This window comes from Telmatherina bonti, assembly GCF_933228915.1.
Source record: "Telmatherina bonti genome assembly, chromosome: 19".
Taxonomy (NCBI): Eukaryota; Metazoa; Chordata; class Actinopteri; order Atheriniformes; family Telmatherinidae; genus Telmatherina; species Telmatherina bonti.
The window spans coordinates 25,704,566-25,776,654 of NC_136617.1; the positions used below are offsets into that span (position 1 = coordinate 25,704,566).

Consider the following 72,089-nt stretch of genomic DNA (forward strand, 5'->3'; position numbering starts at 1 on the left):
TGTCTTAGGAGCTGAGATCTAAAATGTCACAGGCCTCAGGGTTCAACAGCATTCCATCCATTCGGATTTGACAGCTTGGCTGTGTCACTGCCACTTGACAGCTCAATTTTCTGGCTCATGAAAAGGACATGTCAGGGTGTCTTAAGCAGACATTGTTTTGCCTGTTGTGTGTGCATGGATGCATGTGATGGATGACAAAAACTGAAAACCGTCCGATTTTTGACTACCCATCTGCGTTTTCAGCATAGATTAGATTCAAGGCCGCAATACTGCTATCTCCTCTTTAAATACTTGTCAGCCCCTTACAGTGACTATGCTGTAACCCCAAAGTATTACGCGGGGAGCAGATTTGTGAGTAGTGAGACGACAGGTGCAATTCCAGGGTGTGTATATGCCTTCATTCTGATGTTTTATTTTCTCTACTCTGCAGAAGGGATTCCTCCACATTCCTCTGCCCTCTGTCCACATGCTCGGCCTCAGGGACGCTTAGAAATAGGAGAGGATTGAGAAGAGAAGAGATAAGAGACAGTGGAATACCAAGCGCTGCTGTCCAGGAGCTGTTTACCTCGTCTCCAGCTACATGCTGTGTTTGTACAAGGCTGGAAAGTGTGTGCCCCGTTTGTGTGTGTGTTTATCCCCTGTGTTTGCAATAGCACCAGGTGTGCTTCTGCAGAATGAGCAAGAGACAATACTTGTGAGCGAGAGAGGGAATGGAGTAGTGGGAGGGAGATAAAGAGAAAAAGGGGGCGAGAGTTGGCAGAGGGAAGTGAATGAAAAATTCATACGGTTGCACATCCCTAAAGCCTTTCTGTCTTCGCCAGGCTTCAGACTGCTGGGCAGAGGTAGTGGGACTGTGCCAGAGAGATGCTAGGCACATACCAACACACAAGGTGCAAATGGAAGAGGATGAGGCGTTATCTATGAATGAGTCCACAACATCCTAACAGGTTGTGGCAGCCATTACAAATCTCACTGATGAACTGGGGTCTCAACTCTCCATAAAGTATCTTTGACTTGACTTGACTTGACTTTTACATCCCTGTACAAGCACAATTTGGTGTCACTTTGTGATGCACTGAAAATAATGTCACCAAAGAGGTCCCAAACCAACCCTTAATAACAATCAAACTGCATGTCTAAATGAAACTGGTGTTGTGTATGAAACCCAGCTTTGTCCACAACGCCTGCTGCAGGAAGCTTTACCCAATACTGCAGCCTGTTTAATTCTATATAACCATCTCATTCAGTCATCTTCCTGGTGTTTCTACAACAGTCCTCAGATAAGCTAATTATATTAAAGTGGGGCACTCTGTAGTTGGTGATGCAGATTAATGACAGCAGCAAAGACAGTCTATCAGGCTCCCCGGTGTGTGCATGTGTCTGTGAAGACAAAAGGAGGAGGAGATGGCAGAAGGTGGATGGGTAAGCTTGAGCTGGTGATTGCGCCATCGGTAAAATATGCTAAAGGGTATGATCAAACAGTGGAAAAAGCATTTCTTTGGTCTTTTCTTAAGTTGTGTTCATTGATTTTGTTGGAAAATGTCACAGGGTCGAAGAAAAATGTCAGAAGGAATTTGAATGGATGTATGTTTTTTTTATATATATATAAAAAAAATGATCTGACAAAACCGCACACTCTTGTCTTATGCACTTTTCAAAGCACATATGTGAGACTGATGCTGAAGGTTGCATGTGTTTGAACAAATTATTGAAATTCAAATAAAAAGTGTCAGGCCTAGCATCTAGTTGCATCACAGGATGGCAAATTTTCAGCAAAGTTCGACCTACATTGTTGTCTACATCCAACCAGTTTTGGTAGCTAACATGAGCTTAACATGAGCCTGTGACTCAATGGTGTCGGATAGAAGTTGATCCTATGTTTTAACCCAAAGTCTTGAGATATACACCACCATCACTTATCATCCCTTCCATTGTAAACTTTTTGGGGAAAAAATATTGCCACAGCTACTGTGTGGCACAAACAACAAAAGCCAACTTGTACATATTTTTAAAGATGCCTCCAACAGTGCCACCATTTCAATGTTCCCATTTTAAATTCTAAAAATCACATAGTAAAACCCCAAACAAATACACCAGCCAGCACATGCACATTTGCAATCCCATATTTGATGTCTGGAATAATAAGGAGGCGGAAATTGTGCGTGAGAGCATCATCACCCATAATACAACATTCTACCAAGAACCAAAAAAAAAAAAAAAATCTAAATTACATTCAAAGTGGATGTAACATCTGTAACTTTTGGCTGGGCCTCTTTGAGATTATGTCCAACCTATAAATTCTAGAAACAGCATTTACACAGGTTTTGAAACTGTGACTTCTGAGTGTTTGACACTGTGGGGAGAAGGTGTTAACTGTAAAGAGAAACATTTTACCACCAGTTTATATCACAACACCAAAATAAAGTTTAGAAAAAGTGATTTGACACAAATAACATAAAATAAAAAGCCTTCTAAATCTGACAAGAATCTATATGTAAGCATACTAAAATCAAAAGATAAAGATTTTTTTGCAGTTAAGACAACATGTAAATGCATATTTGTGACACAGCCTTGAGCTGACAAACAGGAGAGGGAAAAGTAGGGAGGGAGGGGAAACAGGAAGAAGTCTCATCTTTTTTACTCACCACTGCGGTGTTGCCATAGCCACCGCTGCATCTGTAGAATGCCAGGGCAGCAAGCGTCAGAGAAGGCAGAGCAGAGGAAGGAAGGCAAAAAAAAAAAAAAAAAAAAACTTTTACAGATCTACCTCTCTCTTACAGTGTGAAAATGGGTCAACAAACACACAGAATAACAGACAAGCACCAAACTGCTCACTTTTAGTCATCCGTGCGCAGGGATCAAGGACCCAGTGAGATGGAGGGGTTGCAGAGAAATGTGGTTCTTCTCCAAGGGCACATGAAGCTGAGCAGAGAGACATAGACAAACACAAAGTGTTTAACATAGATTTTCTAACGCCTATGAGATATGCATCAGCAGCAAATCCAATCAACTTATCAACACACTCTGTATGGGGATATTTAATTCATTAAATCTGAGTGCAATGTTTTGGTTTGTGATTTTTGAAAAGTGATATGTACTTTCAGGTTCTCGTTTACTGGCCTAAATTAAGACTTAATTTGTTATTTTTCACCGAACCAATGCTGTTTACAGGCTGGGGGATTTATAGCACTGTGACTTTGGCAAAGCCACTTAGTCGATGACAGGACTGTGGAACAATCCTTTGGATTTATGTATATACTGTTAAATCTTTTGGATATCCCAAAAGGAAAAAAAAAAAATAAATAAAATAATGTTAACTATTTGAACAAAGTCCAGAATTTGTGGTTTTTAGAATAATGCCTATTTGGCCGTAAATGATAATGAGTGTGGTTGCCTGGTTTCAAACAAGAATCCATCAGAGATGTCTTAGGAACTAGTTTCAGCATTTGGCTCTAATCTACCCATACAATACTTGTACTCAAAGTAGAACCAACTTGTGATCATTTAGTCATATCTGGCTCACATCAGTCCCGTAACTGAGCCATTAGTACCAAACATGGGGAAGGATGGGTTCAACTGAGTCTGCTGTGGGTTGAATAAATGGAGGCAAGTGTTGAAGCAAAGTGCATGTTTCCAAGTTCTATATCTGCGAATGACGTGTTCTTAGTGAACCAAGAGGCAATTTCAGGTACAAGTTTACCAGCTTTACTGTGCAAATTTTGAAAAGAAATACTGCTGCTGACTTCAGGGAGTCTTTAGTCCATGTTCCAAAAATCAATTATCTCAATATCTTGCCTTTTACAAAAGTTGAGAGATATCTTATTGAGGTATTTCAAGCATTTCTTGGCTAAACCATGCCTTTCTTGTTAAGGGAAGTATAGTGGTGCACGGATGCAGTACTGATGAGCCTCATTCTTTCTACAAGAGACAGAGCAGACAAGATGAGTTGTGTCAAAGAACTCTAGATTTAGACTTCTTATCCCAGCTATCATATCAGTCTTGTTTTGCAATAACAAGTTTAAAAATTGTCATTAAACACATTATCTTTTTCTGTAAAAAACTGAAATTAAACATGAACTCATTCAGATTATTTGAGTTTCCGTGACAGCCAACGCCTATGTCTTTCTGGGGCTACACCTACTTCACACTACGTTGCCCAGGGTGCATTGTGTACTCTGACACAACAAACCAGCAATGCCAGTGTGGAGAAGCTGCAGATGTGAAGTGCTTCTTACCTCAGCTGCTTATGATGATTTATGAGAACATTACATTGAGTCTAACATTTCTGTATTAATGATGTTTGCCTGCTATAAAATTAAAAAAAGTCTGCGTGTCAGCTTTGTCAACCTCTAATTTGAAAAAACAAGAAGATTTTTTTTTCTTCTTTTTTCTTCTTTTTAAATTTGCAGCATTTTTTCTTACTTCAATATTTAGGAAAGAAATTAACTGACAATAACTTTCTGTTACAAGGAATAAGGTTATGCAGACAACTAAAATAAAAAAAAGTCTTCTTTCATCTGTTCCACAAATATTCTATCTCATGTGAAACAATGTCAGGTCCAGTATAATTGATTTCATTTCAAGACACAACACTTAATTTAGTTTCTTTCTCAAGTTAGTATTTCATTTTGAGTTATAACCTACAAAAACCTTAATGAAATAAACTTTGAATGAGTTCAAAATTGAAAGGGGGAACTATGAATGTGAACTATTCATTTTAACACATTAGAACTAAATTTTGGAACAGGTTCATGAGAAGTCAAAGTTCACTTTGGTCAGTTCACCAGTCCATCACAGGACCTTCTGCTACAAAACAATGAATTTTTAATTAAATGAAAATGTGGAGTAACTAGTTAATTCTATAATGTCAATGTGCCAAGAGCGATTCCTGTTGTACCATTTGTAATATTTGAATGTTCTGGAAGTGCACAAAGTGTATGTCACTGCAAGGCAAAATGTCCACAACACACACAGCCCATTTTCTGATTACCAGTGTCAGTATTGGTTTGAATGAAGGTCAAAAAGTCCTTCCATCACCAAGATTATGAACATCCATCTGAAAGGACTATAGGTTTACCCTCATGGTCAAGATGTTTTTTCTTTGTCAGTGTGGACTCAGGCCCTGGAGAGTCGCTGAGGCCATTTACCAACATTGTAAAGACATATGGCACATAAACACATAAGCACTCACATGTGCACACACATACACAAACCCTGAAGTCATTAACCGACATGACACAAACATAAGAAGGATGAGGATGGACCCATATGTCAAGGAAAATCACATTTAAGCTGAAGAACTGTGCAGGTACTTGTGTGCATGTGTGTGTGTTCATTGCTGGTGTCCACATCTCTCTCAGTGACAGGATGAGCATGTGACAGGATCAAGGGAGCACTGAACTGAGTCATGGTCTCCAGGGGGCAAGTCTGATGATCGAGAGGACATCTGGGAGGGCAAATGAAGATTTCCCTAAACAGACTTCCGCTCATTCTCTGAGTCATCTCCTTTCCCGCTCACTAACCTGCGCCTTAAAGATTTACAGGCCTTCTCCCATGTGGATGCATGCCACTGATGGACACCAAAGAGTAAAAGTTATCACAGATTATTAGTCTAGTGGGACTGGCAGAAGACATATGTGGTTTCAAAGTGTGAAACAAAGCCTGAATCGAGAGAGAAATTCCACTTTTTTGTGTTGTACATCAAATTCTTTGGTGTCTCTTTTTTGCCTTCTATCTCATTCTCTTTCTTCCATCATCACGCAGTCTCATTACATTCTGTGGCTTCACTCTGTTTCATATCTTCTTCCCCCCACACAGGCATAATTCCTTATTCCGCTGCACACCTCCCTGACCTCCTATATACTCTGGTGTCCACAGTTGGGAGCTAAAGCCTCAAGTATTGCTGGCAGGCACCAAGAGGGCAGCTGTGCATGACACATGTTCACCCAAAGAATCCTTTTTTGTTGCTTCATTTCATTCTCCCCACTCATTTCCCTCTTCTCCTTCCAAACCACTCTTTCCTTTCTCATTTGGCTCGAACTATTCCATTCGGAACAGGTGATCCCACCAGAGGGCCAGTTTTACACCCTTCACTTACTCTCCGTGGTGCTTCTTCCTCCAGCTGTTTCAGCCCTGACTGGAGCCCTGCTGTGAGTAGCAACCAGAGACATCTGTCCCAGAAGCCAGCAGCAACTCAAAGAGAGGTTGAAGCTCAGTGAAAGACAAGAGCAGGTGCAGAGGATGATTCTGCTTGGAAGAAAACTTTTCAAATCTTGTTAGAAAAAAAAAAAGTGGTTGGAAATGTGGAACATGTGAACAATTTGAAATGCTTGGTATTTTTATATGCTTGGATTACTGACAAATACAGTGTGGTATATGATCATTGTTTTGTAAGGATTTTATCCTTAATGTTGTTGTATTATTAAGCTAAGATGATGTCATGCACTTTCTCCAAAAAGTGCTCTAATGCAGATGATCAATCATTTTGGAAAATTGCCTGTAAAAATCCTTGCTCTTTTCTGCAGGACAATCGAAAGGTATGCTACTCGCTTGGGGTGCGGGAGGTCCCGGGTTCAGATCCCGAACGAGCCCCCACTAATGTTATGGCCCCGATGGAGTTTGTCCAGGGGTACAAAGGGGTGGCAACATTAACAAAAGAAAAACCAGGAAGATGCACAAATAAAAGCTTTATTTAGGACTCACTAGTCTTTAGAAGTATCAAAAAGTCTCAAACCAAAAGCCAAAGCTGGCACCAACCCAGCTGTAATCACAAAAGTATCAAATCACAAACACCAAACAGTCAATCTCATTCACAGTCAGTGAACGAGTGGCAAGCTGTGGCACCAAGGCTCAACCAAACACAGCTTCCAGGAACGAAGGTCGGTGACAGCCTTTATCCAGCACAACATCTGTCTGAGGGCAGTGCCAGGAAGAAAAACCAAGTGTATCCAATCCTCCCAGGTGATGACGGTTTGAATGGTGATCAGCTAGATAGGCCATGGGCCGTAACACTCTGTAGTAAATATCCAGCTCAAACCAGAACCAGCAGCCGGCAGAGAAGTTGTTGATGTGCTTCAGAGAAAAGACCAACATCCTCTATCCTCTTTGCCAAAGAACAAAAGAAGCATAGGGTAGACAGGTGAACGTCAAAAATAACCATTACCACTGCAATTTATTCTCAAACAGTTCAATGCAGGTGCATGACTAAAAGCTTCAAGCAGAAAATCAACCTGAAATGACAGCTGGAGAACACACTCCACTTTTGACCTTACTTTTAAGAAGTAAATCAGCAAGAGAAGGAAAAAATATGATGCAGAAACTGTGTTATGAGTCTTTTAGCCATGAGATGGAAAAAAAAAAAAGTCTTTATATCAGGTAAACCCGAACAGCTAATCATTTGATCATATGGTGAGTTTTATCTTCATCCAGCCCATGCTTGCATCTCACCTTGAAAAGAAGATTTTAAAGTGATTTTGCAACCATTTTCTATCACAGCCAATAAGTCATCACAGCTGACACAGTTTACTGTATAATTTCATGTGATTTGTGTTTTATGTCACACAACTGCGGAAAAAAAATGTAATGTTTACCAAGCACCATTAACAATCAAGACAACAAAACCACTCGTTACCTCTTTAAATTAGTGTGTTTAGCTTTCATCTGACACCATTTGTCAACCACACAGACTCAGGCAAAACCACACAATGTATTTTAAATGGCATGGCTCACTAAAATACAATAATGTATCAGCCTTCAGCAAAAATGTAAAATCACATTATTCTGCTTACATCTCTACCATTATTATGTGTTTTAATACATTTTACCAAACATGATCATTGATGGAACATAATAGGAAAGTTCAAACATATCTATGTGGAACAAATTTGCATTTAAAAAGAATTCTGTTTTATTTAAATTTCCACAGGTTACAAATAAAGTAAGTTTACAAATACTTGTGTCAGTCCTGTTATTACTTCATATGTTAGGACATATATTGATATTTCCTTATAATTTGTTGCATGTGAATGTAACTTTTAAAAAGAATGTGAAAGATGGCATTGAAATGGGAATAGCATTTAGGCCAAATATATGCAAATGAGCTCAAAAACTGTTAATAGTTTGTACAGTTATAAATGCACACAAGGTGACAATCTTGACACTGCCTTGGTTTCTTTCAACATAACATTTTGAGCAGCAAGACAGCAAAAGGAAAGATGGTTGTAACATCGAATCATCACCCTAAGGGGGGCTGAAATGAAATCCATCAGGTCCAAATCTACAGTCGATATCTTTCAACACTGAGCCCTGACTCCAGCAGTTTGTACCATTATGGTTCCAGTGGGTTTATCTAGAATATGCCTTTTCCAGCTCATTATGCCCACTTTAGACTCCCATAAGGTCATTAATCCCAATCACTGTGTTCATTTTCACACATGCCAAACCATTATTCCCCACTTGGCATATCTTTTTACCTCCTCTGTGATGTTCTCTCATGCACACACACACATGCACACACATGCGTACAGCCACAGTGTTGATCTACTTATTCATTCTGTTTGTGTGATTCAATGTGCAATTGCATATAAAAAATAAAAAATAAAATGTTAAAAAAAAAAAAAAAGTGATGGAGATCATGAGGCGATAATGATCAGAGAGAATTATGCCGAACGCAGGCTTATGGACTTAAAATTTATCGGCAATGACACATTTCAGCCCTTTTCAACACTGAGTCAGAATTGTGAAGTAGCTTACTCGTGTATAAATGATTTGTCCTTATCCTGAATATTTGTCACTGTGGAGAGCCTTTCAGCATAGGTACTGCATTTTTTTTTTTTTAAACTATATCTATTAAATATAGGACGAACGTAAAAGTACAGATCAAACTTTGCCTAACAGTTGATATCTGTTGAATCTGTTGCTGACAATGGGATGCCACAGTAATGGTTGGAGTTGATACAACTTCTGAATTTTACACATAAGCGGGTTCATTTAGGGTCATGAGCATCCAATTCTTGTTGTGAAAATTTTCCCATACAGGAATACATTCATTCACTTTCCTAACCGCTTTATCCAATTCAGGGTCACAGGGAAGCTGGAGCCTATCCCAGCAGTCTTGTGGTGAAATGCAGGGTACACCCTGCTTGCCAGTCCATCACAGGGCCACACAGAGATGAACAACCACTCACGCTCACACTCACTCCTGGGGGCAATTTAGAGTAACCAATTAACCTGCATGTCTTTGGGAGAAAGCCGAAGTACCCGGAGAGAACTCAAGCATACGGGAGAACATGCAAACTCCACACAGAAAGACCACTAACCAAACCTTGCGCTAGCCAAGGATCAAACCATAACCTTGCTATGAGGCTACAGTGCTAACCACCATACCAGCCCCATACAGGAATATGGAATCAAGTGGAAATCTTATACGGAAATAAATGCAAGACAGATTTACCCTTTAAGATACAATATATAAATAATGTTTTATATATACATATATATATATATATATATATATATTTTATGTATGTGTGAGTTTGTGTGTGTGTGTTACAGTGTCCTCTGAGCCACACTGCAGCCAACTACGGTCAATCCAGAAGTGTGCAATGATGCAAACTGCTACACCTAACTTCTTACACTTAGAAAATAAGGCAATCCACACAAAATAAATTTACTTGCAGGAGTCAAAAAAGGAAAAATACAGACAGGGACTCTAGGAGAGAGTCACTTTAATTTAAAGCGTTCTCGACAAATTAAATAAGTATGCATGGAAATCTTTGCCACAACTGATCTCAACTGTTGAATGAATACAGCCGTGTCCTCTTGCATTAACAGATCAAGACCTTGCTGGATTGCATCATGAATGTGGCTTTACACTAATGTGACCTTCATGGTCCTCCTGTATCAACCATGATATCACCTAATCGCATCAGAGCAGCTCACTAGAATTTACTTAGAAAACTTCCCACAATGGAAGTTTAACAGAGTAATATGGCGCTGGTGATGTTTTTCCAAGTGTTCAGGATCGAGGTGTGCAGTTACGACTTGGTGTCATCTACTTCTTTAAGGTTGATGTTCAGATGAGGCTAATCTAAAGAGTAAAATCACAAAAAGGGAAACTTGTTTCTTTGGTTGTTTCTTTGTTTTTCTAAATTACAAACTTAATTTTTGGGGCTTTTGACTTAAAGAGGGAAGTTTTGCATGAGGGAGTATGCTAACACCTACTGAAAATTACACACCACTCACATGACTGATAACATGAGTGATCAGCTGTGTCTTCCTCAGGAGTATAAACATGACCAATAATGGTGGATTTGAAAGAATAAACCCACCAAAGCCAGCTGAAAAGAATTCCTGAGAGCATTTGTCCATTGTTCCCTTGTATATATTCTAGGTCTGAAGTTTTGTGTCAACTTCCACCGAGTCTTACTCCTAATTAACAACTCCTTCTCAGCCATGTGCAACTTAGCCTGTAGCACCACCTGGCAACAACACATCCTGGCTCATTCAGTCCAAACCACTTAATGGAAATTAGGCTGATGCATGCTATCACTGTGTCAGCAGTTTCCACTTTCTGGGCCATGTAATATCAGTGAAAGTATTTATGTGCACGCCAGAAAGCTTTAAATGTGGGTCAGTATATTTCTGTTTCACTCCTATAGAGTCTCTGTTTTTTTTTAAGCATGTGATCAATGTGGAGGAGCTGATCAATGACAGTAATGTTTAAGAGTTGGTTACTGGGTTTCAGGGATTTTAATGAGCAGAGCAACAGGTTGAGGATGAGAACACCCAGTCAAATACAGAAGATAAAGTAGAACATTGATCAATGAGTGTGATTTAATTTGGAACTCAATTAGATGTGCAAGTGTTCTTCTCGAAGGGATTGATCCTTGTTCTTTAGAGGATGTTGAGACTTTCATTAGCATAATTAGAAGATCACCCACCAAGAATGGCAGGAGTATAATCCAAGAATACCAAATAATAATAATAATAATAATAATAATAATAAATAAAAGTTTGACAGTAACATGCAAGCCTCTAGCAACTCCTACTCATTTTTTATATACACACAAACAAATTAATGCCAGCAGCAAAATAGCTTTTCAGTAGATGGAGAAGAGAAGCATAACAGAAAAGAACTCCGGAGCCCGGGACAACATTAAATTTAACCGCTGGCCTCAGTGAAAGATCATGTTGAAGTCGTGGCGCAGCATGGATGTGTGTGAGAGTGAGTTCGTGTGTGAGGGAGCGGATAAGAAACATAAATAAAAGCAGTGCTGAGGTGATATAAAATGATGACAAAGATGTAAAACTCAAATAAAGAAGGGCGAGTGTGCAGAAAGAAAACCTGATTTCACACCGTCCCCTGACGCTCCGAACCATAAAATGTTCTGTTTCCATCTTCCGTTCAACAGATTACAAAAGCCACAACCATAAAAGCCAAACTGTTTTCCTGCAGTTTAGCTACTAGTTTATAGAGTTTTAGATTTTTTTCCCATTTTTTTGGAGGATAATATTATGAATTAAATATATCCAGTGGGAGGTTAACTGGAACTAGCACATTTTTTTACTTACTTTAGGTACTTTGCTCTAACAGGTTCTGAAAGTGAGGCAATATGTGTAAAGTGAAACGATAACACACAGCAGCAGATAAAATCTCTTATGCATCACAAAATCTCAGCTCATGATCTGGTTCTTTGCAAGTCAATCCCCAGTGTGCACGTCTGCCTTGCAAAGCCCTCAGCCAGGGGATTGCTGTCTCAAATTCCACAGAGGCTGCTAACCTCTTTTTCCCTTTTTGCTGTTTGTCTCTAGCTTAAATTTTCTGATTTGCAGATTTGAACTTGAGTCCTTTTCACCCATTTGGTCAAGGTCAAACAGCAGGAACACCTGTGGGATTCGTTCTATGGAGTAAAAAAAAAAGTATTTTTTCATTTCCTTTCTATCTTTATTCCACCCACATTTAACCATATTCAAGGACATTTTTGCCGGTGTTGCTGTTCACCTGTTTCATCTGCCTGCAGTCCATTCATGTCTCAAACAAAATTGTCATGCAGAAAGTAAAAGTATGGACATTCCAGGATGGTCTCATTCTGCATTTATGCTGCTTCATACATCGTCAAGTCCTTACAGTTTCTAAAATGCTGAGCAGGGGTCTGAATAAAACATTATCTGCCTCTGACTATGGAAGGATTTACCTCCAGCTGAACTCGAGAAAATGAGATTCATATGACGAATCAGCTTAGAGTAACTGACCCCCTTGCTGTGATGGGAAATCTTTTGATTTACTCAATGCAGTGCAAAGAAAGGCAACTTAATTAATCAGTTATATTATTTATTAAATCTAAATTTAGATTTAATTGCTGGAAAGTATGTGGCATAAATAGACAGGGTGCAAAAAAACTTCAGTTTAGTCAAGATCAGCTGAGATGCGTGCATCGATTAAGCAAAACCAATGTAAATTGTTAATTGTTATTCATCAAAAAACAAATGAAGTGTGTTTCCATTGTTATTCATCAAAAAACATAAATGAAGTGTGTTTCCATTAACAGGTTATGTGTAAATAAATGAGGCTACATACACTTGCTGGGTGACAGTATGGGGCATGTTGCTTAAAGACATAAAAAGACTAATTATTTCTCCCATTACTTTTTCTTCATGTTTTTTATGTTGGTATAACTCCCATATCTTTGTATTACTCTCTCATTTGGCCCATAATGTAAGTCACATTTTAAAAGAGAGATGTAACTAAAAAAATCTGAAGCTTCACTGGAAGTAAGCATTTAAATCACAGGAAAGTACACAATATACCAATGGAAGTGCAGCATTTACTTACTGAGATGTTGGAAAGTAAATTGCTGTTGTAGAAGACACTGCATCATAATGTTTAGCTTTTTTTTTTTTTTTTCTTTTTTTTTTTTTTTTTTTTTTTTTTTTTTTTTTATTCTTACATCCAATTGATAGCTAGAGCAAAGAAGCTTTGCCCATGAATGAACCTATTTGTTAAAATGCTTCAATGTTTCATGCGGCTTCAGCTGATTCACTAATTATCACAGTTTAATAGTAACATAGTAATGATTGAAATGATCCATTAATGCCTGATCTAAAATAAAACAAAAATGTACATGCAAAATTTATATCTTTATAATCTAATGTATTTTTTTTTAGCATCAAAAAATTCTCAAATAATGTACAAATATGTAGCTCATTACTGTGTGAAATATCATATTTGTTGTATTGCAAAAGGTATCCACAAGGGGGCAGTAGTCAAACATCAGATTATTTACAACTGGCGTTTGACAAAAAAACAGAAGTTTTTACCATAGGGTAAAGAAAACGGTCTCAGAAACAGAATCGTGTCAAATATGATTCATCAGCTATTATATGGTTCAGGAAAAAAAAGATTTTGACTCTTGAGGAGTTTTCTGGACCTGTAGATGAACCAGATACAGGTACCACCAAGTCAGGCTCCAACAGGTAGTAGGTAGTGTACTGGTTTGGACCACTTGCTTTAATATTGAGTTTAAGCTCTTTTAAGATAAGAATGGATGAAGACGGACTGAAAAGTGTTTCATGTACTCGCTGCTCCAATGAGAGTTTATTGAGAACAGAACAAGACAGACTGAACCTGAACTTCACTGATACGGCAAGGGCTTAAATATTGGATTGTTAAAGAAAAAAACAAAGAAAAAGGAAAATCTGAACTATTTCGATGTCTATAGGCTCTGAGATGCATTCTAATGTTCACTAATGGATGAGACTCAGCTCACTGGTGGAAGGCATTTTTCTTCCATCCTATCCCAACGGCTCATGCTCAAACTACAATTAAAGCTCACAAGCCCTAACCCAGCCTAACATGACTTGGAATGAGCTTAAACAATCAATTTCTGTACTCAGTTCCTATTGAGTTTTAATCAAGATTTCTACTTTGCTCTGTCTTCTCTCACGGTTGCCTGGCCAGCAGATTTCACAGGTCAAGGAACCATTCAGAAAGCTTTAATTAGCTTTTTCAAGCTAATGAGTACCCAGGCATCATACAAATTATTCTGTCAAAGCTTGAATTCTAGCCAGTTCTTGCCAGCCTTGATTGTTTGGGTGTGAGAGCAACAGAATAAGGGACTTTTAATCATGTTCAAATTCATTACCCTGCAAATGAGTAATATGTCATCCTTTTCAGTCATTTGGTGACTTCTTTCTAGTTAAAGCTGCCCCACGGCCCATGACAGATATTGCCGGCCTGTTTAGTGAGACTTCCATCATCATTACACTGGATAGATCTGTTGCCTTATCCAGCTCCCATTTTGAGTGGAAATTGTACCAACAAGTCGAGGCTGATGGACTGAGACTTGGAAAAAGAAGTGGTCGGGAGAGAGAAAAAAAAAAAAAAGTCATTTCAGACTTGGAGTAAATTTCAACACCGGCTGCCTTCACGAAGACAAGCAGGGCTGTAAGGAAGGGTAGACAAAAATATGAGCTTTGGCTTAAACATAAAATATGGCAGTCTGACCCCATTCCCTTTACCCTCCATCTAATTCAGCTCTGACTAAATGGGGATGCATATATCCTAACACTGATAACTTGCCGGACCTGAGGTATCTTTTCAGAACCAGTTTCTGGGGAATTGGATTCCAATCGTTTGAGCTGGAAATGAAGAGAAGATTTATGTGGCTGTGCGTGGGAAAGGGGTATAACAATGCGGCAGTGGTAGTCTCTTTACACTTTGTCACACTCACAAAGATGGTATTACGGCTTTGACCCACTTCAAGCAGGGACAGAATAATGCTGCTAGTCTCTAATGCTGGCATAATGGTCCTCATCATCCTTGTCAAATTCCGTCGCACTGTCATTGTCATCATATTCATGAGCGAAATTTGGCCTCGAGATTATTAGCTACTAATCTTATGACTGTGTATGCATGCCTTTTAATCACATTTCATGCTACATCACAGTTCGATGCTGTTGCTACTTTGGTGGGGGGGGGGGGACTGTTTGAGACAAAAGTCATGCAGTGTAAGAGCCAGGCATTATTTACCTCTCTCCTTCTCTTTCTCCCTATTTTTCCATCTTTCTTTCCCTCACTCAATTGCGATATGGGACTGATAGAGCTTGGAGCACAGCCACTTGCTGTCAGGTCCCAGCTAATGGAATCAACGTAGTTGACGGATAAACCCACCAAAAATAAGTTGTCAAAGAGCTGTGGGCTGTTCGTCAACCTCCCTGCCAATGCATGAGAGGGGCCTTGACCCCTACCAACATCATACAAGACGGATGTTTTCTCTTCACTGCACTGAAATTACATTTTAAATGTATATTTTGTAGTTTATATTTGTGTTATCTTGACACATCTGTTGGGTAACAATTTTCATGTTATTACCATTTAGAAAATAGGAATATTGTAGCTGGTTACAGTGTATATCTGTGATTGTTGCGTCTAACTCACGTTAAACTCGATCCAATCTGACCACCAAACTCGTCAACAAAACCTCTAAATATTGAGGATTGGATCTTGTGAGTCCTTGTCTTCACAGATGCTTTTAAATCCCTTTGCCTTGAATAAGTTGGGGAGAGACTGTGGCTCACTTGGTGTAGAGGTCAACTGCAGAGTTGGTAGTTCACTCCCCGATTCTCTTGTATATTAGTGTCGCTTGAGAACAACACTGATCCTAACGTTCCCTCTTATATGTTAAGTGGTGTGTGATTTTAGAAAAAAAACTACAGCATTCAGGAACTGAAAATATAGTGCATATACTTTATAGATTAGAGTGTGAATGGTCAAGGCAGAAACCCAAGCAAAGTTCTTTGTTGAATGTAAAAATGAGGTTATTATTTATTTATAAAGCACTTTATTTAATAAATACACAACAAAAGTCGGAAAAGTGTTGAACACATCACATAAAACATTGTTAAAACAGTTTAAACACAACATATCATAAAGGTACATAAAATCATTTATCATTCATTGAAAAGTTAAGATAACAACTAACTGTGAGATATATCAAAATATACAGAACATTAAATGCTGAAACTGGGACAACAAACAGCCATTTATGGAAAATATGAACTCATCCTGAATTTGATGGCACCAATATGCCCAGAAATGAGCGACAACAACGACGGCCAAGTGGGTTTGTGATGGCTCGCCAATTTGGCTCTTAAAACTGGCAAACCAGTTAGACTTTGCTTTATTTGTGTGCAATCATAGGTGTTTAAATTGTCACATTTAGCCTTATTTATTTGTTCCCTTTGCATTCTAAGGTGCCGCGTGATAAAAGACTGGGACATTTTGGGAATGATTAAAAAAAAATTTTTTTTTTTTTTTTATATGTTATTATTTAAGGTTTGTTTGTTTTTGTTTTTTACACATTTTGGACAAGAAGCAAGACTACATAACTTACTAACTTTACAACTGCTTCAGACTTATTTTGATAGCACACTGGCATTCATTTGTTACTGTAGAGAACTTTATTTATTTATTCCCCCCCCCCCCATCCTAGACATGACAGCTAGGTTTTGCTTTGTGGTACTGCCGTACATGCTAGCAACTGGATGTCAACATGCTAAATATATTAATTTACAACATTTGTTTTATATATATATATATATATATATATATACACATATGTATATACACATATGTATATATATATATATATATATATATATATATATATATATATATATATATATATATATATATATATATATATATATATGTATATATATATATATATATATATATATATATATATATATATATATATATATATATATATATATATATATATATATATATACATCTATCTATATATATATATATATATATATATATATATATATATATATATATATATATATATGTATATATCTATCTATCTATCTATCTATCTATCTATATATATATATATATATATATATATATATAAATATATATATATATATATATATATATATATATATATATATTAAATGGCCAAAATATTATATTGTTTAGCATTAGTATCCAAACCTTCCTTACTCCTGCTGTCTTCTGGTAATAAAATGCAACCTTGTAGTTTACTTTTTTCAGTTTTTTACAACCGTACATAATGGCCCTCAGATCTTAAAATTGAACGTGACTTCTTAAAAATGTTTTGCCTCCCATACAAACAATGTTTTCGTTTTTTATTTCTGTACTTAATAAACATGCTGTAAATTTGCACTTTTAATTGCAGCGTTTCAGTCATACAACAATAATTCCTGAAAATGAAACTGTATGGCATCATAGTGATTTGCATGTGAGCAAGTTCCAGGTGATTTCTTTGCTTGGTGAATTTATCATTATCACTGTCATTGTCAGAGGAAATTACTGAAGCAGATGTCCATTTAACTTTTCAGTTTTCCATAAATTAACCTATTAATGATGACAAACAGGCTGTAATTTAAGCTTCAGAACTGCTGGCAGATTGTGCCTTTAAATGCAGCCAGTAGTTTTCCCAAACTAGTTTAGCTTATTCCGATACTCACCAATCACATTTAGAGCATTTAGCAATTGCAGAGAAGATGATAAATCAGAATTTACAATTTACGTTAGATTGATGTCTGTAACATGAGAAAACAGCTAGGCTATGCATGCACATAAAACCACAAAACTAAGCTGTGATGAATGTGAATCCTAATCTAGTTTCATTTAAATGAAATACTTCCAAAGGTGGAGGTCTCTGTCATGTAATAATAATCTAAAGTATGATAAGACAAGCAAGTCACAATGAGTGCAATTTTGTCCGGTTAAATGAAATCCAATTGTGTGATGTGCACCTCCCATCCGGACGAGCGAAATCCGCCAAACTACCTTTCAGCAGCAGAAACAGAAAATGAGAAAACGAGATTCAGCTGCCTTGAGATACTCGATGATTTGCTCTGCCCTCTTTCCACTAAGTACTGAAAGCTTTTCTTCACACCCTAAAGGATCTATTATTCTGTGCTTGAATTTTGCTAAAGAGTTGAGTTAATCAATATAGTATGTGAATAAACAAAATTTCTCACCATTCATTGCATGAACAATGGATCTACTGCGGTCCTCATGACATAAAACCAAACAGACAAAAAGATGGAGAGATTATGTCTTTTTTGGAATGTAGATAAGTCTTAAAAAAAAAAAAAAAAAAAAAAAAAAAAATCATTCACCAAAATCTTTCATTCATTCATTTTCCGAACCGCTTATTCCATTCAGGGTCGCGGGGAAGCTGGAGCCTATCCCAGCCGGCCTTGGGCGACAGGCAGGGTACACCCTGGACAGCTCGCCAGTCCATCGCAGGGCCACACAGAGAGACGAACAACCACACTCATGCTCACACTCACACCTAGAGTGAATTTAGAGTGAACAATTAACCTATCTTTGGATGGTGGGACGAAGCTGGAGTACCCGGAGAGAACCCACACATACACGGGGAGAACATGCAAACTCCACACAGAAAGGCCACTGACCAAACCAGCCAAGAATCGAACCAGCGACCTTCTTGCTGTGAGGCCACAGTGCTAACCACCGTGCAGCCCCCACATCTGAACAGTGGTTTCTTACTCAGATTGATGCAGCCCTGCTCAGTGCCAGCTTTCTGCCACCTTTTGCTACATTCAATAGGTCTAATTTCCCATTTTGAGTATGGAATACCACTTTGTCCTACTACTAGAACATTATTTGATGTACACAAGTAGTACAACTAGGTCAAGGGTTTCACAGATGCATAGGATGCTTTAGGTTTCCATGTAGTACCTCCAAGCTCCACCAGGAGCCACTGTAGATCCACCCGTGTCACAGAAAGAGACGCGCAGACAGGGGAAAAGAAGATTGGGGGGCATGCAGGGAGGTAAAAAGAGCTCAATGTATTAGATCAGCCACCCCACTGGTTTTGTATACCGACAGCTGTGCTCTATTCTCCACTTGACAAGATTAAAAGTCCAAACATATAAACAAATAGACAATATGCATCCCAGCTTGTGGAGACTCCCTCCTTCCGTCTTCTTCTGTACTTCGTGAACTGCAGATGAGACAGGAAAGAGTGCTGGGAGCATAATTTAGGGCTTCTTATGAGATCAGAAAATGTGACCTACTTCAGTGCCGCTCTGACTGAAAGACGCAAGATTCTAATAACATTTCTGAAGACGCTTCTTCATAAATCTTGAATAGCATTCCACACATGCAGAGAGATGCAGTCTGTGCTTGGATTGTGGGTGCTGGTGCATGGCTGTGCCATTGTTTGCTGACAGAAAGAGCAAAAGAAAGCGAGACAGAGAGAAATGACTGATGACAGATCCACAATGTTCAGCAGTACATCTCTCACTACACTGCTATACAGCGGTCCTCCTGCAAGCTAAGGCATCCATCCATCCGTCCTTTTTGCTCGCTGGCCCTTTGTGTTGTTTGTTTAGTTTGTTTGTTCTGACATGTTAATGGGACAGCTGATGGACTGGCAGTCTGATGCCGCTAGAGGGGCAGGGGCTGCTGGGTTTATTTTATTCTGACAGCAAGGGGGAAGGTCAGCACGCTCATAGCTCACCTGCCTTTTCTTGCCTTTCTCACTGTCTCACTTCTACTTTCTCATCTTTTCTGTCCCTTTTCCCCCCTTTGTCTTGTTTTCTTCCATCTCCTACAGTTTGGTTTTTTGGGCACATCCGTCTGCTCATTTGCGTTCTCATGTTAGACCTTGTGAAGAATTTCCCTAATTATTGATCGATGGTTTAAAGGGAAATTTGGACTATGAATGACACTATGAATAACCACAATGTGATGCCGTGAATACCTCACTAAAAACTGAAAAGCTCAAATAGCGCCTTTTTCTGAGAAAAAAAAAAAAAGCTGACGGCAAGAAAAGAAATTGTAAAACTTGGAAGACTAATCTCTGGAAGATTTTGTACACCCTGCAGAGTGCCATAAGGACCAATGCTTTGGATTTAAATACACACTGAAGGAAAGTACTAACTTAACATAAAATTTAAAGCCAAAGTCTGTCAACTATTATTCTGTGTGCACAGATGGAAATGTCACTCCGTAAAAAGCTTCACTAAAACACAGCAGCATGCGCATATGGTTTCTCATCTGTTGATCTCATACAGCCACCAAGAGGTGCAAGAAGTGCTTCCATGACAAGCCCAGACCACATTCAGAGTCTCAGTGAACATCCAAACACTCGTTCAGTGTTACAAAAGCTTCAAGTCTGGGCAAAGATATGTTGGCTAGAGAGGTCAGGTGTTTTCCTCCATGTTTGTCATTTTTCAAAAAAGAAAAAGTACAGTGCATCACAGCACTGCATAACCCACATTGCTTAGATGCACTAATCTGCATGCTGATCATTCATAGACCTGCAGTGCTGAAATCTGAAGCAACAGCATGTAATTTTTTGAAGCAAATGTATCATCAGTCTTCAGTTTCACAAATCTGCTGGTGTGATACCAGATTGGACAATGATAAGCACCTAATCTGGGTATTGTTATGATAGTACTGAAATAATAATGAGTAGTATTAAACTATTTTAGATGCAGGAAAGTGAAGAAGACACATCCCTGCCGTTCTACTGAACAGTAATTACCTGCACTGCTCAGCGAAGGTGCAAGTATTTAATGTGCAGTGTTGTTCTTTATACCCATAAAAGCTTGCAAAACATTAATGGGAACAACAGTAACATAATAGCACTGCAGTTACTTTGTTCCCTCTTTTCTTTATACAAGAGAGACTGATGTTTACTTAAGAATCCTACACAGAGTGCTCAAAGTGTATTTAGAACACACTTAATTTTCCATGTGAAGTTTCTAAGATTCTGAAGACTACATTCTCACATATCCATCTTCTCCTAAAAACCATGATGAAAAGTGCATGGAAATCCAATAAGATGAAGGATTTTTTTTTTGATAAATTTCAATTTGAACAGAAACAAGCATCACATCAGTCCCTGGAGAAGCAGCATCTGTCCATCTGCATGCGACTTACAAAGGATGCAGAGGCACTAATTTTGCACAGCAGTCATGTTAAAACCACCTCAAAAATGCCTGTGATCAGGGATGAATGTTCCAGCTAATTTTAGTTTTTATCTTTTAGTTGTATCTCACATGTTACAGAAAACATCAAGAAATGTGGTTAAAAAAACAAAAAAAACAAAACAAAACATAAGGTGTGTAAAATCTGTGTTTTGTGCTTTAAAGTTTAGGAAAAGATCAGCATGAAACACAAAAACTAGATTTCAGGAAAAGCCAGGATTTTAAAGCTCACCTTTAGTTTCTCTAAAGAAAACACTGAGTTTATGTTGTGTGACAACAAAAGGAACACTTTAGATTTTGTACCAAAGAAAAATCTTGACAATTCTGTGGTATTATGACTTAATTATGAATTAATCAACATATAATTAACAAGCTTCCTCAATAAAAATTAGTGATCAAATCAATTAGATGATTACATTTTTAGATATTCTAATGATCAAATAACCAGTTCCAACTTCTTTAGAAGCTTTCTTTACTTTTCTTACATTCATGCATTAAAATAATATACAATAAAGTCCCCTTAGTATTTTAGACTGTGTTAGACTATGTAAGATTAAATTAAACTGATCAGTTAATTGGGAATAAAATTTACAAAAATAACTAGTCTGTAACATATTTCTTTGTCTTGTGACCTAAAGTGATGTTTTTAAATTATAAACCGTCCACCAAAGCCAAGAGTCATTGTTCTTTCTATCCTTATTAATTCATAAATCAATCACCATTTTAGCCATAGTTCTGGCAATGGGGTTTGATCCAGAACAAAATGCTACTCCATCTGTTTGTGAACAGCCGCCATATGAATCACAGAAATCTGTAAGACGTTTGGAAGATTGTCTTAAAAGCTCAAGAACATGCTAAAAGAGTGAAAATTTGGCTGTAATGTGATCTAACCAGACAATTCACAGCAGCCCTAAAAAGAAGATGACTTACAGCTCTCAATCAAACAGAGGAAATAAAAAAATATATTAAAAAGGAGAGCATAATCAAGAAAATAGCAGACACACTATCCAAAACCTCGGTCGGAAGGGAGAATGAAATCAATGGAACATCAAAGACAAAGAGAAAAGAAGCTTGTTGCTGCCTGTCAATTCCTAATTATCCATCTCCATTTATTTACTCTCTATCCAACCCTTTAAAGCTGCTGGGCCTTTAACACTCTTAATCAACCTCACTCCCCAGCAGAGCCTGAAGCATCTTCACTCGCCTACGTAATTGACTTTTCCTGTTTGAGAGGTAATAAAAGTTTATGACTATTAAACATAACATCAAGCAGGCTTCTTTTTTTTAAAAACCAAACTATTAGCAGGGGAAAAGGACATTGGAAACTGATAATTAATTGCGTACTCTAGGGAAGACTAATTACCTATTGTTGCTGATATTAGCTGATTAGCAGGCTGAATTTGACAGCCCTGAAAAGCTGTCAGTAGACACAAGATTGAATGGGTGCTTTAAAGGGATGGCATAATTGGTCCTTATAATACTGGAGTACAGCTTCAACAAACTTATGGCCAAAAAGTGGTCACATTCTAGTCCCAAGGTTCCTTGTTAATTATATGGTGGTGACAAACAACAAAGAACAAATGCTTAAGAAATTAGTTTTAGCTGATACAGCTGTTCTGTTGGATTCTTCTTTAAATTATGCTCTGTAACATGTGAGACATAGTGCATGACAACTGGTATTAAATCAGCTGTTTCCCCAACTGCTTCAACCCTCCAGGACATCTATATTTGACACAGTCACATCTAAGTGACACCTTCAGATCAGACCATATAGAACCCAACAATAGCCACTCACTTTTCTGAATAATTGGGTGTATTTTTAGGAATTGGCTTTAAATTGATATGGGAGATAGGGGCGCTGCTCAGTGATCCATCCAGCGGTGCCAACCTTGGTGGCCGCAGTGACAAATTTAGACATAGAGCATTCTCTCCCACCAAATTAGATCAAGTCAATGGGCCATGAAAAACTTGTCTTCATGTCCCTGGGAACAAGGGAGAGCTGCAAAAGAAATTAAGGTTCTCAAGTCAAAAACTACCAAGATTTCTAAACTCAAGCAAATTATTCCATTTATTGCACAGACATGAATATATAAATGGTTATATAGTTTTTATTTAAAAATGAACATGTATTACAAAAAGATTATTAATAAATAAATATCTATATACTTACAAAAGCAATATGGAATGCCATTGCATCCTATTCTTCTTGGTTAAAATGGTAAAATAAATGTACCAGAGCAAAAAGAAAACATGCAAATGGTAATTTTGCTCACATGACATGTGAAATGTAGTGGTGGCACATAACGGTACAGAAATTGTAACACATTGACCTGTATACTGTTTTAGCAAATGTTCAGGTAATGTAAACTTGTAAATTTTGTAGTCATTAGGTATTCATATCTAAACTGTACAATGCATTCCTTCTAAGCCAAAACAATATTTTTTTATGAACCTCCAATTCTAACCATGTATAGCTATATATCCATAACCGGAAAAAGCTAAGACTGATAGCAGGACTAAAAGGCCTATTAAAATTATTCTGGCAGACATTCAAACTTTGTTTTTTTTTTGTCTGACTCAAAGATTAAATGTAAACTATTCATGATCCTGTGAAAGTATATAAATTGCAATCTAATGCAATTCACCTTTTAACTGTAGTGGTATAAATAACCATTTTGTGGCCAAGAACATCAGCACACAAACTTGTCTCATTAATTAAACAGGCCTATAGCTTTTGGCTAACAGCTGGCTAGCTCCAGAGTTCCCAAATGAGTATTTGACTGTGAGGTCCCAGTTTCCTTGGCTGTTAGCTTAGCAAGTTCACACATTTGTTCACACACATGTGGAAAGGAGCTTGAAAAAGCCAGCTCTCAACATGTTCCATATGTCCTGCCTCAGAGAGCAGATAATTAGGTAAGAGAGTGCTTAACCAAGAGCTTTAGAGCTGGCTGCATTAGCTCTCCAAATATTACATATATGTATAAGTGCAAAGAAGGGGACCGGGGACTAGTGAGCATCAAGGCCACTATCGAAGATGAAACATCCAAGCTCCACAAATACATCAGGAAGAGGGCACCAAGGGATGATGCACTTAGTGAATGTCTCAGACAATGGAGTCTGGAGGAACACAAGATGGAAGAACCATCATGAGTAGTAAAAGCCCCTGCATGGGATGTAGCACCGGCAGATAGCCAAAGTGGCCCATGTAAACAAGTCTTACCAATGGCTGGGGAGGGCTGGACTGAAGGACAGCACAGAGGCACTAATCATGGCAGCACAGGAGCAGGCCCTGAGCACCAGAGAGATCGAGGCCCAGATCTACAATACCAGGCATGATCCCAGGTGCAGACTATGCAAAGGAGCCCCCTGGACAATCCAGCACCTCACAGCAGGATGCAAGATACTGGCAGGCAAAGAATACATGGAGCGCCATAACCAAGTAGCTGGCATTGTGTACAGGAACATCTATGCCGAATATGGACTGGCGACCCCCCAAGTTCCAGTGGGAAACACCCCCCAAGGTGGTGGAGAATGAGAGGGCTAAGATCCTCTGGGATGTCCAGAATCAGACAGATAAAATGGTGGTGGCCAACCAACCGGACATAGTGATAGATAAGCAGCAGAGGAGAGCCCTAGTGATCAATGTATCCATCCCCAATGATGGAAATATCAGGAAAAAGGAGCTTGAGAAACTGAAGAAGTACCAAGGTCCTACTGAACAAACATTTTTAAAGTTCTAGTGAAATGACTCACATGGAAGGGAATGTGAAGAAGCTAAAGAAAAGAAATTATATTCAAGATTCTTCAAGGTTATTCGAACCTGCCCAAGAAGCCATCCTAAACATCTACAATTGCAATTTAGCTAGCTAAACATGCCATGCCTTCAAGGCTTTTAATCGAGTTGTCAAATTAGCCTGAGCAGGGGATATAACAGTCATATAGCTTTCTTATATATATATATATATATATATATATATATATATATATATATATATATATATATATATATATATATATATATATATATATATATATAATATATATACATAAGGCTGTTTATTCAACAAGCAGTTATTGTGCAGGTGATAGCATACATCATATACATATATTTTAACACGACTGCTGACACAGTTATTTTCTCTTTTTTCTTTCCAAGTCCTTTGTGTTATACTTAAAATAAAACAAAGAAAGACATGCAATAGGTACAGCCCATATCCAACAAAGTATTATTTATATGGTTGCAGGGTGAACAACCCCAAAGAGACACTCAAGAAGAGATTCCCGAGCCAAGAGCGTTGTCAAAAAAGCAATAGCATTGAGATAAAATGAAGACAGAAAGTAATAACAGGAATGGTATTATGTTTCTTGTTTCTCACATAGGCCACATTTAAAGATATGTTTCTTATTACTCCACCAGATTTTGTGTAGATGTTGCATGATTGAAAAAACAAACAAAACACCCAGTTGTACATTATCTGTTTGCTTGTGCACTGGAAGGATGTTCAAATGATAACTGCCGGTGCATTTATCCAAAACTTTACAGCTCGTATTCTGGCATATGACCTTTTAAAAGAAAAAAACAAAAAGAAACAAACAAAAAAAAAAATGAAGAAAAAAAGATCTTAAGTGTAAACATTTGCTGATGAATTTCCCTGATGGTAACAGACATTTTAAAATTGCAATACAGTTATTTGACCTCTGCAACAAAAAGTTCAACCTTTGCAACTGGTGGACAAAAAAAAAAAAAAAGCTTGTTAAGTGTTATGTGTGCAGACATGAGCAGATTTTAGCTGGCAGAAAGATGGTGGTGACTCATCCTGCTTCTAAATGCAGGAATGGAGTGAGTGCAGGAATTACTTCTGACAGAGGGATTGGGTCCCAAATTAAGCTGCCTTTTTATCAGCTAGTTAAATGTGGTCAAACACCATCATCTTAAAGCTAGTAATATGACATTGCAGCAGCAGTGTTTGATCAAAGTTTGGCACAATTCAGAAATACACTAATATTTTAATGATATATGTCAAGACAAGAACAGGTATTAGGAAACATGTAGTCCAGTATTTTCTAGTTAGTTTTTTTTTTCAAATTGACATAAAATGTCAATTCAATTCAACTTTATTTATATAGCGTCAAATCACGGCAATGCCATCTCAAGACGCATTACAGACAGAGAAAAAAAACATAATGAAAGTCAATTCATAATAAGGAAACCTGAACAAACTGAAGTCTACAGATAAATATGATTTTAACCAGCTTAACGCTGTACCTGTAATTCCAATCACCTGTTCTAGTCTCTGTAACAGAATGTTATGATCGACTGTATCAAATGCAGCCCTAATATCAAGCAACATATGTACGGACAGAAATCCTTTGTCTGAGGCCATAAGAAGGTCATTAGTAACTTTCACCAATGCCGTCTCAGTGCTATGATGAGCTCTAAATCCTGACTGGAACTCTTCAAATAAATTATTTCTGCTCAGGTGGGCATGTAGCTGAGCTGAAACTATTTTCTCCAGAATTTTGGACATAAACGGAAGATTAGATATAGGTCTATAATTTCCTATCACCTCTTGATCCAGAGATTGCTTTTTAAGTAAAGTAAATGTCAGCATCCCCAATGGCTTTCCCATTGATGATGATGAATAGATGATGATAAATATAAAAACTATTAAAACACAATCCTTATCACATATGTGGGGTTTTTATTTGTCTGACAGAAATCAAATACAAATGTGTTTCCATTGGGTAAACAGGGCTTTTATTTTACAGTTTGTGCATTTAACAAAAGGTTTGCTTTTGAAGAAAGTGGCTAGAGTTTTAATGACACAATCTCTTTCTGTCTGCAAAGCTGTTGACAGCAAAAAAAAAAAAAAAAAAAAAAAAAAAGGAAATAAAATCATTTTTAATCGCAAGTGAGAATAGCTGTTTGCAACACTTGTTTTGCTGTATTGTAACTAGGCTAATTGCTTCAAAAGACTATGCTTGGTGTCCTCTAAAGGCTTTGGTGTCTTACTGATACACAAGTATGTAAATTATGTGAGATAAAAGATTTTAGCTGTGAGTTCAGGGACCATATCCGTCTTCCTAAAACCCAGAATCTATTCTTCGCAACATGTGGTTACATAATTACCGTATTTAAGCAGACTGAAGATGTGTTTTTATGATCAGGGCTAATCACAGAAAGTCTTGTTTTCATAAAGGGAAGATAATTTAGCCTTAAGCAGAGCAAAAGACTTCACGGAGAGGTTGGTGATGATCAGTTAGCAAAATATTGTTTCTATCTTGAAAAAGTAAACAAGATGCAGGTCATTCACACACAGATCATTGAGGCCAGCAGATATAAACCATTTCATTTTTTTTCAACCATAATGGTCATAAACCAGTGGAGCAACGCTACCTGTGGGACATCTGAGGTGAAAACCCATGGGCCATGTCTCTTCTTAACAATGGGGCACAGTCACGTTCAATTACCGTTAACTTACAATCAATAAGATGGCCTACAACCCATGAGTGAAACTTGGCTGCCTTCACTGATGCCTCCATTTTGGAGGAAAAGAAAATCTTCTTCTACTATAGATTTTCCCCTTGTCCTCAGGCTGGTCAATTACATCAATAACTCCTAACAACAACAGCAACAGAGGAAGATAAGGTGAAGTAGGTCCTTTGTGAGTTCAGCACCCTTTTTTTTGACGATCTGCCAGGGAGGCAGATCTTCTTTCTTTTTTTTTCTTTTCGTCTCTCTCTCTCCACACCCCGCCCCTTCACATCCTGACTGCAATTTTGTAGCCGTCAGAGTCTGACAGTATGGCAGTTTTACTGCATTCCCTCACTGCGTATCACAACAAGATGGAATCACTGCCTAAAGGTTGGCAGCTAGTGAGACACGGTCTGTATGCTAATAGTGCAATGCATGGGGGGGCACTCCACCCAGGCAGAGCTGGTGCCAAGCCTTCTTGCCAGCGTGAGTTACAGAAGCAGCAGTTTGCTGTGAGCAGTGGGAGGTCTCCATATAATCACTTCACTTTGTATTCACCAGACAGCAAAATCACAGAAAAAAAAAAAAAAAAAAAAAATCATTTTGTGAGCTGATAGTTAATGCATCTGGAGGAAAAGGGAAGGGAAGGGTGTGGTGGCACTGGAAACTGGAGGTAGTGTGCGCACACACACATCTATCAGTGAAAACATACAGCATTCATCAGGGACCAGCACTGAGCTGATACTGACGTTTCAATATTTTTTTTATAGACTAAATCTGCTGTGAGAATTTGACTTTCACTATATTTAAGATGTAGAAGTTCTTTTGCAGAGGGGAGAGGGGGTAAATTTGATCCATAATCAAGTATGTTAGGGGTCACACAGGGGTTTCTGTGCTGCACATCATTATCTCCCCTCTTTACTAACCCCGCCATCCTTTCCTGCCTCTGTGAATTTTAAGAGGAATCCAAGAGAAGCCTGTTTTAATTCATCCAAGGTAATATTCCCTTTGTGGCACTTTTATGTAATTGATAAGCTTCCAATGTCAAAATGTGCTGGCTATGGAGTTATACAAAACTTTACCGTTCATCCACACAAAGTTTTTCATTTCAGAGAAAGTGTGTGGTACACCACAAAAATTATGCAGTAAATATGCATCCAATTTTATTTAATTAACATGCATCTTATGGCCCTTTTCCATTAGTATCAGCTTGTCTCAACTCAACTCGGCTCGGTTTGTAGGGTTTTCCACTAGGCCTTTGTACCAGTTAACCGGTACAGTTTTTGTAACTCCTCAGCCCAGGTTCCAAGCGAGCTGAGTCGGGTTGTGCGTGATGTCGCCAGACTGCATGCCGCCATTGGTCAGGGGTGCAGCCAATCAGAGGTCGGGGTCAGGGAGTGACATCACTGGAAGAGCGACTCCAACTCACAAGTTGTTGTTTTTCAGTACAATGTGATAAGCAATGGCGCAACAAAAGTCTGTTCCGTGGTCCAACGCTGAGGTGGAGACGTTTCTTTGTTTGGTTGCTGAAGAACGGATACAAAGGGAACTCGATGGAGTGACACGAAATGAAAAAATATTTCAAGAGCTGTCTGATTCCATGGCTACACACGGGTACCAAAGGAGTTTCCAGCAGTGCCGAGAGAAGCTGAAAAAGCTCAAAAGCGACTATCTGCAGGTCAAGGACCACAATGGTCGAAGTGAATCGAATAGAAGAGACTGGAAGTGGTTCCAACAAATGGATGCGATTTATGGTCAGCAACCGGCAAGCGATGGAAGGACAATTGGTGTCGATTCGGCCACTGCTGCGTTGGAGAGTATATTGGTGGATGGTGAGTGGGTTTCCATTGTTTACATTAGTTATTATTTGGTGTAGAGGGGATCATACATAAATTGAAGTAATAATAACAATAATAACAGCTAGTTAGGAATGGATGGTGGCGATATACTTTTCAGCATTTTGTGTGACCGTTAATATCGGCTTATATCAGTTAATATCAGTTGGAACTAAATTAGCTTTAGTGTGCTAGATAAAGCAAAAGCTAGCTAAGATGAAAACACCAGCCAAGCAAAAAGCTACAATTGGCAATCCAACACTAGCTAAAAGCTATTGTTTCTGAATTGGTTTTATATACATTTATTTATTGTCATTTGGGTTTGTGTTTGTGTCTGTTTAAGGATGCCTTTCCCAAAACGAGGACAGTTCAAGTGTCCTCCTCGCAGACTCCCAAAACACCCTGTCACTGGCAGCTTCCTCAACACCGACACGCACCCAGACGCCAGATACGTTGAGCGGCGAGTGTTATCTCTGGTAAGATATTTACGGTTTAGTCTGGAACTCTAAAGTGGACAGAGATTAACATCAGACACAGTGCTTTAAGTGGGCCGGTACACAGTACCGGCACTTTTAAATTTAATCCCTTTTGATGAAATGCAGAAATCAGACAAATGCAGCAGTATTATACTAATAATTTAACATACGTCTCTGATTTAAACAATTAAATGGTCCAAGTTCTACCAATACAATGTAGTTTATAAAACACTTTACTTTAACCACTTCAAGCTCCATCCCTCCAGGACCACAGATCTACATTTTCAAAGCTCCAACACACATGTCTAATAAAGGATCAAATCGTGACTGCAAAATGACCTATTTGTTTGTATCAGGTGTGAAAGACTAGAGAAACATCCCAGTACAGTGGCTTTGTCATTTCTTCAGTTTTTATTAATCTTTTCAAAGTGGGTCTAAAAACAAAAAAAGACAGTTTCATAAAGTAAAACATTTTATTGAATATTATCACTCCAAACTGGATGTAAAGACAACCTCAAATGAACAAACTATTAACTATGAATGAAACTATGAACATGACGTTGGCTGTTAAGTAAAATCTTTCAGTACTGGCCAACAAGTAATGCATGAGAGCATCTCTTACATCCCTCCCCTGCTCCTCTATACCCGGTGCTCCTGCTACCCCAGGTTGAGCTGGTTCAGCTGCAGGTACGTTCCATGAATTTTCATATGTCTCCCCATGATCTTCACACAGGTTGTGCAGAGCACAGCATGCCAGCACCATACTTTTCACCAGTTGTACACCACAGTCATTCCTTTTAAGGAGGCAACGCCACCTTCCCTTCAGCCTGCCAAAAGCATTTTCAACAATGACCCGTGCCCGGCTGAATCTTCTATTAAACATTTGCTGGTCCACTGTCAGGCGTCCGGTGTCTTGGAATGGTTTAGTGAGCCATTTCTGCAAGGGATATGCAGAGTCTCCGAGGATGTAGTAACCAACCTGCACCCCACCAATGTTTCTGTAGTTGGCTGGGAAGAGGTTTTCTCGGCTGGCTAGTTGCCACAAACTTGACAGTCTCAGGACCCTCGCATCATGCAAGCTCCCTGGCAGTCCGGTGAATACGTTCCAGAACATCCCTTTTCCATCTACAACACCTTGAAGAATAATGGAGTGCCAGCCTTTCCTGTTAAAAGAATCAGAATGGTAGTCCCGTGGTGCTATTATGGGTATGTGGGAGCCATCAACTGCACCCACACAATGCGGCATCCCCCATTTATTCTCTGTATAGTTGGCCATTTCTCTTAACCTCCTCTTATCAGGAAACCGGATTAGCTCTGGTAACAGCAACGTCTCCACAGCAGCACAAAAATCCTGCACACACCTGCACACAGTTGTGATGCTGACGCCAAAAAGATGTCCGACGCTCCTGTACTCTGAGCCGGTGGCAAGCTTCCAGAGTGCAACAGCCACTCTCTTCTTTAAGGGCACACACTCACGGAAAGTCGTGTCCTTCCGTTTCATAGCTGGACGTACTTTGTTGCATAGAAAATCAAATGTTTCCTCGGACATCCTGAAGTTCTGTATCCACTGTTGACTTGTAAAGCCAGGAACAATGGCATCCCACCATTGTGAGGCTCATTTGACCACCCAGACTGACGGTTTGCGGCAACGAAACTGCTCCAAAACTGCCACCTGAAACACAGAATGAATATGTTATATCTTTTCAGAAATCATAGTTATTTAATCATTTATTTGGTTTAGGTATGCAAATAGGGTACTAATAAACGTGGTATTACATTATATTATAAAACACTGAGTAAGACTTACCCTCATTCGAAGTCTGCGATTGTCTTCCGCTTGGTAAAACTGCAAGGCTACTAAAACTCTCCTGTGCTTCTCCAAGGTATTTTGTCTTGCCGCTTGCAGCCGCCCCTCGCTCTCATTTTTTGTTCCTGAAAACTAGCCACAGACTAAGTAGCAGATATACCATTGCCTCTAGGTCCTCCATCTTGTGTTTGTTGCGTTTGTTGTGGGTCGCGCACAACACTGACGTCACAGCAATTTCACACAAAGCACGCCCATTTCAGACCTGGTGCTAAATTGCAATGGAAAAGAAACAAGACCAAGCCGAGACGAGTTGAGTCGAGTTAAGTTGAGACAAGCTGATACTAATGGAAAAGAGGCATTATTAAGAGAACAGCCAAAGTTAGGCTTCTGTGCCCTTAATATATCTGATGGGAGAACATGAGGGTATGTGGTGCTAAAGCGGAACTGTGGACACAAGAAAAACTATGTTCCGGATTGTTTTGTTGGTGAGCACTTCCTCCCGCCTTTCAGACGCAACCTGGACGACAGACTGTGTATGTTCACCTGCTTGCTGCTCATCTTTACCTCTCTGTTATCAGGTTAGTAGTTGGTCTAAGATTAATTATTGCTGCTGAAAGTCACATGTCCTATGCGCAAGGATCGTGAAGGGAATCGAATGTTACTTTGTTATTGTCAGAGGGACTTTGATATGTTAAAAACTGCTGTTTTGGGGGGGGGAGGCACGAACACCGCAGCATCGCGGGTGTTTGGGTTTTTTTAACCTGAGCGCTGCCTTGCAGGCACAACGCTAGACTTAATGTTTTCTTTATTTCATTGATTTATTTGGGGCTCCCGCACACCGTAGGTTTGGAAAGAGTTATAAAGCTGCACTTGTTAATGAGAAGATAAATGTGGGACATAATGAAGTTAATGTCAAAACTGTATTGTTAGTTATTGATCCCAAATGTGTTTGTTTGAAGATATTTCACTAAGTGGCCCTTGTGTTCCTAAGTGTATAGTCCAGATAAATTGTTAGCTTTGAGATGCTAAAGTTACAATAAGTTGTACTATGAAATCATAGTAGCTTTCATACACTTATGAAAGAAAATGTACTGCAGTGACCATTTTTGCTGAGAATGTGAATGGATGTGAATATGAAAATAGGAATGCTAAATTATTATGATTATTGAACTGGACATGTTTATGTACTTAAGTATGTGCTGATACAGCCATGGACATTTAAGGGATTACACATTCTGGTGATACAATTGTTAAATAAACAGACACAACCTGGACGACAGACTGTGTATGTGTTCCTGCTTGCTGCTCATCCTTACCTCACTGTTATCAGAGAATCTCTTTGTTGCATACCCATACCTGGGACCCGTAACATAAGGATGAGGTTTGCTGCAGCAAATGAGTAAAACTGCACATTTAACCGAGTGGCAACCTCCAACAGTTAAAAGTGAAGCCTATGCGGAAGTGTATAAAACTGCAGTTCCCCCTTCATCCACTAGGGGCTGCAAAACAGAGCAAATCCCCATAGACTCCCATGTTAAAAGACCAACTTCACGGCAGAAATATACATGGTTATAGTCTGGTTCAAAAATCCATTTTAGGTTTAATAGGTCAGGTTTACCTTCATGACAACTGTGGGGGGAGGGAATTTTATTTTCTTTAACTCATCTGTTATAAAGTAATTTAATCTCGAAGTTCGGCATATTTAGGGCCATGTCCTTTTGATTGACAGGTACCAATCTCTGGCTTCAAGTAAGAAGAACGTAGAACAACTGCGGTTCTTAGCCGGTTAACAACATGACTTAGCTTTAGCCCGCTTACCTCCATTAGCTGGTTAGCTCCCGTTATCTCAGGGTTAGCTCGGTTAGCTTTTCCCTACAGAAAGCTTGGAGTTCACTCGATGCCAGTCATCCGCCATGATCCTCACGGCTGCCCTCTCGGCTCCACCTCTTTGCCCATATTTATATTTTCCGGGCGAGATGATGCGCATGACTCTGCCAACATGGTGCGTCATGGAACCACCCACCGAGCTTCAATTAAGCTCTTCAGAAACCTATGGATGTTGTCACAGAGGCTCTGTCCATCTCTTTATATACAGTCTATGCATTTAACACAGAGAATGGAAGATTTGTCTTGTGGAAGCAAAAATAAAATAAAATGAATAATAAACAAAAAATATTTGTATTATTGAAACTAAAATCAAACCTTTCCTCCTCACTTTCTTTTCAATGCATAAGAATGCATGTGTACAAAAGGCAGATTTAATTCAAGACAGGAGAGCTGATGCTACTGATGCTAATTTTAAAGGAGTTTCTCCATTTCTTCTACATTTGACAGAATTTTTGTAAGTCTAAATGAAATTATGTTTGGCTGAAACAGCAGAGAGCGGCCATACAGGATCTCTTTCCAGAGCTTGGGAGCAATGACTGCGCATGCTCAACAGTGGGGTATGCCATCATGTTGTAGTTTCTCTTTTGTTGTTGCCACAAATATTCAGCGAGAAGCCCCAGAAATCACAAACTGACCAATCACAAGGGAGTCCTTTTGCATAACTGTGTTGCTAGCAGGGGTGCACATCAGGTCTGGATGAGGTCCTCTTCCACAAGGTTTCACATTAACCCCTGAGTCCCATTGTTTATGTATAACAAAGCAAATAAGTAAACCGTAAATAGAAAGCTCACGATTGTGCATAATGGATAACTGAGCTACAACACATCTCACCAAGCTCAGACTTTGCTGATGAGATAACTGAAAAGTACAGGCAATTTCATTCTCACCTAATTCTGTTTACCTTTTCTGAAGCTAGAAAGCTCTGAGTGCTGTTTATTCATAAGTCATGTTGAACTGGCAACAGAGCGTGCAGAGAGAGCATACTGGCCAGGTCGACAAACTGGAATGTCATTATCTTGTTGCATATTAGCTCCATAAGCATGGAGCTTTACTGTCATTCACCTTAGAAGCTAATATTTATGCATCTTCTGAGCAGCATGCAGCATGATCTAGATTTCTAGTTGGGTCAAGATAAATACAGTAAGCTGGTTGTCTTGTTGTCATTGCTAATAAATCTAAGTAGCTCACGAAACAAATTTCCAATCTAGGGGTCCTTTCTTGAGAGCTTTAAGTTGGTATTGACTTTAGACACCCAGTTCATGCTCCCAACCCACTAAAAATGTAACCTTTTATGTGGGTTTTTTTTTTTCTTTTCACTATAATACTATAGTCCCATGTCCCTTTTAATTGCTGCCAACATTGAAAGTGGGCTGTCACGGTGATTAGAGCATAGAATCAGGATGCTTATATCAGCGTGTTGCAGTCACAGTGGACCTTGAGGCAAATCCAGATCCATAAGTGGGAATATGTATCTGCATATTGCCCAACCTGGAAATGCCACAGTATCTAAGAAACAACTGTGCATCTGAAACTTGCCAGGCTTGCTGCCTTGGAGACCAGCAAAGATAGGTAAAAAATGGACTGATGATTTGGTTGCAAAGGTGCTGGTATCTTTTTTTTTTTTTTTCTCTGGTGGCAGCCATCATTAATTGAATAAATCACATTTATTTCGCATATGGCTCCTGCACAGCAGTCGCGTTTTTTGGTGATTCAAAAGGTAAAAGCTTAACTCATACTGGCTCCAAATCAGTCAGTTATCCAAACATTGTCCAGGCACTAATACACAGAAAACAGCTCATCTCTGTTACTCATCACGTCAAACGTGATGAAACAAAACAAGCGATGTGAGGAGAACAAACAGATGCAGGCAGAAGTGCATGTGACACAGTGGAATTATGTTGATGGCTAGCAGTGGCAAGAAAATGGAGACACATCAACATGCCAAACAAGAGATTATTATCCCTTGGCTCAGTGGGACATGACCCTTCATTTATATGATAAACAGCTGAATGTAATCCAAGCACTTGTCTTTTGCTTTTTTTTTCCTTTTATTTAAAATAGCTGCTGCACTCAGTGTCGTTGCGCGTCATATTTATCCTCCCCGTGCTTTTTCCTTCTTAGTTACTCATCACCTGACCATCACGTCTTCCTTTCAGCAGTACGCACTCAGCTGATTTATTAGTGTTTTCTTCTTGGTAACTTGCAGCAAGGCCTACAGAAACTCAGAAAACTTATATATACATGCAGATTATGAATAGAAGTGCCCCTTAGGGCACATTCACATCAACCTTTTTGATTCGAATCCAAGTCCGTTTGCTCAGAAAGTCCGCTTCATTTTGGGATCTGAATGCACAAACAAATTCTGATTCAGATCATGGCAGCGGGCTCTGTCCGCAAACAAATGCAGGTCTCAGTCCATTTCAAGAGGACGAAATACAGGAAGGAGACAAGAAGTCACAAAATAAAGTCAGTTGTTATTGTGTACACCCCTTGTATAACTAATCAGAGTTCCCAGTCGGACCAAGTCTAGTCTGATGTGAATACACCCTTATTTAAACCATGTACATACGTAGACCTGTTTAGAATGAAGACAAATTATAGCTGTGTTTACTTTATATAGTTAATTTATTTTATTTAATTGATTTTATTCCACCTTATGAATCTATTATTCATAATGAATTTATGACTTATCTTTACTAAGCAAATGTTATTAATTTATTTAATATTTATTTGCATTTTCTTTTTTTCCCTCTAGATTTATTCTCTGTATTTATTTTGTTTTCATATAATTACAAATAAATTCAGGGTGTTAAGTAACTGGATTACATATGTACAAACCAAAGAAAAAAAAAATAACTAAGAGAAAGAGAGAGAAATGTGAAACTTCTTACCTGACACAGCTAATGAACTGCAGCCCACGCAAACTTAGCACAAAGGAGACAGAAAGCTCAGTAGAAAAGAAAGAACATAAAGTTTGAGCATTGTTTCAAGGTACAGCAAGATGTGGGCGACTTGAAAAAGAGGAACGAATGGCAATAAAAGGCTAAAGACACAAATGCTTGTTTTATTGAACTAGCTCTAAAACTACACAATGTGTCTGGCTTTCAGATTGCCTATAAATTATATTAAACTGTTTGAACAAAGTTATATAGGTAAGTTAGGGATCAAAAGCAATTTATTGCAATTTCATTACAGAATTTGTTAACACACACACCCCATCCCTTCCCAAAGCACCGTCTCCCCACCCATGTGGTTTACAAATGTGCAGTTGCTTGATGTTGGTTCCTGAAATAATGAGGAGCTTTCTTCCTGCACAGGACCTTTGATATGTTAAAGCAGTCAGACTCACCAACTGGCAGCAGCAGCTGAACTGTGCAACCTTATCTTCTGGTTAACTAAAAGAAGGTGAGAAAGATCAACACACAGAAAAGAAACTTGGAGAGAACAGGATGGGAAAGGGAAACACACATAAGAAGAGGACTCTGCAACCTCCATATAGGGAAATGCATAACACAGGGTCCCAATGGGATGGTTCAACGTGAATTACATACTTTTTCAGACATATTTATGGATGATTGACAGTGCCAATAGCATACCTGTGGAAGTAAATTTCAAGGGCAACCAACCCCCTCTGGGCAGCAAGGCAGATGAATACCCTCTGGGTGAGTGTTTGGAGAGGTTAAATTGAGATCAGAATCAATGCTCCACCCAGTAAAGCAGTGCCTGAGCTCAAGTTATACAAATGGACCTCTCAGCTCCAGTGGGAAGCCAAAGCATGGCTTTCCTTTGGCATTAAATGCTTTGCCTGCACACAACATGAGGGGGATTCAGGCCACATTACAATCATTTACATATAAAGTCTATGGTTGTAAGACAGTATTTAGTCACAGCTGCTGCTTTTAGGAACCACACAGCCATTTAGTAGGATATCAATAAACATCTACATAAAAGTTCATGAATTAAATTCCATAATATAATTTTCGATATTCAAAAATATATTAAAAATACACTGAAATGTGACAATATTTGAATAACCCTCCTGTCGTGTTCGGGTCAAATCAGACCGATTTACAACTTAAAACCTTTATAAAAATTTTGTTTTGCATCTGATTGCCTCAAGGCCTCATGATATCCTCCATACTATGTTATTAAACATGTAAAAGTGATTATCACCACTTTCATTAAATTTTGAGTGTTTTAATCAACCTTGTTACATCTATTGTGTTCCCGGTCATAAGTGACCGCCATAAGAAATTAATGGGTAACCAGAGTATATTCATCCATCAGACAGAAAATATCCCCATAAACAACTCACTCACTCCCTCCCTCTTCTGACCGAACAATGTCTTTTGTGGGTACACATCTCTTTCCCACGCTTATATGCCATTCCTCCCACGTGAACCAAAACGATCTACAAATCTTCACACAGATTAGACGGGTGTCTGTTATGTGAACCCATCTCTTTACCGCGCCTTTTTTGCCTAACCCCCACATGAACCACACCTTCCAGACTAATCAATGTATCAAAACATTGGCATCAATGTATCATCTTCACACAGACCCCATATATATAGCTTGATGTCTGCCTTGCACTCCTTTTACTCTGAGCACAATGAGTAGGCGGCTGACCAAGAGGTTCTCTGTTGAAGAGGTTCTGGTCCAGGGTTTTAGACAGGATGAAGAGGGCACTGAAATTGAGCCAGAGATAGAGGAGGATGTCTCAGAAGAGGAAGACAACACAGATTTTGATCCAGACGTTGAGAGACAGACCAGTCAACCGATGGCATCTGAAGATCAGACACCTGAGGAGACATTCCGATCCAAGAGTGGACACTTGCTCTGGTCTTCAATCCACCAGGACAGAGGAAGTAGAGTGAGAGTGGAAAATATCATAAAGATTACGCCAGGGCCCACTCACTATGCAACATCTTGTATGGATGACATCAAGTCCAGCTTCCAGCTGTTTTTACCAGAGTCCATTGAGGAAATTATACTGGACATGACAAACCTGGAGGGGAAGTGTGTGTTTGGGGACACCTGGAGAGAAATTGACCTGGTAGACCTCCAAGCCTATTTAGGTCTGTTGATTTTAGCGGGAGTACATCGCTCAAACAATAAGGCTACAAAAAGTCTGTTTTGACAACACGACTTATCTGCTGGTGAAATGACAAACTGGCTGCCATCAGGAACATTTGGGACAGGTGGGTGGAGCGCCTCCCTCTCATGTACAATCAGACCCTGAGGTAACAGTTGACAAGCACCCGGTTCCTTTCAGAGGTCGCTGTTCATTCAAGGTGTACATTCCAAGCAAACCAGGGAAATACGGCATAAAGATCTGGCAGCCTGCGATGCCAGGAGCAGCTACGCCTTGAATATGCAGGTGTACATGGGGAAAACCAGTACTGGAAGGGACGAAAAAAACCAAGGCATGCCTGTTGTGCTGGACATGACAACCGGTCTCCAAGGGAATAATATCTCATGTGACAACTTTTTCATATCATATGCTCATGTACACACACACATGCACACACACATTCCTGTTGAGTTTCATCTTTGGGTTTCCATTTTTTTTTACAGTACACATTCATAATTGTAATACATTTCTGTGCCTGTTTGTGTTTTTACTGCAGTTGTTTTATGTCTATTTCCATAAATTCATGTTAAATGTCACTTGTTCACAGTTAAAAATGTTGAATAAAAGTTTGCTGGTGAAAAATTATTTTTGTTCTATTTTTAAAGCTGTTAAAACAGACCAGTCAATTTTGACCGGGAACACTAAAGTAAGGGGTAGGAGGTGAACACGACAGGAGGGATAAGGAAGAAAAACTGTTCTGTATTTCATTCAAACAGGAACTTTTATTGACTAAATAAAAGGAAACAGCGAAAAAAATCAAATGACTGTGTAGTAACAATGGTAAAGTTCAAAACAATGTGCGGCTGCACAATGAGAAAAGAGCATTAAGGAATCTGAAGACCATCTCTGATAGCATTTATTTAGCATTTCAGTTAATAGACAAACAAGTCGAGGAACCTTGAAACAAAACTGGATGCGAGCCAATCACTCGTACACAAACACTTGTTGATGTATTGCATAAAAACAGATTTTTCAGTAGTTCAAACTTTTGAATTTTTTTTTTTAAACATTCATTAAACAGGAAATTATATCAAATGCAATTTGACTGTAAATAAACTTTTTACAGTGAAACTATATCTTATTTCATGTCATTTTGATTTTATATTTGGATTTCTTTTTTTTTTTTTTTTTTTTTTTATCACTAAAAGTATTGTATTTGGATAAATTACCTAATTCGATTCAAATGAAAATTTATGAATTGGAAATTTCCAGAACAAGTTGAGTACAACAAACATAATTTCATCAAAATGAATTCATTCACCAGCCACTCAGATTTGAACTTTTAGGTGGAATTTCTAGCAACAGGGTTCATCCTGTACCGGTCAACAAACCTCTCTGCAGGGCAAACACAGAGACACACATGTATACTCACTCATTCTAGGAAGGACTTAAATTACCACTTAACCTAGCATGTATGTGTTTGGAAAGAGGGAACAAACACCTGAGGAGGAGTACCTGGAAATAATGCATGAATATACTGGAGGAACATTCAAACTTCACCCAGAGTACTGGGGATGTGTAGATGTATTAGTTTACTGTGTGGATGTATTGGTTTAGTGCATGTTCTTGTTTGACTTAATGTCATTGGAGTGACAGCAACAGCTGTGGTCTTGGAGTGTGTTTATAGATAATACAGTGTTAATCCAGTTATATCATCTGTGATCTGATCATGTATGATATGGAGAGGGTCTATATAAGACGACCAGTAATTAGCAAGTCTGCTTTTCTTACCCTGCGACATACTGGGCTTTACCTCTATATTGTAAACTGAATATAGTAAATATATCTGCTGCCAGCTGTCATCTTCTTGATGTCTGTTCTAAGAAGTAGTGCTTTGTCCACAACAAGGCTCAAACCGGCAACCTTTTTGTGTGTTGGCCCTGTGATAGACTGGTGACATGTTCAGGGTGTACCCTGCCCTGCAGTTTAGAGAAGAGGGATACAAACAGGTATACAGATCTACATGCATGGCAGCACAAATATTTGAGCACCAGAAAAAAATTGACATGACTTAATGTGACTTTTACATTCATGCAGAAGATAAATGTTGCTTTTGAAAAGGTCCTCACGAAAAACTGGACAAAAATATGTTGCAGCCTAAGTGCAGCAGTTGAAGCCCAGTGAAATCATTGAAAGGGACACACGACTAACTATACAAGGATACAATTTAACTTCACTTGCATATTAAATGTAAAGTGAGTAAAACACTATTTCCAGAAGATTTTAGTGTTGCATTTTCCAGCTTAACCATCAGGTACCGTCATATTGCATTGCACTCTGTGGCTTCAGAGAGCTGAGGTTCTGCAGGTGGGATGTGAGGGATGTTTCAACATGTACCGTCATTTCCTGATTGGGGGCTTCTGGTTCACATTGTGAATGCGAGTAAGCATGAAAACCACTGATATGCTGCATGAACTGCAATCCTCATGAGAAACACGCTCTGCACAAAGAAGCCCCTTTCCAAAAATGAATAGTGTCAGATCTTTTTTTTCGGAAATATAGCACACTGAATTTTTCGACCGTTTCACTGAGTCTGAACCGTCCTTGTAAACTGCATCATTTTTAAGCTTTAAAATACACTCAAGATCAATGACTTTCAACATAATTTGCGATAAAGAAATCAAATGAACACATCCACACTGCTGACAGTCTGTAACACCACACAGATAACTGCTGTGCACATCTTGATTTGACCCAAAAAGTGAAACTTTTCTATTCTATTTGAGCCTTTGACAAAGTAGCCTTGAAGAGCTTATCCACTCTTGCCCTCTCTTTATTTCTCCCCTCTGTCATTTTGTCTTTCTCTGCCTTCATGTGCCTCTTTCACCTTTGTTTTCTAATACTTTGGAAGGGGAAATGATGAGCAGAGGCAACAAATGATAGGACGGACAGTCACCCATCTGTTCCCTGATGCATTATTGATCCCTGGCTCCCATCAGGGTGAAAAAGTGAAGGTTTTTCTCAGAGTAGCACAGACCATACACACGCCACACAAGCACAACAAGACAACACACATATGCAGTTTCTGCAAACACAAAAGCTCATGCACACAAGCAAGCATACTTGGTTCCTTTTCCTTTTCATCCTCGGTGTTTTGGTGCTTAGCAAAAGAAATAGAAAAAGTCCTGCGAACTTCCAAGGTTACAAATGAAGCAGATGATGGCTGTGAATGGTGGACAGTTTTACAATATGTTATGAGACGGCTGTACAAGTTGACAAGATGCGCTGGGAGCACCGAGGGCAAATTAGAGAGCAGATTAATTATGGCAAATATGTGGACATACTGCAACACAATATAAATGTCCTCATCGTCAGCCTGTCTGCACAAAACAGATGAGATCATAAACAGACAGTGGAGGACGATCTGTGTCCCCAGGCTAAAAGTGTCTGGGCGTGCATGTGTGTGTTGTGGTGTGTAAGTGCTTGTGTCCACTCAGTATGTATCCTGGTGATGGAAAAGATGAAGTCATCTGTCTGGTAAGTATCAGTGGTGTGTGATTTTGCATGCATGTGTGAGATTCCATATGCACTCTGTCGCCCATGTCCTAACATGGTCTGCTGATTTCTGTCTGCTTAGTGTGGTGTCACCAGCTTGTTTTGACATGATTATCATGTCCCCTTGTCGTCTCTAGCTTAGGGTTAATGACTGAGAGCAGAGTGCAGGAATAATCCAGAAAAAATGCCATTTCAAAAGACATTAAACCAGAACTTTATATCAAATCAGACTATAAGTAAGGATTAAACAAAGAGGAGCAGTGCATTACATGATTTTAATGCACAGTGGAGTGGCGTTCCCCTGTGAAGTGGGCAAGAAGTGGGCACTTTTTTTTAGGTGGCCAATGGACACAATAGATCCACTGGGATCACAAACATGAACCCAGGAAGCTTTCTTTCTGCACTTTATTTGGGTTGAAGTGTATTTTTGTATTATGTGCCAATGACAGATACTCAAAACCGTCGTGATCCTGAAGAAGGACAAAGGACTCAATGGACAGCTGCTTGATTCCCTCTCGGCCTATTCTGGCCAAATATAGCTGAATGTCTCACCAAACCTTTCATAGGTGTGTCTTCGTTTGATGTCATTCTCACCTAATTTGGGAAGAGTGGCTGCTTTTGTCATTCTCTGACTTTTGGCATCACTTTTAACACGGAAAACTAACAACTTGCCAAACATGTGCACATGTGTAAAATTAATAATGCACGCCCATTGGCATTAGAATTTTTCTGACCATGGTATAAACAGAATTAAATTCATTGAAGAATTATGCCCTCAAGGATGATGATGTTTAGCATCAAAGCCAGTAAAAACCTGCATTTACCTAAATAAGACTTTATTATCATGATAATAACTCAAGCTTTTTTAATTTGTTCTTAACCCTTTCATCCACAGTGGGCACCTATTTATAAGGTTTTGTTCTTGCATATTCATGAACGAGGATGGCATTTTTGTAAATAAACTACTTCAGTGGATGTTAGTGAGTCATTCAATACGTTTCCACTGACTGGAGAAAAAATAAATATATACTATAATTGAACATAATGTAATCATGCAAGTTTGCCTTTGCGATTAATAAGAACTCTCTTATTACAGATTAGTTACATAATCAAGAAAATTATGTTACTATTTTATAGTCAATTTACATAATATAATTATGATTATGAATTATTTTATAAATATTTTGAAGAATGCATTAAAAAAAGTATGATAAATTGTAAATATCACTAATAATAATTCCACCCCAACCAGTCGAGGCAGATGGCTGCGCTCCCTGAGTCGTGTTGTGCCGAGGTTTTTTTCCTGCTCCCACTGCCACTTCATGCATTCTCAGGAAGTTTGATTGGATCAAAGTATCCAGTATCCAGTAAAATAATTTAATGCAATCAGTTAGTTTCTATTATAGGCTATGTATGAATTGCCTTGAAATGATGTGTATGTAAAGTGCCCTGTGACAACATTGTTGTGAAGTGGCGCTACACAAATAAAGCTGAACAGAATTGAAATAATAAACCAAAAAGTATCATTGCATATGTCTGTAGAGGTTCGGAAAAAAAATTGTTGCATTGTTTTTTTATTAATGCAAGCATGAAAAGGTTAAGCTGTACTTGAGTTTGTTTGTTTTTTTTCCGTTCATCAGATTCATTAATTTGCTTGCAGACTGCTAAATTGTTTCTTTTCTCTTAGGTTGGTGAATTCCAAGGAGAAAATACAAACACAATGCCAAAAGAATAAATGAAAAACAAAAATCAAATCAAAAATCAAATTTTAAAGCGATAACTTGGTTATAAATGTCTGCGGTGAGTTTAAAATTATTTTTAAAATAAAAAGTTTCATATACAAATGGGTCCATTATTACTCCTGAACTTGGACAGCAGCCTGGTGCTATGAGCACATCAGGACATGCATCCTCATAGAGTAGTGGCTAAAGGGAGAGAAAGGCACACAGAAGGATTCATGTCTTGTATTTTCTGCAGCTTGTGAAGCAAATATCTGCCTGCTGTGGCATCTCTATAAGCTGCATTGTGCCAATGGAACAAGCGCTGCATCTGATGAAATGAAACCTACAGATGATTTGGCATAAAACTAATTACATTAAATGCATTTTTATAGTAAAATACATTTTTAAAAGCCATGTTCAACAGGTGGCTGTAGGAGTTACGGGTGACATGGGCAGTGTGTTGGAAAATTGTTGAGTTTGATTTGTATTAGATATTAGACATATATACATTGATTTGTTGTATTTTGTAGTCCATGTAGATAAAGTTCAGACATTGTACTCATTGTGAACTGCTTTCTTTAACTCATGTATGACCTCTCAATGGAATGCGCTGGTAATGTTAGAGGCAGGAAGAGTTTCCTGCAGCGCATCTGTTTTTGTCAACTGCTTGGTTGACCAGTTGCCTAAAGGTTAGAGGTTAAAGGTAATAAAGTAATATAGTAAGTGATTGATGCTTAGTGAGTTCAGTTTAGTCTTAAATAAGAGATAATGATTGTTTCATATGGTCTGCCTAGCCACAGAGGAGGAGTTTTGGAACTATATAAGCTGCCGACTTTCTTTACTTCTCAGAGATCTCTCCATGTATGACTTACATGTATCATTTGTGTGAATAAACTAACAAAGGCAGTTTGACTCAGCATCGTTGTTTCTCATCCACAAAGATTTTTCCAGCACAATCTGGGCGCTCGTCCGGGATTTCACCTGTGTCCGCCGGGATCAGGACCGAGGGGGCTGATCACCTGAACCACAACAAGTTTATCCTCAAACCTCCTAAAAGACATTCTGAGAGACGAGGACCGCGGTCTTTGATTCTGGTCGACCTCGCTGAAATCAACTGGACCCCAAACTGGAATAATCGGGTGAGAAGTATTATTTCTAAATCCCTAGACATTTGACAAATTAAAATAACATTATTGATATTTAGACAAACAGTTCAAAATTATTTTTTCCTAATTATAAGATTGTAAGTTAATAAACCCTGGGTGCTTAAGTCAGACTGTCTTGGGGTTGCTGTTCCTTTCCTCCCAATTTTGAGAAATAGAATTTAGTGAAGGTGAAGGTGTGTGAATGCCAGAAGCTCATAGACAGATAAATCAGCAGAAGGTGGCTTGAAACCTTGCGGTGTTAACAGAAGGCCATCAGTCTGTTGAGGTAGTCTGTCTAAGCTCTGGATAGTAGACATAAAGTTCTGGTGTCTGGAAACTGAGCTAGTTCGGTTTCCAAGGATTGGGTACTCGGGACATAGCGTGCCATACCACCCGATCGGCCAGAACTAAGAAATCCTGTGAAACCTGAAAATAAAGGTTGGATCAGGTATTAACCAGTCAAGTCCTGTGAAGTGATCTAAACACAAAAAAAAAATAAAAAAACACACTAAGACCAGGCAAAAGAAGTCCTGTGAACCTAAGAAATAAAGGTGAGACCAGGCATTTAGCATAGAAAATAAAGACGAAATAAGTCCTGTGATTTCTAGGAACAGAAAAAGACCAGGCAAAAGAAGTCCTGTGAACCTAAGAAATAAAGGTGAGACCAGGCATTTAGCATAGAAAATAAAGACGAAATAAGTCCTGTGATTTCTAGGAACAGAAAAAGACCAGGCAAAAGAAGTCCTGTGAACCTAAGAAATAAAGGTGAGACCAGGCATTTAGCATAGAAAATAAAGACGAAATAAGTCCTGTGATTTCTAGGAACAGAAAAAGACCAGGCAACATTCCTTTGAGTCAGACGTGACAAGATAAGGTGACATGGGTATTTCTGGGAGCAAGGAACAGCAATCTTCTAAGATTGATTCAAACCTCATGAAATTTATGAAATCTAAATATGGAAATGATTGTTGTCAATATGTTTGGATGTGGTGTGAAAAGTTTGGATTTCCTGATGGTGGCTCATTAAGCCCAAATCAGTTGATAACACTAAGACACAGATTGCAAGAAGAACAAGAGACATTGTTAAAGAAAAAGAAGGTTAAATCAAGTGACTTGAAGGTTATGACTGCTATGGAGGAATGTTTAAAGAAGTGGGAGGAAGAAAGTGATGAAAGACAGAGAAAGTTGGGCCAGAAAGTTATGACATGTTTGAAAATAACAGATGAAAAGACTGATTTGAATCGGGGGCCTATGGCCCCTCCTCTCTCTCCTTCTTCTCTGTATCCATCCGCACAGGCTCGTTGGGGGCCTGCAGTCGACCCATCGCTGGACTCCGCCCCTCCACCATATCAACCACTGAAGAAGGGCCCACCTTCCTTCTCCCCCTCTTCCATACCTTCCTCTCCCATAACTTCTTCTCCTGGCAGCTCATCAATCTCTGTCAGCACCACCCCCACAAGCATGCAAAGTGCTGCACGACAGGATGAGACCCAACCCCCCCCCACTTTGGCTCATCACCATGTGCCTCCTGCTTCACTGCTGCAGGAGAATGACTTTTCTTTCCAAATTCCTCAGCTATCACCTCCAGTGTCTGGGATGACCACAAGGTCTGGAGGAAGACGGGCAGGAGAAGTTCCAAAATCGGTGTTCACCGCACCCATGGTCCAGGTGGCAGGTCCAGAGGGAAAGCCAATGTTCGTGTACCGCCCGTGGACGTCAGATGACATCATTGCAGCATCTAAACACCTCCCCAAGCCAGAGAAAGGGGGACAAGTGTTAGCTGATGCCCTAGTAGACTTCATAAGAGACTACTCTCCCACTTCTTCAGAGATGGGCCGTGTGATGATCCACCTGCTCAGTACTGTCCAATTTGGTCTCATCCGTGACAGCTTCAAAGAGCATTTCCAGCCTGCAACCCCCGGCTGGTCAGATGAAGAGGTGGGGGCAGAGCGGTCTGATCAAGAATACAGAGACTGGTTCCTGGCCTTCATCCGCAGGATTCGTGACTCCTTTCCAGTGGCATGCGATCTCTCTAAAGTAAGTGCATGCACTCAGAAGCCAGATGAAGATGTGGATGACTACATGATTCGTCTCCAGGAAGTCTTTGATAACCACAGTGGTTTGCAGAAGCCTGATCGTTATCCAGGGAATGAGACAACACCTTATGAGAGCCTGCTTAAACAACAATTTCTTCAAGGCCTCCAGAAAGACCTGGCCACGCAGGTTAAGGATTCCTGCATCGGATGGTCTGATGTTTCAGTGCGCATGGCTGACATTTTGCGCCATGCCAAACATCAACAAAGACGCCAGAGGGAGAGAGAGTCAGCTGATCAACGCAAGCGTAATGACACAGCACACAAGGCTCAACTCCACCTTCTCCAACATGCCTCAGGCCAAGCTGTCTTTCCTCAGCCACCACCAGCTGCCTTTTTTCCTCCTGACAACCAGAACCCTCATTATCTGCCCCCAGGCCCACCTGATGCATGCTATTATTGTGGACAAGTTGGACATCGGGCTCGGAATTGTCCACGTAAACCCGTGAACCAGCATCGCGGACGCGGTTGTGGACGTCCTGGACCCCGTGGCAGACCCTACTTCTGGCAAGGCCCTCCAAGAAACTCTAGAAGGCCCACTAATTCGGACTGAAGGGTGATGCGAGGCGGAGCTTCAGCGCATGCGTCGACTGAGGAGCCCCTCCAGCCATTAACAGATAAGACACAACCTGCACCACACACACACACACTGACACATTGTCCTTCTAATGAAAGCATTCAGAACTTGCCTCTGTTTAACATGAATGTTAATGGCAAACAACTACAGTTTATTGCTGACTCCGGAGCAACGTATTCTGTGATTCGAGCTTCTGACCTGCCAGGCACTAAATTAAGCGGCCGCTACCTGTACTCACTTGGGTCCAGCGGTACTGAGACCAAAGAGCATTTTACAACCCCATTATCCTGTCAGACTACACAGGCAGCATTCAAACATTCATTTTTGTTATCTAATTGCTGTCCATTTAATCTTCTTGGACGAGATGCCATGTTAACTTTAGGCTTGGAGCTGCGCTCCACACCTGAAGGAATGGTTGTTCACAGTTCGACAGAACCGCTCCTGTTATCTCATCAGAACCAACCCACCTTGTATGTGTATCACTGGTGGTTAAATTTCTCTCAGTCTAACACCCTGGTCTCACTGGCTCGCGAACTTGTCTCACAGTCTGCGGAATTTATGGATCCAAAGCATCTTCACTGTACATCCTATGTGTCTTCTGAATCTGATTCTCCTTATGCTGAGAGATTTTTGTCCCAAGCAGAGGATAATCTCAGTTCTTCTTGTCTTTTTTGGTCCACCTCTCGCTGTGCACTGTCAGTTTCCCTGACATCTGCTCAGCTTCCTTTTTTTCTAGTGCCTGACAGCACACCCCATATTTCTTTGGCCAAACCTTCAAATGATCAATGGTGTGATTTAGGTCCATGGACACAGGCTTGTGTAGCTGCAACTGACTGGTGTAACACTGCAGACCCTGAAGTTGATTTTTCACCTTCCCTTTTAGTGTTTCGGAAACCTTACCAGCTTTCAGTAACCACTTTACGATCTGTTTATGCTGTGCAGCCAGCCACACCTCTTCTTTCTGCTTCTACTTCTGTTCCCTCCACCACAGGCTTAAACCCGGATTTAGAAGCAGCCTTGGAAACAGTCCCATCTGTTGTGTGGGCGAAAGGAAAGTATGATGTAGGTCTTATTAAGGATTGTGAACCTCTTGTGGTTACACCTAAGTCTAACTATCGCCCCCGCAGACCACAATATCCTCTTCGACCTGAAGCCATTGCTGGCATCACTCCTGTGTTTAACTCTCTTCTTCAGTCAGGCGTTGTTCGTCCCTGTCCTGACTCACCAGTTAACACTCCTATTTTGCCTGTCAAGAAATACAGGCCTCCTCCGGCTCCAGAGGATTGGAGGTTTGTTCAGGATTTAACTGTTGTCAACGCAGCGGTGCATTGTCGGGCTCCTCTGGTTCCTAATCCTCATACTATTCTTTCCACCATTCCTCCTGGCTCATCGTGGTTTTCAGTGATTGATCTTTCTAACGCCTTTTTTAGTGTACCTGTCGATAAGGATTCCCAGTTTTGGTTTGCTTTCCAGTTTCAGGGGAAAAGTTACACTTTCACCCGCATGCCACAAGGCTATGCTGAGTCTCCGACTGTGTATAACCAAGCTTTGGCCACCTCTCTTTCTTCCTATGTTTCCAGCCCTGGTACTGCCCTTCTTCAGTTTGTGGATGATCTTATGATTTGTTCACAGACACGTGACCAGTGTTTACAAGACACTGTTGCCCTTCTTTGCCATTTGGCTGAACATGGACACAAGGTTAGCCGCAGCAAATTGCAGTTTGTGCAGCCACAAGTTACCTTTCTGGGTCACGTGATCAGTGCTCAGGGTAAATCTCTTTCATCCAAGCATTTAACTGCAATTCAGTGTGCTCCAAAGCCTGTTACTGTTAAACAGCTCCTGTCATTCATAGGGTTGTGCTCCTATTGCAGACCCTTTGTTCCTAATTTTTCTGTTCTTTCCAAACCCCTTTCTGCGCTCACCCGTTCCAAACCCATGAACTCGCCAGTTCAGTGGAATGAGGAAGCAGTTTCTGCTTTCACAGCGTTGAAATTGGCTTTGCAAACCCCTCCTACTCTTGGTCTTCCTGATCCTGCTAAACCGTTCACACAGACTGTGGATGAACGAGGCGGCTGCATGACTTCTGTTCTGCTGCAGGACCATGGTGGTTCACTACGTCCTGTTGCTTACTTTTCATGCAAGCTTGACCCAGTAGCAGCAGGTCTTCCTCCCTGCCTGCGAGGCATTGCAGCAGCAGAAAAGGCTTTGGCTGCCTCTAGGGACATTGTGTGTTATTCTCCCCTAACTTTGTTAGTTCCTCACTCTGTGCATCTTATCCTCTCTGAACACAGAACTTCTCATTTTTCGATGTCTCGGTTCCTCCGATACCACACGTGTTTGTTGGAGCTTCCAAATGTCACAGTGAAACGCTGCACTGTTCTCAATCCTGCTACTCTTCTGCCCACACCAGATGATGGTGAACCGCATGACTGTATGGCTGAGTTATCCATCACGTGCTCGCCTCGTCCTGACCTTCTCGATCAGCCACTCCCAAATTCTGATTTGATTTTGTATGTTGATGGCTCCTCATTTCGCGATTCAACTGGTACTTGTCGTTCTGGTTATGCTGTCTGTTCTGATCATGATGTACTCGAATCCGCTCGCCTTCCTGGTCATCATTCAGCCCAAACAGCAGAACTCATTGCTCTCACCCGTGCCTGTCAGCTGTCACAAGGTAAATCCTTGACAGTTTATACAGACTCGCGTTACGCTTTTGGCGTTGTGCATGACTTTGGGGCTCTTTGGCGGCACCGCGGTTTTCTGAAATCTGATGGGAAGCCAATCCTCCATCATACATTGATAGCAGACCTGCTCTCTGCCATTTTACTTCCTAAACAGGTTGCTGTGTGCAAGTGCGTTGCACATACTAACGGATCTGATTCTGTTTCTGCAGGTAATGCACGAGCTGATGCAGCCGCTAAAGCTGCTGCCTTCCTTCCTCTACCTTCCGCTTCCTGTTTTTCTTCTGTTACTACCACAGTTCCGTCTTCGCTCACAGCACTTCAAAGCCTGGCTTCTGTTGCTGATAAGCGCTTGTGGTCTCAGGCAGGTGCTCATCATAATTCTGAAGGATGGTTTGGGCCAGATGGTAAACCATGTCTGCCCTCAGCCCTGTTTCCCCACTATGCTAAATTGACACACGGTGTGGACCATGTGTCAAAAGGGGGTATGATGTCAGCTATGAGACAACATTGGTTTACAAAAGGCTTTACTATTTATGCACAAAAGTTTTGCCAGTCATGCATGGTTTGTGCTACTCACAATCCAGGCAGAACACACCCAAATTCTCAACAGGCTGCGCACCCTCCCCCAGCAGGCCCTTTCTCTCACGTCATGATGGATTTCATTGAGCTAACGCCCTCAGAAGGAAAAAAATACTGTTTGGTCCTTGTGGACATGTGGTCAAAATATGTTGAAGCATTTCCCACCTCTAAAGCTAATGCAGGAGCTGTGGCGAAAGCGCTTATGACTGAAATAATTCCGAGATGGGGTCTCCCAAGAATTTTGTCATCAGATAATGGAGCTCATTTTGCTAATGAGGCTATCTCTCAGATTTCTCTACATCTAGGAATAGATGTCAGAAAGCATTGTTCATACCATCCGGCCAGCGGAGGTGCTGTGGAACGTGAAAACGGAACTCTGAAAAATAAATTAGCAAAGTGTTGTGCTGACACAGGACTGCCATGGACCAAAGCTCTCCCTATTGTTCTCATGTATATGAGAATGAGGAGGAGAGGCAGAGCTAACCTCAGTCCCTTTGAGATTTTGTTTGCAGCACCACCCAATGTTGGACTTGGGCCCCCCAAAGCCCCACCTCCAGATACGGCCCTGTGTGAACATAATGTGTTGACCTATTGCTCTAATCTTGTGAAAACTCTTGCAGATATTCGCTCACAGGTGAAGGCTGCTCTCCCACACCCAGCTGAGAGTGCACTCCACTCACTTCAACCTGGAGACTTCGTGTTGATTAAAAGCTTCAAACGATCAAAGTGGAACCATAAAAGGTGGCTTGGTCCATTCCAGATCCTTCTTGTGACCTACACTGCAATCAAAATAGCAGAGAGAAGTACTTGGATTCACGCCTCACATTGCAGAAAGGTTCCTCCACCGACTGAGGACCTCACATCTACAGAAAAAACACACCTCAGCACAAAAGGGGCAGAATAATCCCCGTGACAGGTGTAGGGCTGAGGTAGTCCACCCTCAGTACCTGAAGACCAGCCTCCGCTCTCAAGCAAGATCAGTGAGAGGAAAAAAAAAAAAAAAAAAAAAAAAAAAAAAAAAAAAAAAAGCGCTCCACTGCAACTGTGACATGCCAAGTCCCACCAGAACGCCTACCATGTCTCCACCCCATCCCTGGCACCCCTTTAGGCATTTAGGTTGGTCTTTGAGAGGAACCATCTGTTTTCTCTTCTTTGTATCTTTGATCATAGTGTTTCCTTTACTGTGGTTCACTCCCAGATCTGAGTCTGCTTTTAATGTGTCAACCTCAACACATGTGCTGAAGCGAAGCCTGTCCAGCACATGTGGTGATGATTATTTTTACGTTTCATTACTATTCTGTATTCCCCTGAATGAAAGTTTTGTTGTTGTGCTCCCATATTCTGCACTCACTAATAGAGCTGGACAACGTGGAGATGCTTGGGGTTCAAAATATGAATGGTATGCCACTATAGGACATGGATGGAGAGACCTGGTAGGAGAAACAAGATATGATTGGAGTGCTTGGTCCTTAGATCAAGCCAAAGATGGGCGTAAGTTATTTAGCATCACCAAAAATGCTCAAGGTCTTGTTGTAAGTTACAACACCTCTACCCCTTCATGTCATTCTTTTATATTGTGGGCTTATTCTAAGGAGATTGACCCACAGTTTCGTATCACTATGTGTTTTCAAGATCTTGTTGCTCCCACAATGCCTGATAGAACTAGGAAAACAGGTGCACGTGTAGTCATGGTTCAGCCTAAACTGAATGTGACTGACACTGCGTATGCAATTATGACTGGTATTACCAGTATAACTAATAATTGGTTGTTATTGGCAGAACAGATAGGTCAAACAGTACATGAGGATTGTGTAGTTTGTCTGGGACCTCGTCCTATTTTGAGAGTAGTTCCACCCCCTCTAGAATTAAGTCACATATGTTTGTCTGCCCTTCTCACATCCCAGCATCCTCAAGTTTCCTGTAGGGAATGGGAGTCTGTTTTTCCTGCTTCATTTGTCACCACACCCCCTATCTTTGATGCTGCGGTAGCCCCTGGCAATTTCACCTGCTTTTATAATGCTATTTCCTCATCCTATTTTGTAGGAAAAGTTCCTTCCTCATATTGTGTAGCAACTTATCCTCTTAGTGATGCTCCTCGTGTTTCAAGATCTGATTTGTGGTGGTGGTGTGGTGCTCGCACCCTAAGAGCTACTCTTCCTGCCAACTGGTCAGGTTTGTGTGCTCCTGTCACACTTATCATGCCAACTACTATTGTTATGGGGACTCCTTTTTTATCTTCAGCTGCTCATGATATTTCTCGGATTAAGCGAAGCCTAACGACTTCTTTTGATGACTCAGATCCCACTTACATAGATGCTATAGGAGTTCCACGTGGAGTCCCAGATGAGTATAAATTAGCCAATCAAATAGCAGGAGGATTTGAATCTTTATTCTGTTGGTGGTGCACCATTAATAAAAATTTAGATCGAATAAATTTTATTCATTTTAATATTCAACGCTTAGCTAATTTTACACGAGATGGTCTTGCTGCGGTTCATGAGCAGCTGCGTGCTACGTCGCTAATGGCGTTTCAAAATAGGATTGCTGTTGACATGCTCTTAGCAGAGAAAGGTGGTGTGTGCTCTATCTTTGGTGATCAATGTTGCTCCTTTATTCCTAATAATACAGCCCCTATGGGAAAGCTCACACGTGCTGTAGATGGCCTTCGTTCTCTTAGTGATAAGATGAAAATGCATTCTGGTGTTGATACTTCCATGTTTGACAATCTTTTTGGCAAATATAAAGCGCTGATCCTATCTGCTTTAATGTCTATTGCAGTGTGCATAGCTATTCTGATTCTTTGTGGCTGCTGCTGCATTCCATGTCTGAGAGCTCTGTTGGTCAAGCTCATTAATGCTGCATTAGGTGAAAAGGTTCCACAGTTGCTTTACGCCCCCCTGACTCACACACCAGATGAAGACCTTGCTGGTGATAGGTGTCAAGATTTCCTGCTTAGCCTTGCTGTCCCACCTTCCACTTTGTATTCTTCCTCAGTCTTGGATTCTGATGTTGAAATTTAGAAATATCCTTATTAGTGTTCTTTGTTCTTCTCATTTATGATGGATTCTCTAAAACCCTACAGGCATGAGTCTCCTGATGTTCTGAGAGTATTTTACTGTATCTCTGTTTTTTTTTGTATTCTATAACAATTTTTCTTCTTATTGGTGATCCTGTAGGATCAAACGGGGGAAGTGTGTTGGAAAATTGTTGAGTTTGATTTGTATTAGATATTAGACATATATACATTGATTTGTTGTATTTTGTAGTCCATGTAGATAAAGTTCAGACATTGTACTCATTGTGAACTGCTTTCTTTAACTCATGTATGACCTCTCAATGGAATGCGCTGGTAATGTTAGAGGCAGGAAGAGTTTCCTGCAGCGCATCTGTTTTTGTCAACTGCTTGGTTGACCAGTTGCCTAAAGGTTAGAGGTTAAAGGTAATAAAGTAATATAGTAAGTGATTGATGCTTAGTGAGTTCAGTTTAGTCTTAAATAAGAGATAATGATTGTTTCATATGGTCTGCCTAGCCACAGAGGAGGAGTTTTGGAACTATATAAGCTGCCGACTTTCTTTACTTCTCAGAGATCTCTCCATGTATGACTTACATGTATCATTTGTGTGAATAAACTAACAAAGGCAGTTTGACTCAGCATCGTTGTTTCTCATCCACAAAGATTTTTCCAGCACAGCAGTATTAGACTGATATTGTTGCGGTTGACAGATCTGGCAAGGGTTCACGTTTGCAGTTTATTCCACCAACCAGCAATAAAATCAAATCCTGCATTGATGGGTAGATGTTGTTGATTGAATGAGCAAAAAAAAAAACACTTAACTGAAGAAATGTTTAAAATTGGGACACAATCTGCAATATTTTACTATTCATTATGAACTAACAAAATACTTAATAAATTCCCTAAAATTATTTTAAAAATCTGACCAAATCATTACTGTGATTTTATTCTTTTCTTCTCATGATCTGAACAGCAGGAAATATCAAAAAAGCTGACTTTGTTCAGACATGTCTGCACACAAATGTTCATAAGAGTGCTGTTTGCAGTACTGAAGTACAACTATTTGAGTCATTCAGGAATATTTTCACATATATTTTTCAAAAGGCTAAAGCAAATCCTAAAAATATTAAGATTTGCAGTTTTTAATGGCAGATATGATTTTTTATGATAAAATAAAAAAAAAAGGAATATCACAACTATTTTGTTCAGAAGCATAGAGCTGTCATCCTCATAAAAGAAAGTTGGAGCCTAATTATGTTATAACGTGATAGTTTATTGTAAAAACTTGAAACTATCACGTTATAATGTGATAAGTTTATTGTAAAAACGTGAACCATATCATGTTATAACATGATAAGTTTTATTAGTTTTATTGTAAATACGTATAACAACTTAAACACTGGAGGAATTATTTGTCTTGGCTGGCCTGGGAGCACCTTGGGATCCCCCCCGCAGAGTTGGCAAATGCGACTGGGGAGAGGGAAGTCTGGGCTTCCCTGCTGAGGCTACTACCCCCGCGACCCAACCCTGGATAAGCGGCAGAAGATGGATGGATGGATGGCACTTGAATGCAGCTAAGATGATGTAATTTGTATTCATAGCGATTCTCCTGCCACTCACGTTTCAATCAGAAATAATGCCACGTCATGGGTATCAGACCCGGACTCATTTTTCCTTCTGTACAGACCCATGCCTTTTAAAACTGTCCTTAAAAGTATGCATATGTATTAGAATGTCACCCAAAGTAACCCAAAATGTTTCAATCCAGGTATGAAGAAAAACTCTATCAAGTCCTGTAAATGAGCCATTTGTGATCGTCCATCCACACACAATTTCCTCATCTAAAGTCGAAAATGACCAAGTTCACATTTTTAGATACATGATGTTTCACGTTTTTACAATAAACCTATCATGTTATAACGTGATAGTTTATTGTTAAAACATGAAACTATCATGTTATAAAGTGATAAAGCCCAAACTGTTTTCTTATTAGGATGACAGCCTGACGCTTCCGGAGTTTTGCAATGAGACCTTTTTTTTTTTTTTTTTTAACCAGGGATCATGATAAAACTACTTTCTATCAAACTTTTCACCAATCAGATAGCTGATATTGACAGCAATGTACAATAAGGAGCAGCCAAAGATCAATATATGACAAGAAAGTTTTGTCTGTCCGGAAGGAGTATAAACAATAAGCCTCCATGACTGAACTTTTCAGTTCAGTGTATTGAATTCACTTCAATCTTTATGACAGATTCATAGACCAAAGATAAAACAAAAAAAAAAGACTTTTCTATCAGTCACCCATAAGAAAACTCCACCAATGCCTCCATAATTGAGATTGACATTGTATGGTGCTAAATTTTACATGAGTTGGTCCCATAATACTTTGGAATAAAGTATAGAAAATAATTTTGACACATGGTGATCCCATATGAAGTTACTCTGGTTTTGTTAGTATTAAAGCATTTAAAAGTATCACAGACAGCTATAAAAAAGAAATAGAGGAACTGGTGGAAATAAATAGTTTTTGTTGTCTGTTTCAATGCTAATATTTTTCCACTGAAATCTGGACTGGTGACAAAGATATATGTATGAGGAAAAAGCTTGGTCACAGTTGATTTGTGGGTTAAATTTACAAAGTACAGTTAGTACTAAATTCTGTTTTGTATATTTGGTTAGCCTTTATGGTGCTTTTTACAACATTTAGGCCTCAACATTTGACAACAGAGGCTGTCCTGAAAAAAAAAACAAAAAAAAAAAAACTGTCAAATATTGACTGGGCTTGAAAGGGTTTGGATTTAAAATGTATTTAACAGAAACAAACAAAAAAAGAAAGAAAGAAAACAGAAACAGAAAATAAATATAAAACAGGTGGACAAAAAAATAGCAAAATGGAAGATTTAAAGGTTTCTTGATGACTCTTGAGAAGCAAAAGCCAAAAGTAAGAATTTTAACAGATGCATTAACGTAAAGTATTATATGATTATACGTGGGGGATGTCTGACTGAGGATAGTAGAGGCATTTGTCTTTCAGCTACGGGATGTGTGGATGATTGCTGCTGTTGGATTAAGATACTGATCAGCTCTCCAGATGGACTAAAGATGGTTGATTATTTTACATCCATCAGCCAACTGCCCAACCAGAATAGTTGTCAGGGAGTGGGAAAATTCTGGTCATTCAATTATACACTGGACAGGGTTCACCATAAATCCAAACACACACACACACACACACACACACACTTACCAGTATCACACCCTCTGCCTTACCGGTAACTCTCTCTCTCTGTTTCCTCTTATTGTTGTAATGGAACCCCGTAAAATGGACCATTTTGACTTGAACAAGCTTCAGGATAGATTACACCCTGCTGGCCCCACGAGTCAAAGCAGCAATATAATGTTTTTTTTTTCTCTCTTTCATTATTATTTTTCTTTCACATCTGTTTCTGTATAATGGTATGCACCATTATGCATATGCTGTCTAAGGTGACTAGTTGAGGTCCTGAAACAAAGTTTTTTTTTTTTCTTTGAAAGGAATAATATCTAAGCTATGAAGGCTAATAAACTCAGTTTCTGTTGGGTAGAGGAGAGATAACTTTGTCCTTGGCTCGCTCATAACCTCATCAGAATTGCTCAATGAATCACAGAGCACCATAACTCATGGCAGGGGCAGCTGTGATACAGTTAAGAGCTATCCTCAGAGGAGAGGGGGAGCATCATATTAGAGAAAAATGAGTGGAGAAGCATGTTAGGTGGCAGATATAAAACACATGTGCACATTTGAATTTTTTAAATATAAATTCTTCAATTAAATTCTTGCACAGATTTAAAAAAAAACAAAAAACACAGCCATAGTTAGTAAAATTTGTTTATGAAATATTTATGTGATTTTAATACATATGCTATAAACACTATTAAACAGACACACCTGCAAAATTGCAATTGTAGTTTGTCAAAATTTTTGAAATATTGTTTTTTGTGGGTGAAAACTGTTGAGGAAAAGCAGCAAATGATAGCTTATGTATTCTAGAGCTGAAAGGAAGTCAGACTTCCTTTGCCTTTCATAATTCATTGATGCGTTCTTGTCCAAAGCATCAATGAATTTTGAATTTAACGCCTCATGTAAAGGGAGTTACTGCCATGGACTATGTGAATGCATAGCACTGTGTCGTCATAAGCATTTTTAATTAGTTTAAACTCAAACTTTTAAGGGCAAAAAAAACCCCAAAAAAACCCAGAATTATTTGCTGCTTACAATAAAGGGCAAAAATTGTTGTTTATTGATGGAATAAATACTCCTCTCTCTGAGCTTCCACTTTAGAGGAGGATTCAAGGAGCAATTTGTCAGGGATCTTATTTTAATTTGGCTTTTATATCATTTTGTTTCATTGTTTTCTTTTAAAATTTTATGGCTCAGAAGTACTCCATGGTGTGGTGTTAATGGGATGTTTAACGTATCTGATGATCTCAAACTCAAGCCTGCAACATACTCCGCTAGAAGCAGAACTTAATCTTGTTCTCGAGGCCCCAAGATGAAAATGACGTCACTTTGTTCATGTGAACGTGGTTGAAAACAGTTCTCAATACATTTGGGCTGACGGAACTTTCTTCTTGTGGGGCATCAATAAGTATTGTGTGATTGGCCAGACTCTAAAGCAGAATCTGATTTTTTGTCATTGAGACAGTGTCCCAGCACAGTGAGATTAATTCCAGTTCAACCAATCCACGAGTTGACAAAACAACACATATATATATATATATATATATATATATATATATATATATATATATATATATATATATATATATATATATAATGTAAACAGGAAAAAAAAAAAGAGGTCTCTCTATACTTTGCCTAAAGGGGGTAAAGGGTAAAGATGAGACCAAAAAAAAACAAAAAAAAAACAACATTTTAAGATAGTGACAAAATGGGCAAAATACAAATGGGGGGGTTGATCGAACACAGCCTAGTGTGGATATGTTGGTGCATCCAGTCCAACTCGAATGGGAGGAGGTGGTGAGTCATTGAGAAGTGTGATTGTGAGTTTGAGTCAGCATGACTCTGTGAACTTCCTCTCAGTTCATTTCTCCAGTCTCTGCTGCTTGTTGATGAAATGGTGCGACCTCGTGAGAGCTGGGACAGGAAGGTCCACAGACCTGTGAGGATGGGAAGTGGGAGAGGGTGGCACAGAGCACCAGATAACATTACATTCCAGGAGACTTGATAAGCAGCCTACCAAGCCCAGTTAAGGGAGCCAGATGTGGCTCAAACAAGTCTCTAACGGAGGGACAAGACAGAGTCAGATCAACCCCCCCTCTATAACGTGTAGAAACATTGGTTTAAAGGTTTCCTTCCATGGATGTCAGACACTGGGGTCTTCTCTGAAGACAGAGGTGGTCTGCAAGGATGAAAACCTTCATAGTGGCTGATCCTTTGTTCAAGAGGCTCAGGTGTTCTCATCCCTCCACCTCTACCTCCTATGCACTCTGTGGATAGGGAGATTTATTGATTTGTATTACTGGTTGCAGACATTTGTGATGTGATTGCACCAGTAGTTTCAATGCGCATTGGATACATCTGCTGGCTAAATCCGACGTATCTCTACATTGGTAAAACTCATGGTTACATCAATTATTAAATTGTTTTTGTTTTGTTTTTTTCTGCATTCATGTTTTCAATGTGCCTTGAACACATCATCACTATGTTTTGCTGTTTCGTCGCCAGCGCATATGGGATCCAGGTGGTACAGGTAGTAAACAGAAAATGTGAAGGTAAGTGACATAAAAAGTTATAAGTAAATATTCTGCATATGTAACCTTTTAGTTTTACAGCATTCTGTAACAAAAAAATAACAAAAGACACTGTTGGTGAAATGACCTAAGTTTAGGATTGTTTGTGAATGATCTGTGTGTGACGTCCTGGACAGGTCCATCACAAAGGGATGTCACCAACATGCTTTGAGAAAAATCATCATGAATTCAACAAAGGTTACTCTGAAATATGAGAATCATTCATTAAACAAGCATTAATAATAAAAACAAATATTTGTGGTACATATTTCAAAATTGGAGCCAGGTAAATGTGCTTCTTTGAGGATAGTAGCTGTAACAATTCTTTATTAATTCGTCACCCACAGCCTAAAATACCTGCTGTGTTGTTGACAATGCAGAGTTTAACCTCAGTCACTGTGTCATTCTACTGCCTGATCAAAAACATACAAATCCCAAATGCCCAAAATTGTGTCTGTTTCAAAATAATCTTTGAGGTCCTTGTGTTTGTTTTACAGACTCACACAGACACACAAGCTTATGTTCCTTCTGAAGACTTTCCAGCTTAACTTGTCTCAGACAAACTCAGTAGGAGCTGAGCTCTTCATTGTGGATGAGAACTGCGCAGCAAACAGACTTACATTGTAAATTAACAGGATTAAATGTTTTAAGAGGCTTGTCAGGTAAACCTCAACCTGCCTGCCTAAATGCTAAGACTGACTCTGAGCTACTTTCAGCCACTTTGAAGTCTCCAACTTTCTCATCCATGACTGGCATATCAGAGAGCCTGTACAGCACACGCTAGTGGTACAACGCTGCAATTTGGCATGCACCACTAACCAGCACCTGCCAGCATGCAAAAACAGGAGGCGTACACCTGCACACTCACAAACACAGCGATGAAACATATGCGAACACAGGGTTTAGTTGCTCAAGTTGTCAGACACATTTCCGGCTTTTGCAAAGCTTCACCACCCAAAACTTCCCCATTTATTTCAGTCATCTTGTTGTAGCAAAGACACGAGACAAGCAAAGCACACATTTAAAAGTAGATAAAAGTTAATTCTCATACTGTACAGATCCACATTAGCATACCCACTTTTAAAAAAAAAGCTCATCTAAAAGAAAAAAAAAAAACCTTTACAGCAATAGTGGAGACTATTTCAGTGAAAAGGAAAGAAAAACTCAGCTAGGAATTGACATAAGAATGTATTGTGAGTAAATATAGCAATTTCTCTTCAGTATGGATATCTACACAACTTTTCACTATGAACAGTTCATACCTGTTTACCTCATAACATGGGATTAATAAAAATATTTTTTCTTCATTTCACTTATATTTCCTTTGCAGTGTCTGCTTTTGATTTCAGATGTTTGACCATAACATGTAGCAGCACTGGGTGTTTTTTGTTTTTTTGTTTTTTTTGTTTTTTATGTGCCAAAAGACAAAAAAAACAAAACAAAACAAAACAAAAAAAAAAAAAAAAAAAAAAAAAAACATGGGTAATGGTAAATGGAATTGTACTTCTATAGCGCTTTTCTAGTCATACAGACCACTCAAAGCACTTTACACTACTTGTCACATTCACCCATTCACACACACACTCATTCAACACACTCATACCCCAATAGGCACATCGGGGGGCAGTTTGGCATTTTTAGTCAGGGGAAGCCTGACTAAAGCTCAACTTACCAGTTGAAGGATGACTGCTCTTCCTCCTGAGCTCCAGTTTAAATGACTATTAAACTTCAGCTTTCAGCTGGCACATATTTAGGAGAATTCAACTCTGTACTATAAAAGAACAACTATAAATGTACTGGGAGGAGTTTTAACACAGAAGATGATGTTTATACAAACTGAAGTACATATTCACCTAATGAGCATCAATGTTCCTGCCAAAGTGAGTCATGGCCAGACTAAGTGGCTTTGATGTATAGCACCAAAACCAAAACAGTGGGCACACTGCTACGGTGGCCCTGAAGAGTCACAGCAATAGCAACACATCTGCAAAAACATTCAACAACTGGCCACGCCACAAAACAATTAACCACAACACTAGACATTGAGCAGCAACACACAATAAGCAAGCCCAAACACTCCACAGTTAACCACATCGTGAATGCCAAAACCACAACACTAAAATTAGCAGTAACACAAATACAAAAGGAACAATACTCCATAATTAGCCACAAAACAAAAGCTGCAATGAAGATTAAGCCCATCTTTACATTGCATATAATTAAATAATTGAAAAAAAAAAAAAATCCTGGTCTAGCATTTTGCACAGGTAAAATTGCAGCGATGTTGATGAATTTCTTTGAAAAATGTGGAAATAAACCTGCCTGAGACATCTCTACACATTAGTTTGGGTACTGTGTGTTAAACCCAAACTGTTTGTTATGACACTACTATTTGCAATTTCAACAATTTCACTGTTGTTACATTATTAAATAACTTCTTTTTAATGTCTGAACCATTTGCTAAAAACACATTTATTCTGTTAATTGACTGGGATCCATGAATTACACAATGCAGAATGTAGAACACCACAAAATGCAGCAAAGTGCAATAAAAACATGTAATGCATGGATTTGATTTGTTTAATCCTTACTCATAGTACTTACTACTAGAGCAAAAAAAAAATAAATAGATGAAACAAAAATGTGCTGAATGTTTTCAGTGATGAAAGGTTTACATTGGCAGTGTGCATCTTGACTACTGACTCTTCTTACAGTGGAGAATGTGGTCTGTTTTTTGCTTGAAATAAGCATACTGATGATGGGATCACTGGTTGCTCCAAACCCTCACAGCTGTGATCATTTCCATGTTCAAAAAGCTTTGTACAGACAAACCATTAGGTGTGTGTGCTTGCTGTACATTATAATTGATAAAACACTAAGACTTACTTGTTTGATGTCTGACACCACATTCCTAGCCTCTGTTAACCCAGCAGTTAGATGCTGCTGTTTGGCATGATAGTTTAGCATTAGCATGAATCTTGAGTGAGCTATTGCGCACAAAAAGGATCTCAGATTATGATCAAATAGGAAACATATCATTAGTCGATACAAATAGATAAATGAATCAAAACAATCCATCTGTGACATTTATACCACAATTTCTTTGATTTCTTTTTTGTTTTTGTTTTTTTTAATTTGTGTTTTTTTCAAATAATAAAAACCTGTAATTGTATCTTGTGACAGTGTTTGTACACATTCAAGCTTGCTCATTATTTTACTGCTGGAATATGATAAAATAAACTAGAGAAGGTGATGCAATAAAGCTCTCCTAGCAGCACAAGTATCATGCTTTGGACTGCTTGGTGAGTGGCTCAGTAAGTACGGTTACCTTGCAATAGGTGGTATGAACACATATCTCCTCAAAGCTTTAACTGTGACACTTTTGTTCCCTTTCCACTTGGATCTGCTTCTGTATTATTAATACCTCACCCAGGAGAAAGAGTTGCCTAAAGCTAGAATCAAAACCTGAGAAGACAAAGTACATCCCCATTTATTAACAAAGCCACTTTCAGTTCAAGACTGCACATCACCTATGACTGCCAAAAACATAGCCTGAAACTAACCATTTTAAAAAGGGGTGAAGTGTCATATCTCTGCTAAATCTCATTTTAGATTGTTTAATCGCTGTATTGTAAAACTGTTGCATAGAAACTGAAACAGCATGCAGTTGTGTATACACACATTTTAGACCGGCAATATATTTTTCTTACATGGCTGGAGTTCAAATCTGGATATAATGTCATGGACATTAACTGCATGTTCACTTATGAGTAAAAGATAAGGGAATTTTCAAATAAGCCAGATTTTCGTGTTAAGTGATCCTCATTCTTGAAATAACCAAACCCACAGCAGGACAATCAGCTCTTTGCTGTGATTTGAGTTATTCATAAAGTGCAAAAAAAGGTCACTAAACTACAACAGCCTTTACTATTGAAACATTCCAGGCTTAAATGCAGTGTTTCAGTGAAAAATCTCTTCAAAGGACTCTATCCTACATAAAGCATTGTGGTGTTGCGTCAGACTGCAGCAGTTGCCATGGAAGCACATGTCAGTTTTTAAATGCAACTGAAAATGGGTTCTGCAAAAATTCAATTTGTCAAAAAAGGAGGTTTATCAATGTAATCTTTCATTTTGGTCTCAGTAGTAATAAATAAATATATCTGGAATACTTTAAATCACTGAAACATTGTGCAACATAACTATAAATAAAACGTATTCAAAACAGGAATATATTCAGATGTGTTCAAGTGAAGATTTTATTTCCTTTTTGTCATGTTCAACCTTGGTCAGTGGATGCCACTGGTCACCTGTGGTGGAAAATACTCTGGTCTTGAGAAGTTGTAATACATCTAAGAGTCAACTGTCTTCTTACAATGAACATTTTATTATAAACTAATACAAGCACACGCTGGAGCTTGGAGAGAGAACCCTCTCTGCAGATGCTGAAGTAACACCCGATTATAAACCATGCTTAACTCCTCCTAGTTGCTGGGCAGACCACAGAAAACAATCATTCTCTCCTCCGAAGCTAAACTGAGCTCACTAAGCATCAATCACTCACTATATTACTTTATTACCTTTAACCTTTAACCTTTAACAACTGGTCAACCAAGCAGCTGACAAAAACAGATGCCCTGCAGGAAACTCTTCCTGTCTCAGACTTTGTCTGCACATTCCAGACAAGGATCATATAACTTAAAGAAAGCTTTGTGCATAGACACAAAACACAGCAGGATCACAGCAAATCAATGCATATATGTCTAATACTTAATTCAAACCAAACTCATAACAATTTTCCCCAACACACCTTTTTTGGATCTTTATGTTATCAGTTCCCTTCATTTTATTCTCCCTGATCAGGGCTTCGCTCTCACCATCTTTGCAGTTACACTGCCATACTTTTAGTTTGCAATTCTGACACAAACCTCTCAGGAGGGATGATGTTCTGAGAGCTCTGTTCCCCTCAGGCAGAGATTTTTTTTTTTTTGATTAACAAATAAATGCCTGACACTTCACACAGTTAGACTAATAATTTGATTGCAGATGACAAGTTTTACTTTTGAAACATGTTTTTCTCGCTTCACTAAGTTTTTTTTTTCTTCTCAAATTCTTTAAGCTCATTGATTCAAACCTGATTCAGTGATCTAACATATTCATTTGAGACTTGTATTTTCTTTCTTTTTGGCCAAATTACATGATTCTATTAATTAAACTTACATTATGAACACAAAAATGAGACCTTTACAATGTGACAATTGTAAACAATCATGTATTCTAGAAGTGTGACAAGATTGCAAAGACTGAGTGTGAGAGAAATGTATAATTGGTTGCAGAGTTTAGTAGCAGCATTTGTCTCGCTGGTTCCAATCTGCTCACCATCACTCCTTTGAAATTGTTTTCATATTCTGTGGCAACTTTAATTTCTCATTAAGCTTCTGTGACAAAAGCTGGGAGTTTCTCCTTCTGACCAGTGAATCGAAAGCTTGGACTTCATGTGATAAGAAGATTTTTTGGGTTTTTTTCCTGAGTTGCTTCTGACAATGCTGCTATTGTCATGCTGCTACAACAATAGCAGCATGCAGACAGCATTACTCCTTAAACCTGTTACATCCTCCACGAGAAGCAAGAGCTGAGTTCTTGTTCTCGAGGCTGCAAGAAATAACGTATTGTTCGTCAGGTCCATACATACTCCATGAGAAGTCTGCAGTGGAGAGGGATCACTGTGTGCAATAAACCCAGTTGTTACCTCCGCCAGGTTATGTCTTTACCGGCGTCTTTTTGCTTAAGATAACTTAAAAGGTTATAGACAAATTTTTATAAAAATTTCAAGAGTTGTTGCAAATGTGAAAATGAAGAACTGATTAAATTTTGGTGGTGATCCGGATCACTGTTTGGATCCAGGAATGTTTTAAAAGGATTCTTTAACATTGTGCTTGGCGGAGGTTTCCGCTCTCCGAGTGCTTTACTAGTTTCATATTTAACGAGCAACTTCGTCCGCGGCAGGGCGGGTCGTGCACGCCGCTGGGTCCGAGTGTTTTAATGCCACATGTAAAAATGTTCGTACTTTCTCACCACCTCGATCAGCTGTTTTATCAAAACAATCCGTTTTACCTGCAATAGCAAAAACCCGGAAGCAGCAACTCCGCTTCATGGTTTCTCCATGTTAACCACGCCCACCTCAAATGTCCGACCAATCACACGATACTTCCCGGAGCCCCGCAAGAAAAAAGTTCTGCCAGCCCGATGTGTCAAGAACTGTCTTCAAACGCGTCCGTCAGAACTAAATGACGTCATTTTCTTCTCGGAGCCTCGAGAACAAGAAAAAAGTTCTCGCTTCTCGTAGAGTATGTAACAGGCTTTCCAGTAAGGCCAATTACATTACACAACAATACTAAATATAACTGTAGCAAATGATACAGAGAGAATGTGCTTTCAAAGAAAGCCAGCATGAGACAGAAAAGAGCAGTGCCATGTTAGTTTTTTAGAGCTGAACTTTAAAGTACATTTCACTTGTACTCACCCTAATGTGCTTCTTTTAAAAGCATCCATTATCCTTAAAAGCACATTTAACCTGCAGCAAAATACACAACAGCATTTTGTCTCCAATGTGACTGAGCGCTGACTTAAATTTTAAGGAAATTTAAATTCAAATATCAACATGAAGGCTCACCAGAGGTAACATGAATGGTTTGAAGTGGGAGATAAACCCTGCCCTACTCTTCCTTGATAGCTAAGAGGAGCCAGCAGAGCCATTCACAGCTGTAAGGCTCATTAAGGCCCTATAATTAACCAAATTAAAATGAATGATTTGTCAAAGAAATACAGTGAAGGGCTACGTACACCACTCAGAGTTCAGAAAATGCACGTTATAAACCCATTTTCTTGCACTCCAATGCAGGAACATTTTAAAGGCTTTGATAAATGGGCTTAATATAAGAATATCATCACCGGTGGTGTTCACAGAGAAAGGGGTCCTCAGGTGGTGCAGCAGTTGGTCCAAAGGCCAAATAGGTTAATCATCGGGAAAGATGAGGCAGCTTTCCCTCTGAGGTTATTTAAACTATAAAAAGGAGTTATATCCTCCCCCATCCCTTTTTTTTCCACAAGCTGACACAGTTTCATCAAGTCATAAAGGAATGTCTGTGACACGCTTTTGTCAAACTACCTTTGTGAAACAGTCAAACATTTCCCTTTTTTTTTTTTTTTTTATTGTTCATTGTAAATGAGAGAAAAAAAAATGGACTGTATCTTAAATAGTTAATAAACCTCAGGTTGGGTTTGTCTTTGCAATGGCAGAATGTTGTTGCAATCAGTGACAAAATAAGCATCTGAATTCCCAACTCTTGACATTAAACAAAATTCTGATAAAGTGTTAAGTATAAATGATTTAATACGTTTTGAATGAAATCTTTCATTAATGGCAGAGCAAAGCCAGCACCTAAATACTACTAAAGTAATGGTCAGGTACTCTCTGTACCTGACCATTACTAAACTTCAAGTTTGATCTTGACCTGGAAGTGTGATGTAGAACTTTGAAAAGCTGACTGAGTGAGATTGGTTAAAACACAGGGGGTCTGAGACAAAGCATGATGAGGTTTGGTGTTTGTAATGCTCAGACACCCAAGTAAATGCTCACAAGTACAAGAAATAATATTCCCCTTCAGATGTGTTCCACACAAACTGCATTAATAAGTCTTGTTTTCAAAAGTGGATGTGTTAGAGAGCAGAAAGCAGTTCAGCAGTTTAACATAAAGGAAAATGTAGCAAATTGGTAGAAATATAGTGTGTCTGTCCAATTCCATCAGTCAAATGAACCAGAGAAGTCTTCCTTGGGGTTCCTAGGGTCTAATAACTCTATTAACACTCCAATATAACTTTGAAGTACAGAAAACTACCAGAAACAAACACACACACACACACACAGTGGTGTTGATCCATGCCTGTGGGCATCAATGACTTTGACTGAGTTTTCAAGCAACACCCCAAAGCAATGATTGACACCGAGTGTTGGCCAATTTTCAGACATTTCTTGGTTCTTGTGGTACCATCTGGCTGATCCATTTAATTTTTTACTGCCTGAGGAGTTTTGGGAGATTGGAAAACTAATCCCATGAATCAGATTTTCCTTGAATCTGGTGTCTCAGAGGTGCAGATTACTTCGAAAGCAGAAAAAAAAGCATCTTAGACAATAGAAGGACCCTTTTCTCGGGGCTCTGATCAAGTTGAGGAAACAGACAGGGATGTGAGGTGAGGTCCAGCAGCTGGAAGAACTGTGGCACCAATGTACTGATGATCGTATAGCTTGTGTGTACAATCACACCAAACAACCAGAGATTAAGGGATCACATGCATATAAATTTACACACATAAGAGCTAATTAGAAATAAAGCATAGCAAAACTCTGAATGGTTCTCATCAAGTTTGTATTTTTCTATGATCAGCAGTCAAAATAAAGTTTGCTTTTTTGTCATTTCAGCAGTTGCCGTTTCATTTGACAGATTAAATCCTGAGAATTTATGACTTTATACATCTGAAAACAGGATATTTCCATCTGGAGAGAGCCCCTTACATCATTCAGGGTCTTTCTCTTCTCATGTATGACACAAGCTGAATCTCTTCATCCTACATGTACATTCAGATTCCAATTAAAAGATGGTCTCTGTGACATCCTGTCAGAGCTGAGAGAGGATCATTTATAATTTCACCCCGTTTCTGTTCTGACCTTTAACTATCGTTTAACATCTTCCCGGAAATCGGATGTCAAATACAATTCATTGTAAAGGATGGGCCAATACAGGTAGTGATGAAAACAAAGCCTCTCCAGACTTAAATTTGCAAATGTAAAACTGTATTTCAACACCAGCAGATGACACAATCAGTTATACATCCCCCTCAAGGGAGCCTCATTTTAGGGCTTCACTGCAACGCAGTCAGCTATCAGAGTTGAAAAGACTTCAGACATACAAAAAAAAAAAAAAAAAAAAGAAGTTTGCAGTATACACAAAGACGACAATATTATTTCAGTTTTATAACACCTTGTCAGAGTTGCTTCTTTAAATTCACCACATAGTATAACAGAGTTTGCTCCATCATAAGACTGGCTTGGACCTATTATTGAACTTATTTCTATCGTCTTATTTGTCTTGTGAATGAGATTATAGCTGCATACTTCGAAAAACACTTATTCTATGCTGTCGTGCACTGAATCTGATACCTGATGAATATATTAAACAGCAAAGATGATATTTAGATGTTGGTGGTTTTCTGGCTGCCAAATAGTTCAACCAGGCATCAGATTCTAAAGGTATGATAAACTTTGGCAACAGGGTCAAGGTATTGTAACAACTACTCAGTAAGTGACCTTAAAATATCTGTATAACAACACTTGTTTGTAATCAAGTATCATTAATTTGAATTTAAAAAAATACAAATGATAACTACAAATCTAGTAAACTTTTGTGAATAATTATTAGGGCTGTGACAATATGCTTTTCTTCTGATTCGATTCGATTCAGATTTTTTTTGGGTGCCGATTCGATTTAAATTGCAATTCTCACAATTCTTCAATATTGCTGATTTTTGTAGATTAAAAACAAAAAAAGGGTATAAAACTTTTTTTTTTTTTTTTTTTTTGGCTCATCATTTTTCTTCATTTCAGTGAGAAAAAAAACCAATGCAGTAGCCAGACCATCATCCTGCTGCTATAATGCCCAAGAAAACAAGTAAAAAGATAAATAAATAAAAAAAAAACAATAAAAATAACAAATTTTATACTGCATTCATTTAATTTATTTGAAATAAAAAATATAGATTTTTTTAACAAAAAAAAAAAAAAAAAAAATCGATTTTAAAATTGTGAAGAAAAATATCCTGATTTCCAATTTTTCTATTCGATTTTCCCACCCCTAATAATTATGGATATAATTTAAACAATGTAATATGTGTTTGATGGGTTTTATGTAAAATCACGATTACCAACCAACAAAATCATACATTAACTAGAAATGCACTGGAAAGCATTTGAAAATTCACTGGATCCAAACAGGGATAAGGATCACCAACAAAATCAAGATCCTCACCAAAATTAAATCACATTTCCAACTCCTGAAAATTTAATGAAAATCCGTCCATAACTTTTGAGTTATCTTGAACACAAACAGACAAATAAACCGGTGAACGACAAAGGTACCTGGCTGTGTTTTACCTGTATAGCAGGTGTTGCCAGCTAAAGTTAATTAAGTAAGCAGGATATTAAGATTTAGTCATGTTATCTGCATTGCGTTAACATTCTGTTCTGTTTTGTTTTGTTCTGTTCTCTGTAAATTTCTTACTTTTTTTTAACAGGTTTCAACATTATAATTTGAATAAGACCATAATCAAACTCTAATATGAATGTCTACAGACTTTAAATGACCAAACATGTGCAGAAAAAGACATGCAGCATGTTTCTGGACGTAACAGCTCCCCTTGCAGTGTCCCACCTCCTGCGCCGGCAACACTATTGGGACATCAGTCTCACGTCAATGATGTAAAAGTCAAATAAAAAGCAATATGGCCATTCAGACTCAGGTGACTTTGAAAAACATCCAATGTGTATCTGTCTTTGGAACGTACTGTATATGAAAGTGGCCTGAGTTTGATGGGAAAAAAAAATTAAGCTTTAAAAATTAGATTTATGTCGGTTCAGTTCCCTCTTCTTCCACCATTTCATTCTCTTTTGTATAGGATATTCTACTAAAAAGAAGGTTTTTGGGTACATAAAGACCACCAAAAGTATCTTTGGTTCTAGTTGTGAGCATGGACGTCACACTGGGAGGGGTGCAATGCCATAAGTAAACCACTATTGAAGAGGCAAGAGTGGAAAGGCTGTGATGGGATGAAATATATTGTCAAGACAAGCAGAAAAGAACAAGATTCTTATCTATTATATTTCAGGCTTACTCCATATCCCCTTCCTTCCCAACATTTTATCACCCCTCTCCTTACGGTTCATTTGAAAGAGCTGTCCTTCAGATGATCACACTCGGACTCCTTTTCCCTCCTTTACGCAGGAGATTATATTCCCATTAAAATCTTGGCTGCTTTCATTGTTATCACAGGGTGGAAATCCTCAATGCTCTGAGGACAAACAGGAAAACTTGTGCATCCATATGCACACACACACACAAGAAAAAAATACATTTCAGTTTGAGGATGGTGTTGGTTTTTGCAGCGGCTCTGTGTAGAATTCACAACATACATCCAGCTGCCAAGAAGGTCTTGTGCTGGCTTTGCTGGGGTCTCCTGACAGCCACACTATCACCTTGTGTTGAGGATATATCAAAGCGCTCAAGCTCCCTCTGAAACACACATAGCCGAGCTGTGTTACAGAGACAGCTGTGTGTGAATACGCTCAGTGAGACTGTGCGATTCAAGTAAATACACCCAGCAGGCGAACAGACAAACTAGCTGCAAGGACATAAGACAGAAAATTGCACATAAACTGCTTACAATCATGAATATGCACTGCCTTTTTACAGCCAGCCAAGATTTCCCATGAAATGGAAGAGAAGAGCCACTTTTACCCCTGTTCGTCTCAGTGTATGTATGTGTGCATGTCTCTTGCACATGTCAGTAAATGTGGAGCATATGCATTTACATGTGAGGAGAGGTATTCTTGTGTTGCAGAGAAACAAAAGTCAGACTGTTTTTTTTATTTTTTTTCAGATTTACAAGAGATGATACTTTGAAAAGAACATTACTCACTGCCGGAAAGATGAAATGAACCAAAAACCATGTATTCTGAAACTGTTTTATGACCCACTGTGCTGTTGTCAAAGCAACCAGAAATATGAGTGGAGCATTTGAAATATCCCTAACCCATTGGTTACCAGCTGCACCTTTAAAAGAAATTCAATCTGCTCAGAAATGATCTCTGGCTTAACAGCGACATGGCTGAACAGCATGTTCCACAATTTATCATGCTTTTTTTTTTTTTTTTTTTTTTTTTTTTTTTTTTTTTTTAATTATTTGCCAAATAAAAAGGTCATCTGCTTCCTTCTTGTCATTCTGTTTTTTGTAACCTCAATTAACCCAAAATCAACATCTGTTTGTCATTATGGATATTTCAGTATGCTCAGAAAGTCACTTCGGGGGGTTTTATCTAAATGTTTGGGAAACAGCAACTAAATCTAGAAAAGAACTCACTGAAACTCTGTTTTTTTATTTATTTATTTTTTTACATCTTATCTTCTCTTTCCGAAGAACTACAGCTGATAGCAATCAAACTGAAATACGTCAATGTTTATTTTTCAAAATTTAATAATGCCACTAAATTGCACCAGGTTGCAGGACCTTTTTTCCCCCACTCTCTTACTCAAACAAATCTT

General features: G+C 39.0%; 1 protein-coding gene across 1 annotated transcript; it reads right to left on the reverse strand.

The window, feature by feature from the left end:
- Positions 1-5,470: 5,470 nt before the first annotated feature.
- LOC306769988 (uncharacterized protein) lies at positions 5,471-31,338 on the reverse strand (the record flags this gene model as incomplete). Its single annotated transcript, XM_079258756.1, has 4 exons — positions 5,471-5,569; positions 24,224-24,244; positions 29,097-29,150; positions 30,412-31,338. 4 exons carry the CDS (start codon positions 31,336-31,338, stop codon positions 5,471-5,473), a joined length of 1,101 nt encoding a protein of 366 aa, XP_079114882.1.
- Positions 31,339-72,089: the final 40,751 nt, after the last annotated feature.